General features: G+C 46.7%; 3 protein-coding genes across 4 annotated transcripts; 1 reads left to right on the top strand and 2 right to left on the bottom strand.

The window, feature by feature from the left end:
* The first annotated feature begins 17079 nt into the window (after window positions 1-17079).
* LOC109741848 (fructokinase-1) lies at window positions 17080-19962 on the top strand. Its single transcript, XM_020300926.4, has 4 exons — window positions 17080-17675; window positions 18641-18973; window positions 19180-19296; window positions 19419-19962. The coding sequence occupies exons 1-4, from the start codon at window positions 17283-17285 to the stop codon at window positions 19545-19547; spliced, it is 972 nt and encodes a 323-aa protein (XP_020156515.1). The 5' UTR covers window positions 17080-17282; the 3' UTR covers window positions 19548-19962.
* Window positions 19963-36729: 16767 nt separating this feature from the next.
* LOC109741847 (RAN GTPase-activating protein 2) lies at window positions 36730-40183 on the bottom strand. 2 transcript variants are annotated; one of them, XM_020300924.4, is made up of 2 exons: window positions 39872-40183; window positions 36730-38705 (listed from the first exon to the last, which is right to left on the bottom strand). In XM_020300924.4, the coding sequence occupies exon 2, from the start codon at window positions 38672-38674 to the stop codon at window positions 37010-37012; it is 1665 nt and encodes a 554-aa protein (XP_020156513.1). In that variant the 5' UTR covers window positions 38675-38705; window positions 39872-40183; the 3' UTR covers window positions 36730-37009. The 2 variants fall into 2 exon arrangements, with proteins under 2 accessions (XP_020156513.1, XP_020156514.1); XM_020300925.4 differs by having other exon boundaries at window positions 36730-38702; window positions 39872-40143.
* Window positions 40184-40970: 787 nt separating this feature from the next.
* On the bottom strand, window positions 40971-45000 carry LOC109741856 (putative metallophosphoesterase At3g03305). Its single transcript, XM_020300940.4, has 4 exons — window positions 44604-45000; window positions 43240-43481; window positions 41521-43098; window positions 40971-41416 (listed from the first exon to the last, which is right to left on the bottom strand). Exons 1-4 carry the CDS (start codon window positions 44866-44868, stop codon window positions 41300-41302), a joined length of 2202 nt encoding a protein of 733 aa, XP_020156529.1. The 5' UTR covers window positions 44869-45000; the 3' UTR covers window positions 40971-41299.
* Window positions 45001-72089: the final 27089 nt, after the last annotated feature.

The raw sequence follows: 72089 nt of genomic DNA on the forward strand, positions 1-72089 counted from the left end.
ACGGACGGGCCCACACGTGATCGTCGGCTGGCCCACTTGCCGCCTCTGACATGCAGGGCCCAGCGGGGGGACAGCTAGGAGAGGACAGGAGGACCAACCTCGGCGGCTCCTGCCGCTCTTTTGTTCCACGGTCGCCGTCGGTGGGTTGGCCGGTTGGGTGCGTTGTGATTCTTCGCTCCTTGCTTGCTGTTCTGTTTAGAGAAGAAGAAGGTGGGGCCCACTGCTAGATGGCCCCCGCTCCGAGCTGGACGGTTGTTGTGTGCTTGTTTTTTGGGTTAGGTGCTCCTTTGGGTAGAAAAAAAAGATTTCTGAACGAATTAAGCCTTTGTCTTTTTTAATAAAAACTCTGATCTATTCATCGAACACAAGAGGCAGTAGAAATTGCATCCATATTCGTAGACCACTGAGGACTACAAATACTAAAACGAGTAGAAAGTGCGCCGTCGTCTTCATCCCTCCCACATCGGACCCGGCTAAGCCTTGTTGTGTTAGTCAGTCGGTAAGTCGTGGTACTAACGCCTTAAAGGACCAGCACACATGAACAGCAACTGTCACCGATGAAGAGAAGCGTAGATCGGAGGAATCCAACCTGAGAACACACACGAACACATACAAACGAAGACCGGATCCAACTAGATCACCCAAGACAAAACGTCGACCGCGAGATCCGCCGGGGACACACCTCCACACGCCGCCCGGCGATGCTAGACGGGCCAGTCGTCGTCGCCTCGTCTACCTAAGCAGGACACAAACCTAAACAACCTAAAACGAAGCATGGGACCTCCCGCCGGTAAGGACCTGGCCACGCCTCCATGGCCCTAAGGCGTAGTGGCGGAGCTACATCACTAAATCTGGGCGGGCCACTATAAAGAAAGCTCACTATATTTGCACTCACAACCCAGTATACTCTCAATCCCTCACTGCATTTGCCACGGACTGCGCGGGTTGTGGCCCTTTTCTGTAAGACATAGCTCCGCCAGTGCTAAGGCCATAGGAGACGAGGCAGATCAACGATGGTGGCAGCGAAAGATGGAGAAACCCTAGCTTGGAGACTCGCCTGTGGGAGGAGAGGAGGGAAAACGTTTCACATGCAAGTTAAACCTAATTTGATTCAATAGCACTTTAAAAAATTCTAGCAGTTTAAAACAATGATATTTCAATGTGATGAGAATGAATACATCTATTTTCAAAAGCTACATAGTTCATCATTTTGGTTTGGGGAAAAGAGGTCAAGACCTCTTTCTCAAATACTGCGAAAAATATTAATGGTATTGGAATACATTTTATGAAGTTGTTGTATCTATTGATGCAAAAAAAAACATATAAATGTTTTAAAACGTGGTTTCTAGGAAATCAATAGTATTCTAGTAAAACCTAAAAAAGTGAGTTGCCAAAGATAGCCTCAAGGTACCTAAGATGGAGTTCTTTTTCCTTTTGAAAACACGTCCCATATATCAATTAAGTAATAAGTTATTAGAGCCTTTCCTTACAACATGAGCCACGCACGGCAGAACACTACTACAAAGATATCCTCCGACCTATATTATCAAAGCTAAGTTTCGCAATTTGGTGTGCGACCTCATTGGCCTGTTGATCTTAGTTAGCTTAAAAATTCTGAATAAGTTTAGAGATTAATAAAGCTTCCTTATTTAGATCAATGAGGGGTGGCCCGTCAAGGTGTTCATTTGCAAGAAATGGAACCACAAAAGTGTAGCCAGTCTCCAAAATAATAGACGATGAGGAGTGATATCGATATAAAGACCGGCGAGGCACGACCAGAGGTCGGCTTCATCAACACTGCTACACGACCCAATATAATCCCATGAAGTGATGAGGATGTCGCCTGCATAATTCCTGGCAACAACCCCACGCTTGCAGCGCTAAAGCTCTTCACAAAGCTAGTGCCGAGTGTAAACATTGATCTTAATATAATTTGAAGGCAGAGGCTGCCACGCCTCAAAAATAATCAGAGGAGTATTAACGGGTCTCGAAACGAGCCACTACTCCCTTACCTTTGACGTTAGGAACCAACTATGCATTGGAATGACAAGACGAGAACGACGGCCAATAATTTTCTACAAAATTAGGAGAGGCGGAGACAAAGTTCTTTCTCTTACCCAAAATCAAAACTGTTCCTCTATTGTCTGGCTCTCCACAAAATATAAATGACTTGCTCACGTCATAAAACTTAATTAATCCTCGGTTTATTCCACACTTCCCTCAATGCCTGTTGGTCGGCCCGCCTCTGATGGCCTCTAGGCCGCTGAGGACCTCGGGCCCAACAGACTGGGGGACAATGCTTTGTGTGAGCTTTGGTGCCTTGGTTGGGGCTATGTGACGGTGGCGGCTGCTACATCCTCTAGTAGGAATAATGTCTCCCATGTTCGGTCCCCGTTTCAATGGCGCCTCTAGCATCATTGAAGGCGTGCGCGCGCGTGCGTGCGTGTGTGTGTGTGTGTCCTTCAAATCTCATGGGATTAGTTTGGTATCGTTCTTCACAGGGTTTGTTTGGATCCAAGCTTCGTTCATGTGTTATACTTCCAATCTGTGAGTCTCTTTATTGGGAATGGTTGCTGCTCTGGTGCCTTCGTCCCGTGGGGCCTTACCACAACTTCTCCACTGTGTACTACAACAAGCTTTTCTCGGCTTTGGTGAGTGAGGAGTTATGAAGGCTGCACGCCTTTGACTGACTCTGGTGCTTGCAGTCGTATTAGATGGTCTGAACCTTGTTGTAATTTTTGTTAGCTTTGGCGTTCTCTATATTGTCATGATTGACTATGAACAGATGAAAAGTTTCTCCCACAAAAATGCAAAAAATAAAAATAAAAATAATAATCGAGCTATGCAAATTAATCTGTCGAGTTAGATCTAATGGTATACAAGGCAACCAACCGATGCATAAAACTGACCGATGAGCGCCTAAATTTTCCTAATGTCTAATATTAATGAAACACAGTATTTTCCCACTTTATTTACGGGTTTGACTGTTGGGTCTCACTTATCCATAACAAGAAAACTCCTACTCTATTTTAAGAACGATACTATTCTCTGTTCCATTCTTCCTTGTCCGTAAAAATGTCTATTTTTAAGGCACATACGATGATGATATCTTAGAAATGCCATGCACGATAAATATGAAGATGGAGGATAGGGAAACAAAAAGAAAAATGTTTGCACTCTCTTAATTAAGAGATGATCTCTTAGCAACAATATCCCTCAACACATATTTAGGGATATCTACACTAGTAGAAAAAGGGTCAAATGTCAAGCACATTAGTGCCGGTTTGCTTTTAAGCCGGCACTAATGTGTGCATTAGTGCCGGTTCCAACGGCTAGCCAGCCGCTTTCATTAGTACGGGTTCATGGCCGACCTTTAGCACCGGTTCGTGTCACGGACCGGTACTAAAGTGAGTGGTGGCAGGATGTTGTCAGTCCGGGGCCCCTCCAGCACCTTTAGTACCAGTTCATGGCACGAACCGGTGCTAAAGGTCGTCCTACATAAACCCTTCGTCCACCCGAGCTCGCTCTGTTCTTCCCCTTTCCCCTCTCCTCTCTGTTCTTCCCCTCTTCCTCTCGAGCTCATCACACATTTTGCCTAAAATTTGTCAAGATTTGAAGGCCCAATCCATTCAAATGATCACAAAGGTTAGCAACTTTGTCCTTTCATCTCTCAGTGCTAGATTAGCTCTTGCAATGCTTTGTATAGTGATTAATTTATGAGTTTAGTAATTTGGTAGAAAATATATGTGCTAGTATTTGATTTATATGCAATTTGTGGTCAAAACTAACACTTAGTTTGCAATGTAGGTGTGGTTTACTTAGTGCCTTCTAAATCTCCGTCGTAACCACAGTCGATCGCCCGCACCGTTCCGTCGCCGGCACCACCTTGTGGTGAGCCTCTTGTTCATGAATGTTTTACATTACCAAATTGATGTTTGTGTGATTTGGATATATAGTTACTCGTATAATTATCTTACCCGTACGTTGTTTGTTATACATAGTGCCATGGTTTTGATATCCGTCCCCGTCGGCCCTCGTCCTTGTTATGATTCGGATGTGGTATATTCTCTTTTAAAACTAGTTGTTGCATTTCGTGTTTATGACAAATTATGCCCATCAAGTTGACATAGATATTTTTGTCTAGGAGGTTTGTGAACCGGAAATTCCAACCGACCCTATTGTCGAGAGGTTAAATTTAGTTGAAAGAGAAAACGAGTATTTGAAAGAAAAATTAAAAAGAATTGAGGGGGAGAAGATGGAATTGGCGTTGCATATTGCCGATGTCGTCGATGATCACAAGATCAAGATGGAGAAAATGCGCTTGAAGATTAGAAAGATTAGAAAATATGCCATTGATAGTGAGGCTTGGTATCATTATGCTGTTGGATCAATTGTTACCTTAGTTGCGATCTTGATCGCATTTGTTATTGCATTTAAATTCTTTAGTTAGAGAGTTATTTGTTTGTTGCATTTAAGTCTTGTATGAACTTTATGTATGAACTTGTATTAATTTGGTCTATTCGGTGTTGTGTAATGAAGATGAGCCGACAATGGATGTACGATGATCGATGCTCTCCCGAGTTCATTAATGGCGTGCAAACTTTTCTGCTTGCGGCTGAGGCAAACAAGCGGGCGGATGGTTTTATGCCTTGTCCATGTTTAGTCTGTAAGAATGATCACAATTACTCTACGTCAAGAACCATTCACGTCCACCTGTTTAAGTCCGGTTTCATGCCCCACTATAATGTTTGGACCAAGCACGGAGAAAGAGGGGTTATGATGGAAGACAATGAAGAAGAAGAGGACGACGACAACTATCCTGGCCATAGGTTTCCTGAATACGATGATACAACAATGGGGGAAGAAGCTGAGCCGGCAATGCGGGAAGAAGCTGAAGAAGAGGCATCAGATGAGCCCGCTGATGATCTAGGTCGGGCCATTGCCGATACAAAGAGAAACTGCGCAAGTGATTTGGAGAAGAAGAAGTTGCAGCGCATGTTAGAGGATCACAATAAATTGTTGTACCCGAATTGTGAAGCTGACAAGAAAAAGTTGGGCACCACACTGGAATTGCTGCAATGGAAGGCAGAGAATGGTGTATCTGACAAGGGATTTGGAAAGTTGCTGGTAATGATAAAGAATATGCTTCCAAAGGACAACGAATTGCCCGAGAGTACGTACGAAGCAAAGAAGGCTGTCTGCCCTCTAGGGTTAGAGGTGCAGAAGATACATGCATGCCCTAATGACTGCATCCTCTACCGCGGTGAGTACGAGGATTTGAACGCTTGCCCGATATGCGGTGCATTGCGCTATAAGATCGGGCGCGATGACCCTGGTGATGTCGAGGGCGAGCGCCCCAGGAAGAAGATTCCTGCCAAGGTGACGTGGTATGCTCCTATAATACCACGGTTGAAACGTTTGTTCCAAAACAAAGAGCATGCCAAGGCGATGCGATGGCACAGAGAAGACCGTAAGAAAGACGGAAAGTTGAGAGTACCCGCTGACGGGTCGCAGTGGAGAAAAATTGAGAGAAAGTGCGGGAAGGAGTTTGCAGATGATGCAAGGAACGTATGGTTTGGTCTAAGCGCAGATGGCATTAATCCTTTTGGGGAGCAGAGCAACAACCATAGCACCTGGCCTGTGACTCTATGTTTGTATAACCTTCCTCCTTGGTTGTGCATGAAGCGGAAGTTCATTATGATGCCAGTGCTCATCCAAGGCCCTAAGCAACCCGGCAACGACATTGATGTGTGCCTAAGGCCATTAGTTGAAGAACTCTTACAGCTGTGGAATGGAACATGTGTACGTGCATCGGATGAGCACATGGGGGAAGAGTTTGACCTAAAGGCCTTGCTGTTCGTGACCATCAATGATTGGCCTGCTCTCAGTAACCTTTCAGGACAGACAAACAAGGGATACCGTGCATGCACGCACTGTTTGGATGATACCGACATTATATATTTGGACAATTGTAGGAAGAATGTGTACCTGGGACATCGTCGATTTCTTCAGAGCAGGCATCCCGTAAGAAAGAAAGGCAAGCATTTCAAAGGTGAGGCGGATCACCGGATGAAGCCTCGCCACCGTACTGGTGCTGATGTACATGATATGGTCAAAGATTTGAAGGTAGTCTTTGGAAAGGGTCCTGGCGGACAACCTGTTCTGAATGACGCTGACGGACGCGCACCCATGTGGAAGAAGAAATCTATATTTTGGGACCTGCCCTATTGGAAAGATCTAGAGGTCCGCTCTGCAATCGACGTGATGCACGTGACGAAGAATCTTTGCGTGACCCTGCTTGGCTTCTTGGGCGTGTATGGGAAGACAAAAGATACACCTGAGGCACGGGAGGACCAGCAACGTATGCATGGAAAAGACGGCATACATCAGGGTCATGCCAGCTATGCTCTTACCAAAGAAGAGAAGGAAATCTTCTTTGAATGCCTGCTCAGTATTAAGGTACCGTCTGGCTTCTCGTCGAATATAAAGGGAATAATAAACATGGCAGAGAAAAAGTTTCAGAACCTAAAGTCTCATGACTGCCACGTGATTATGACGCAACTGCTTCCAGTTGCATTGAGGGGGCTTCTACCGGATAACGTTCGATTAGCCATTGTGAAGCTATGTGCATTCCTCAATGCAATCTCTCAGAAGGTAATCGATCCAGAAATCATACCAAGGTTAGAGAATGATTTGGTGCAATGTCTTGTCAATTTCGAGTTGGTGTTCCCACCATCCTTCTTCAACATCATGACGCACGTCCTAGTTCACCTATGCGAAGAGATTAGCGTTTTGGGTCCTGTATTTCTACACAATATGTTCCCCTTTGAGAGGTTCATGGGAGTCTTAAAGAAATATGTTCATAACCGTGCTAGGCCAGAAGGAAGCATCTCCAAGGGCCATGAAAATGAGGAGGTCATTGAGTTTTGTATTGACTTTATTCCTGACCTTAAGCCGATTGGTGTTCCTGAATCGCGGCATAAGGGCAGACTGGATGGAAAAGGCACGCTAGGAGGGAATCAAAAAATATGTATGGACGGACATTCTCTCACTGAAGCACACTACACAGTTATACAGAATTCTGCCTTGGTGGCTCCGTATATGGACGAACACAAGAATTTTCTACGCTCCAAACACCCGGAGCGGTCTGATGACTGGATTACACGTGAACAAACCAGGAGTTTCGCCGGTTGGTTGCAGACACGTACCATGCATGACGCCTCTATTGAAGATGACCTGTACTCGCTGTCCCAGTTACCATCTTCGAATATAATGACTTTCAAAGGGTACGAGATAAATGGTAATACATTTTACACGATCACCCAAGATAAGAAGAGCACCAACCAAAACAGTGGTGTCCGCTTTGATGCAACAACCAAGACGGGAAAGGAAACATATTATGGTTACATAGAGGAGATATGGGAACTTGACTATGGACGTGATTTGAAGGTCCCTTTGTTTCGGTGCAAATGGGTCAATATGACACGATATGGGGTAACGGAAGACCCGCAGTATGGAATGACAATAGTGGATCTCAACAATCTTGCGTATGCAGACGAACCATTCGTCCTAGCTAATGATGTGGCACAAGTTTTTTATGTGAAGGATATGTCTACCAAGCTGAGAAAAAGAAAAGATAAGGAAGCGAATGCATCATACGATGAGCCAAAGCGCCACATAGTTCTTTCTAGGAAGAGAAACATCGTGGGAGTGGATGACAAGACAGACATGTCAGAAGATTATGAAAAGTTTGATGAAATTGCTCCATTCACAATGAATATTGACCCGAGCATCCAGTTAAATGATGAAGATTTTCCATGGCTACGGCGCAAAGGGACATACGCGAAGAAAAAGTTTCACACCCAAAGATCTAGGATGTGATCGGCTTCACTATCATCAATTTCTTCTGTGTTTCACACCCAGGAGGGAATCTCTGTAATAGTTAGGGTAGTTATGTGTTTTGGCATTTGAAACGCGAATAAATTTTATGTGCAAACAAATTCTTTCATGCATTTACTGATTTTTTCAGCTAAATGACCCTGAAATTGAAAAGCATTTCAAATGAACTCAGAAAAGGTTGAAAGTTGGCATGGTATCATAATTTCACCCACATAGCATGTGCAAAAAAGTAGAGAGGGTTACCGCAAAAACTGGATGCACTTCGTGTATAAAATGGACAATCTCTTTCGAAGTATCAGGGTTTCGGACGAAAACTCATCCGTTACAAAGAGATTTCATTTTTTAAATAACCTAAGCATTACCAAATTGAATATAATGATAAAACACACTAATATTAAACATAAGAAAAAAGAATCACTGAAAATATATTTTCAAAGTTAAGTTATTCACAAACTAGTGATTCACACAAATTTCAAATAATTCAAAATGTAAACTATTCAAATTTGTAAACTACCGGCACTAACAGAAAGTTTGTAATTTTTTGTACCTAAAGCAAAAATATTCCCAAAAAAACTCTAAATATAGCAAAAAAAACTCAAAAATAAATAAACCAAAAATAAATAAAGCAAAAAAGGAGAAAATAAAAAAGCCCACCTACTGGGCCAGAGCGGCCTGCATACGACTAGAAACCCAACCTGTAGTTGGGCCAGGATGCAGGCCCGCAAGCCCAGTAGGCCCACAGGCAGAGTAGGAGAGGTAGGCCCAGAAGGCCTGCTATTGAGAGGAGCTCAATGCAGTGCCCGCGTCGGGGCTTATAAACTGGTCCTGGCGCTCCTCAACTAGCGAGGTGGGACTAAACTTCTGCGCCCCTCGCCTGGCAGCGCACACCCTTTAGTACCGGGTGATGGCTCCAACCGGTACTAAAGGGGGGTCTTTAGTACCGGTTGGTGCCACCACCCGGTACTAAAGGGGTGCGCTTCCCGCCGCTTGGGCTGGCCAAATTTGACCTTTAGTACCGGTTGGTGGCTCCAACCGGTACTAAAGGCCCATCCTATATAAGCAGCACTTAGAAATTTCGTCAGTTTTCATCTCCTTCTTCTCCTCTGCCCCGTTGCCGCCGCCCCCCGTCGCCGCCCCCGTCGCTGCCCCCGTCGATGCCCCTCGTCGACGCCCCCGTCGCCGCCCCGTCCCCGTCGTCACCGCCCCGTCCCCGTCGTCGCCGCCCCAGCCGTCCCCGTCCCCGTCGTCGCCGCCCCGTCCCCGTCCCCGTCATCGCCGCCCGTCACCGTCCTCGTCGTCGCCCCCGTCGCCTCGCCTCGCCTGTGAGCGCCTGCCCCCGCCGCCATGTCCACACACACACACACATTGTTAATTAGTTGTAAAATTGTTAGTAATTTTTATGTTTTTAGTTATAGAAATATTTATAGAAATGTTAGCATTTTTTTGTTTTTTAGTTATAGAAATATTATTAGAAATGTTAGAAATTTTTCTGTTTTTTAGATATAGAAATATTTAGAGAAATGTTAGAAATTTTTTTGTTTTTTAGTTATAGAAATATTAGAAATGTTAGTTATATAGAAATGTTATAAATTTTTCTGTTTTTAAGTTATAGAAATATTAGCAATTTTTCTGTTTTTTAGTTATAGAAATATTAGTTATATATATAGAAATGTTAGAAATTTTAGAATTAGTTTTAGTTAGATGAATTAGATTAATGTCAAATTGTTAGAATTTGCATATAGAATTTTAATTATCACAATCCAATCAATTAAAAAATGTTACTTTTTGCGGGCATATAGTATTTGTTCTCGACGATGCCCGGCCCGCATCCTCACCGTCGACCCGTTCGCGACGACGTCCGGCTGACCCATGTCCGGGATTGGGCTCCGCCGGGCTGGCACTGCGAGGTGCTACCTGGAGGGGCGCGCCGCTTGGTGAGGAACCCGGCCTCGGGTCCCGTCGTCGATCCTGATCTCCTTTGGTGGCGTTCGCGTGGGCCACATTCGGTGCAGAGGGAGCCGGCCCCGCCGGTGGTGGTGCGTCGTCATGTCAGGGAGGAGGACGAGCACGTCCGTCGCTACATGGCTGCTATGGACGTCAGGTTCTCCAATACCTGGCAGGTTCTTTGGGCAGATTACCGGAGATATGATCCTGTGATGGTTCCTTGTCTTTGGGTGTCCACCGCCCGCGCCCCAGGAACCGCGAGTGGCCTATATTCTTCTATAGTATTCGATCTTTAGTAGCTACCTAGCCAGTGATGTATTCAAGATTATATATTATTCAAGACGATGTATTCGAGATTATATATTATTCGAGACGATGTATTCGAGATTATATATTATTCGAGACGATGTATTCGAGATTATATATTATTCGAGACGATGCATATTATGTACTATATGATTCGGTTTTTCTTTATTGATTGCATCCATGCATTGTAATTTGAATACTAAATTGTTTTATATTTCTTATGTATTAGTTAAATAAAAGCTATGGCGGACAATACCGGCAGAGAGGGAGAAGAGGTCTGAATGAAGCAAATGACGGCTCCCAATATCTGAACAATACCGGGGAGGGTGATGATAAGATATTCGATCTCGATGACCGAGCTGATGAAGTCATGAACTATGATTATGATTATGATGACGCAGAGAATGATTATGATGACGAATACAATGTTGATCTTGAAATAACAAAGACTACCGGCGAGGTATATTTATATAAGCATGCATCTAGTGATCATCACATGTTTTTTTATTTGAAGATATATTATCGAATCGATCTTTCTTCTTTCAGCCCTCCGGATCAAGCAAATCTGCTTCTACAGACAGCAGGACAAAGCGCGGCCCGAGCAAAAAGTTGAAGGAGGGTGTAAAGTACAACATCGATTTCATCAAAGCTAGTGGCGAACCCCTCACGCCTAAGAACATTGCGAGCAAGTTCGTTTGTCAGTGCGGAGTTCTTGTGAAGGACCAACTCCCGATCTCCATTCAAGAATGGAAAGAGCCAAAAACTAAACACCCAAATGTTACTTGGGTCGATGACAGAGCAAAACAAAAGCTTTGGGAATCTCTGATGGAACATTTCACCCTACCAGATTATTTCACTGATGCAGATGTGCAGAAAGTCAAGGACGCTGCTCTTAAGAAGATGGCAATTGCATTCAACACCCACAAGAAAACTGTATGGGCCAACTACCTCGCCGCAGAAAGGAAGACTCCAGAATTCAAGGGAACACTGGAGAAGCAAAGAGAACACTGGCCCGCTTTCGTGAAATTCAAGGAATCAGAATTATCTAAGGAACGGTCGAGAAAAAACAAGGCCAATGCCGCGAAAAAGACGCAGTTCCATAGGCTGGGTCCAGGTGGCTACACAGTGGCAAAGCCTAAGTGGGATAAGTCTGAGCAAGAGATGGAGGATGCAGGGGTCACTCCGGTTACTAGGAGCTGGCCCCCCAGGTGCAGAACTTGGTTCTATGCGCATGGGGGGGCGTTGGACCCGAAGACAGGCCTGGTTTCGAAGAAGGCAATTCTAAACGGAGCAGAACAAAAGTTACTTGACGCAATAGAAGATGCTCAAAAGGGGGTGTTCACGCCCAACATAGAGAACGACGAGCTTACGCGCGCCCTGGGAAATCCTGAACACCCGGGAAGAACACGAGGCAAGGGCGTTATTCCCTGGTATGAGGGCTTTTCGGAATGGAACGACGACTACAGGACCCGTGCAAGAAAGAAGATGGAGGAGCAGAAGAATAGGAAGCTGGAGGAGGAGCAGAGGAAGCAGGATGCGGAACGCCTTCAAGGCCTAGAAGCAAGGCACGTGGACTTGGCACTCAAATTTCAGCAGCAGCAGCAGCAGATCGACTCACTTAGCCAGGAAAGGGGTCTCAGCAGCGGCAGCAGCAAGCGGATGATCATCCAGCATTGGATAGCACCGTCCCATCCATGCCGAGAAGCAGCGTTGGTTCCGCCCCTGGCGACGCACTGCTGGATACATACCCTGTGGATGACATCATAGAGAACACTAACTGTGAGCTACACTACAAAATGAAGAACATATCCATGAAGGTGGCGAACGCCGTTGCTTTTACAATTACCCCAGAAGCAACCTTCCATTGCGCCCCGATTCCAGAGGGCTATGCTCGTGTCTTGGTTGATGAGGTGGTGGGCCCATATTCGGGGCTAGAGCTTGACATTCCTGGAGGTGACGACGAGCAAACACTGGGAGAGGCCATACATCGTTTCATCCTATGGAAAAAGGATTGCATCATCTTTTGAAGTCCACCGACACCGCGTCTGCCGAATCCTCCTCGAAGTCCGCCACCGTGTCAGGCCACACCTCCTGCTTCAAGTCCGGCACAGCGTAAGGCCACACCTCCTGCTTCAAGTCCGACACCGTGTCAGGCCACACCTCCTGCTTCAAGTCCGGCACAGCGTCAGGCCACTCCTCCTGCTCCAACTAAGCCACGTCAGCTGTCTCCGCCGCCTAAGCAATCGCAGAAGAGACATGCCGCAGCTATGGTGCGTAGCGGTACGAGTCGAGGTAGTACAGAAAGTACAGGCGGAGACAAGCGATATAAATATCGTCCAAGCAGCCTCGCTCCTCTTCCTCAGAGGCCTTACGACATGACCGAGGAGCAAAATGATGCAATAGTGCGGGCCGAAGTGGACGCTCATTTTCGACCGAAACCGGCAACGCCGCCGAGGGAGAAAGTGCTTGAGGAAAAGATTGACCACTTCATTCGTATGGCTAGACCACCAGCTCCCAAGCCTGTTGACTCAGACTATGAGCGCCAAATCAAGAAGGCACATCGAGCACGACTACAGAAAGAAGCGAGCTCGAGCTCGAGCCAACAAGCAGCTGTCAAAAAATGCGGGAAAACCGTTCCCCAGCTGGGAGAACAGGCGGCGCAATCGACCCCCCCGCTTGTTGTGCCAACAACACATGAGAGTACGCGCGCCCAATATTATTGTGGGCAAACCGTTTATGTTCCCGAGCTGGGCGATGTGGTAATAACCGAGGAGCATATAATGCAGGCTGAAATGCTCAAGATCACTGTTGGACAACTCCTCGAGATCGAGCCCATGCCTCCGCTTAGAGAGGAGGAAATAAAACGGAAATATGTCCGGGGCCAACCTTTGGTCGAGCCCGAGGAGGTCAAGAACCTCCCAACGAGAATGTATGAATTGCATGATTGGTACATGAAAATTACCAAGATTTCCAATCGAGAGTCCCTCATGGTGCAAGTCGAGGAAGATCATTACTTCCATAAGAAAGCTCTGGTCATTGAGTATTCAGAACTATTTCAGTTATTCAATCAAGATGCACTCGACAAATCTATCGTCAGTTGCTATTGTCTGTAAGTGATTTCTTTCTGTAATTTAAGTCTCAAGCTAGCTCTAGTGCTCATTGATTGATCATTAATTACCTGTAATTATATATCCTCACTATATATTCTTTTCCGTGGTATTATGCGGGATGAAGATGTATGAAATGAAAAAAGCTGGACGCTATGGCATTGGGTTCATTGACCCAAATACCGTTAATGAATACACATGGAAATTGGAATGGTGTAGACAAGATGTAGAGAAATGCATGCTAGAGTTCTTAAAGCGCCTCAATAGCAATGAAGATATACTACTTCCTTACAACTTCGAGTGAGTCACACTGTCTTGTACTACAAATTCTGTTTTTGCTTACTAGCTAGATATTAATAAGTGTATAGGGTTTAAGGTTATAGTTGATTAGTGTTATGCACATGCCCGCTTAATTTATACATGCAAACGTATGCGCATGCAGCTTCCACTGGATCTTGTTAGACATTAAAGTTGACGAAGGAAAAGTTGAAGTACTGGACTCACTACTTAAAAAGAATAGTGACTACAGCATCGTGAAGGGGATAGTCGATAGGTTATTTCAATCATTATTAACTATATCTCGGCCTATTTAGTTCGTCATTTCCTGATATGAACTATTTTTAATAACCCCTTTATTAATTTTCTTTGCCGGCGGGCAGGGCTTGGGCAAAGTACATCAAGGTGACTCCAGGAAAATGGCGACAAAAGCTATGTTGGTATCGACCCAAGGTAAGTAATTAAGTAGTACTAGCTAGCTAGCTACCATCTCTTTAATTCTTGTTTCAATACCATTAATTAATCAACATGCTTGATTAATTATTATCTGATTAAATTCTATTGTCGTAAAGGCCCTGAAGCAGGCGTCGGGGACTGAAGTGTGTGCATACTACGTTTGCGAGAACATTCGCATGATGGCGTCCGAAATGAGCAGATCTGATAGACAGGACTGGGTACGTTTGCCAGAACACTATTCACAAATCTTACATGATTGTCGATATCTAGTCACACAACTAATACACATGCATATTGATCTCCTTCTTAACAGTTCAAAGAGGTGCGGGACAAGCTCCTATCAGAGGAGCGCATACGAGCACTTCAAGAGGAAATAGCGGGATTTTTGCTCGACCAGGTCATAGATCCCAAAGGAGAATACTATTACCCGCTACTGCCCCATGAACCACTTGTCATCGTGCTCCGAAGGCACCAAGGCAACATGTAGGAGAAATTGTATGTATATATATACACACACATGTGTATGTGTGAATAATTAATGGTGGTTGTGAGACATTCGATTATATATATATGATCGGTTCTACGAGAAAATCTATTTATATATAGCATAACGTGTACAATATGTAGTATCGTAAAATACCAGCAAACAAAAAAGAATTAAATGAAAAACACAAAATTAATGGAAAAATAAAAATTAAAACCAAAACCCCCCCAAACATTTAGTACCGGTTGATGCTACCAACCGGTACTAATGGTCTACCAGCACCTGGGCGTGCCACGTGGTGGCACTTTAGCGCCGGTTCGTGCCGAACCGGTAGTAAGGGGGGGCCTTTAGTCTCCACTTCATAGTGCCGGTTGCAGAACCGGCACTGAAGGCTCTTACGAACCGGTGATAAGGCATGTTCTGCACTAGTGCTAGCTAGTTATTACAGATAAAATTGAAAAATAACCCATTGTACATAATTTTATTGTCCTCTTTAGATTGCCTGGCGAGCTTGAGATAAAATTGTCTTATCAACCACAATACATGCCCTTAGTGCATGCCATTAGCCCTAAAATCATATGCCGTGGAGTGAAATGCATATATGAGAACCGTGGATAACATTATGGTTTATTCAGATTATATTTCCAAGATAAATATGATCCTATCCAAGTTTTGTCTAGGCAAAGCTTGGCTACCCTAGTTAACGAACCAAGATCACACCACCGTGACCAACAACCCTTGCCACAGCAAATACACAACTGCGCACAAGGCTTCACATTTCTCCAATCACCCCCCTCCCATCTCCATCCCCATCATGCTTCCTCTATCCCTCTATATAAGTGTATGCCTCGCTAGAATAAAATCTCTCATATCTTCATTGCTGGAAATATGCCCTAGAGGCAACAACAAAGTATTATTTTATTTCCATTTTCAAAATTAGCATTTATATTTATGTGCTATTATTACAATGATTCTCGAATGTGAGATTCGAGGGAAAACTCAGTTGCATGTGTGGAAACATAAATATCATATAGATCCTTAGTGTCTCGCCTCTAAGACTAGCACATGTAGCGCAGATTATTGTGTTTTTGTGATCATGGCATTGTTAAAGTAGTAAGGATGCCATTAGTGATGAGAACACATTAATGGTTGAACAATGGTGTTGGACAAACCGAATTAAGATATACGGAGAGATCTCATCATAACTTAGTCATCGGTATTATTATATTATATCATAATGTTTACTCATGTCCTTAGACCATGAGAATATCATAGGCCTTCATATCAAATGTTTACTTTGGGGTTTCCAAACCTTGCCCGTATCTGGGAGATCATAAATGTAGTTTACAAGTACACCAGAAAAATATGCAAAGGTTCCCGTAACTAGGAGACCATAAATATATTTTTTTGTCCTGGATGATGAAGTGCTGCCGAATCACTACTTCGATACGTGTGGATGCCGCAGAGGGGTCGTCTACTTCAAATCTTGATCGGTGAAAATTTCTCACAGTTGGGAGCTATAACCTAGTTGCAGGAATCCACGAATCGTCACCAACATATCAGAGTGCTTCATGACTCACATTAAGTTGGGGGAAGAGGTAGGGAGAATACGAACCGTGACACAGATTGAGAGGATCAGGATGTGGCCAGCGGCCGGTTCGGCACCATCTTGGCTTGATGTTACTAGCCATGCAGTAGCAACCCCGAAACGCCAAGAGCTCTCGCCCATGCTGCTCGACGTCGTGGGCGAAGTAGCTCCAGGCGGCAGTGTCGGGTCCCTCAGTTGTCCGCGTCGGTCACCTCGAGGAAGATTTGGAGGAGGCATGTCTTCTCTGTTGCTCACGAGATTGGGAGAGATGGGGTTGGCGACGCTGAATGCTTTGCGGTGACCAGATCGGGAGTGAGTAGGGTTAGGGGATCGATTGGTGCGTTCGTGAGAGAGAAAGCGCGATCCGGTGGGCTCTCGACCGGTTTGAGGCTCTCTTTTCTCCCGGTGAAAACCCGAGGTAGGAGAGGACCCGGCGAGAACCGATCGTGGCTCGGAGAAGGTTGGATGGAATTGTACGTCACGAAACCTTGCATTCTTTTTAAATAAGTACCCCCTTCGTCCGAAAAAACTTGTCCTCAAATGAATGTATCCAGCACCAAGTTAGTGCTAGATACTCCATTTGAAAAACAAGCCCGGGACAAGTTTTTTTCGGACGGAGGAAGTAGGAGAGATTAGGAAACACTACATTTTCTTCTTTATTTATGTATGGCTTTTACCCAGCCCCTCTTATCCGTAACAAGAAGATCCAACTCTATTTTTGGGATGAGGCTGTTCTTACCCGCAAAAGAAGATCCAACTCTTCTCTCACCCCTTCTCCCTTATCCATAAAAAACCCTATTTTCAGTGCTGGCCATTAGCCTAAAACATTTGTCTTGGAGAGAAATCCATATCAGAGAGCTGTGGACAAGAGTACCGGCCATCAGATTCAGTTTCCAGGATAAATCTGATCCTATCCAAGTTTTGACTAGGCAAAGCTGGTTAACTGGCCAAGATTACACCGCCGTGGTCAATCAACGACCCTCGCCGCCGCACAAGGCTCCGCATTTCCCTCGTGATCCCCTCCCATCTCCGAGACCGATCTCCGGCCCGGTCCTGCCCCCGCTCCCTCTATATAACCGCCCGCCTCGCCACCTCACCGGAAGAAAAATCCCCCACATCATCGCCCCCTTCCATTCCTCCCCTCCTTGTCCCCACCCTCTCTCTCTCTCTCTCCGTCCGTCTGTCCGTCCGCGCGCGCTCTGCGTTCTTTGGGAGGGGGGAAATGGCGGCGAAGCGCGAGCTGGTGGTCAGCTTCGGGGAGATGCTGATAGACTTCGTGCCGACGGTGGCCGGGGTGTCGCTGGCGGAGGCGCCGGCCTTCGTCAAGGCGCCCGGGGGCGCCCCCGCCAACGTCGCCATCGCCGTCGCGCGCCTCGGCGGCGGCGCCGCCTTCGTCGGCAAGCTCGGCGACGACGAGTTCGGCCGCATGCTCGCCAACATCCTCCGCGACAACGGCGTCGACGCCGGCGGCGTCGTCTTCGACTCGGGCGCGCGCACCGCGCTCGCCTTCGTCACGCTGCGCGCCGACGGGGAGCGCGAGTTCATGTTCTACCGCAACCCCAGCGCCGACATGCTCCTCACCGCCGACGAGCTCAAGGTCGACGTCATCAAGAGGGTACGCCCCGCCCCGCCCTGCCCCGAATCACCATCGTACCGCCTACTAGATTCTTTCTCTTCCGTGCGATCTCGTCATGCCGTTTCTTGCCCGTCCCCCGAACCGCGCGTGATCTGGGGGTACCAGCCCGATCCCGTCGACCGTAGTAGAATGAATCTTCGCCCGGTTTCTTGGATCTGGACGGCGGCGCTAGGTTTCTTGCGCCGGTTCGGTGCGCATTAGGTGGCGGCGGCTGGAATTTTCCCTTGTCCTGTTCCTGCACCTAATAAAGGTGTCCTTTTCGTTCCGTGTAATTCGGGTGCGCCTGGGTGCTGAATCTTCCGTGGAATCCAGACATCCCTTGGCAAATAAGGCGCCTTCGGTGCTCGTCTTGGGCGGATCTTGTTGCGCCTTCTGGCTGGTACTTGTTCTTTTGCTGGATCTGATCATGTGATGCACCCTCACTGACGTGCATCAAATCGGGGGGAGACAAAATAGCTAATCTTAGAAGTGCCGTTATATGAAACAAATCATTTTTGTGGTTCTTGGATCCATCGGCCGGCCTGAGCCGGCTCCGTGTGATGCACAATAATTTAGAGTGTCCGCTGGTGACAGATAGATCAGTTCTTGTCCTGGTTAGTAAAACTTATGGAAAATATTTGCATATTAGTATTAGGCGTTTTGTACTGTCAGACTGCCATAAATTTAGAATTGTGCATGTCATGTGAGCTTGGGTTCCTTTCTATGTATAATTTTGTGACCCAGAACTACCACTTGTCTGGTGGCGTTAGATGTTTCAACTGTCTTCCTGTTAAATTTGTGCTCTGCGTGCAGAATTTATAAGAAAGTGTTCCAACTCTAACTTGTCAATTTGCTTTGCAGATTCTGTACTGAACTGTTAGTTTGTTGTTTAGTTGTGAAATTTTCTGTACTGCACTGTTTTATTTCTTTGACGGAAAATGTCTCACAACTTGTGATGCGCCCAGGCTGCAGTCTTCCACTATGGATCAATAAGCTTGATTGCCGAGCCTTGCCGGACAGCGCATCTGCACGCCATGAAGGTTGCCAAAGAGGCCGGCGCGCTTCTCTCGTATGACCCGAACCTGAGGGAGGCGTTGTGGCCATCCCTTGACGAGGCTCGCACCAAGATCTTGAGCATCTGGGACCAGGCAGACATTGTCAAGGTCAGCGAGGTCGAGCTTGAGTTTTTGACTGGCATCAACTCGGTGGAGGACGATGTTGCCATGAAGCTGTGGCGCCCTACCTTCAAGCTCATGCTTGTCACTCTTGGAGATCAAGGATGCAAGTACTATACCAAGGTATGCTTTACAGGTTTTTACAACCTATTGCGTGATGAAATCCTTATTCAATTGCTGGTTGTACTCCATATGTATAATCTAAGCTTCACTGGACCATGGTTTGCTAAGCATGCACTCAAGTGTAGAACTTTTGCACAATTACCATCGAGACTTGAAGACTTAATCTGTAATCAACTCTTGAACTTTGTTGTGTTTGATGATTGTAGGATTTCCGTGGAACTGTCCCATCCTACAAGGTACAGCAAGTTGATACGACAGGTGCTGGTGATGCATTTATTGGTTCTCTGCTCCGAAAAATTGTCCAAGATCCATCGGCATTGCAAGTAAGCTTGCCTGCAAGCACCTCCTTTAGCATTATTAGCCCATACGTACTAGTTTCAATTTATATTTATATACCTGTATAACCTTGGTGGTTGACTAATTCCACATCTGGTGGTTGCCGCAGGACAAGACAAAGCTTGAGGGGGCGATCAAATTTGCCAATGCATGTGGAGCAATCACGGCCACGAAGAAAGGGGCAATCCCTTCGTTGCCCAAGGAAGACGAGGTGTTGCGGCTGATGGAGAAGGCGTAGATGCGGCTTATGATTTCCAGTAGCTTCGAATTCTGCAAATTGTATTGTAAGCTGTTCTTGATCAGGAGCAAGGTGTACTCCTCCCAGGATACCCCTGCCTTTTTGTTTGCTCCCCTTTATGAAAGGGTTTTTGTTTTGGAATTCTTCTTATCTGAATAAGCAGGTCCTTCAATATTACTGTTGTCATTTCTGTACCCAGTCCTTGATGGTAGTGTTCTTTTTTCCTTGTTCTGTCGTCTTATTTGGGTTCCAACTGTATTGGGAATTTGTGGTGTAGCCCCCTGAGGTGGTTTATGTTCTCAATTTTTGACAAACGAAACGCATGTACAACGCTGATATTTGAACGTGCCAAAAGTGTTGTGATGCTCCTGGCAAGTACTAATATTTAAGCTGTGGCAGATGATATTTGAATCAACTGTTCTGAAATCTTGATCAGTTAGTTCTGTTGATTGGCTGCGTCTCTGCTCCATTTCTGAGCTTCATTTGGATGCTGAACATGTGTTATCTTGTAGTAGTATTTGCTGAGGGATGTGTGCTGTATTTGCTGGGCTTTTCCATGATTGCTTTCTTGTTTAGTTGACGCAGATCCAGAAAGTTACAAGTCCTTTGCACTTTACCAATTTTTTATGTGAAGTTTGAAGTGCAATAAAGGAAGCAAAAAAGTTGCAAGGAACCTTAGACGGCACGTTCCCAAAGCTATAGGCTGCTTTAACTTTACATTTTCAGACATGTGTTTATATGATGATGATTATTCGCTGGTTGTATATTATAGTAGGTGTTTTTTGACTGATTAGAAGATTATTATCATGTTGTTTTGGACCATACCTCTTACAGGTATTGATTCCAGGGAACAGGATCTATATAGTTCTGAACAAGTAAACATTCGGTCGATGCGAGTATGTTTTTTGTTCCTATTTATAAGCCGATTTATTCACCAATTTTTTTTTTTGCGAAATAATTTATCTCCCATCTCTACGCACGAACCAAATAGATAACAGACTATATTTTGTTCTAAGGAAGTTGACATGTGAGAACATGATGATATAAAGAATAAAGATGCAAGCAAACTTAACATTCTCCTGCCCGTTCATTCGCCAAAACATCATAAGAGTTGAGAACAGCACCGTCGTCGTCGTCATAGTGCACGTATCGCATAAAACATTCTGGAAATTGTGGCTGTCAGGCGATGATCACGACGACGACAACTATAACGAGAGAGAGAGAGAAAAAAAGGAAATTTCGAACGGGACGAGTTTGATCTTGTTTCTCCCGTGCATCGTCGATTTCAAGAGCCGGAGCCGTTCCCTCAAAAAAGAAAAAGAAAAAAAAAGAGCCGGAGCCGTGCAAGTGGCTTTCAGTTTCAGGCAGCGACTCGTCTCGCCATCGGCGCCGCAGCCGCGTCGCTTTCTCCGGTGCCGCATCGGGTTCTTGGTACACGTGACACCGCGACTGAAGCAGGCATCGTTTCTCGGGATCGCACGATATCCACAGACTGATTGGCGTCGTCCATCGTCCGTCTGGCTCGCGCGATGCGAGTGTCGTGGCGTCGTGTCGAAGATGGTGTGGCAGCCGGGCGGACAGGAGAATTGGGCTGGCGTTACCCACAGCTTTTCACCATTGCGTCTCCAAAAAACAGGACTGTGTACAACAAGATTCTCAAAGAGAAGATGATTAAGCAGACCCGAGCATGTATGTATGTATGGGGAATCATCTGGCAACCATCATTTTCTCCACGACTCTTGACCCACAAAGGCCCATGCTCCATCTCCTGGAACTGGCAAGTCAGCAGGTTGGTCGCACGACTCCATCTGCCAGCTCTGCCTTAGGGCCGCGGACAGCGCCACAACGCACCTATGTTTGGATTGCCCATACACTTTCGATGTTTGCCTTTTTTTTTTGCATAGAACTTTCGATGTTTGCCTGCTGGCGCTCTCTTGAATGGATGGTCATATACCTTTGGGAATGGCCTACACCTTCCCCTCAATTAGTGGCGAATCTACCAGGGAGGCTCCTCCAAAGACTGCAAAACATATACTCCCCTCGATTAGTTTCAATTATATTATTTTTGCTACATATACCTTGTATTTTATCAGTTAAAAACTTACAATCATAGTCAAAATATGACCAGGAATACTTTTTTTTTTGAAACGAGGCAAAAGATTTGCCATTTTCATTGATTAAGAAGAAGAGAGTTGCCAGGTTAATTGACGGAAAACCGGGCAAAAACCGTTACAACTCGCCCATCGAATAGGGCAATCCGGCCGACATGACACTCACAAGACCACACACACCGCCGAGGAGAGGACACCGTCACGGCTACCAACAATGTCATCGTCATCGTCTCTCCACGAGCAGGCGACTCCGATTTCCTCGCTGACGACCCATCAAGACCCCTCCGAACGAACGTCACCCGAGGACCTCGTCAGCCGAAGCCAAACAATCGGCCGCAGACGTCGAGGACCGGCAGCTCCGATTTTGTTGATGACCTTCACAGGAGAAAGTTGCAAGCCTCGCACCGACCTAGTCCAGCGTGACCTGCGGAGAGCACATTCCGCCGAAACCACCCTCATGGAGTCATCGTTGCCGCATGGGCCCCACTGCACGCAGCTTCGACTTCTCTGTCACAGTGAGAAACAAGCATAGACGCACCCAAAGGCGAACTAGACCGCCGACATCAGAAGGACAAGTCGCGACCCAGCTCCGCACATCACCATCGTCGTCGCCGCACGAGTCGCAACGCCAACCATTCACATCACCAGTTGGGCACCTGCCAACCGAGACACCATGCACGGCCAGCCCAAAGGAAGCACGGGAAAGGATCACCGGTCTTCAAAGCAACGCCCCAAAAGGGGAAACGCCGTACGGACGACATCGTTGCCCGACCCAGATGGGTCTAGGCTTTGGCCCGAAGAACCAGATCCGAGGTTGTAGCAGGCCGAAGAACTCCACGGCGGCGCCTTCAACAAGGGAAACGATGCCCGTAGGCGCGGCCACCGCCGGCCGGCCAAAGCCGGGCAAGCTTGCGCTTGGAGCAGAGATATGACCAACGCCCTCACACAGCCGGCACAAGCCGGCCCGCACCGCCGCTGACACGCACACCCCTGCACAGCAACCGCACTGTCACCTCACAAGGCCCGCCACTGAGCGTGCACACCCCGCCTCGCTGCCGCAGGCAAGGCCACCGGGATGACCGACCCATCGGAAGGCGCAGACGAGCCAGATCCGACCGAAGAACCACCGGATCTGGCGCCCCCTTGCCGCAGCACTGCAGCAACCACCAAGGGCCAGCCAGAGCAACCGACCTGCGCGGAGATGAATGACCGAAGGCAGGAAAGGGGGCCACCATCCCCCTACTCGCCGGGAAGGAGCCGCCGGACCGAAGCCCTGGAGCCTGCCGACGACGCCATCGTGGCCGCCACCCGCCGGAGACGCTGCTGAAATTTGAGATGGGCTCTAGGCCCATATAGCAATCTCTGAAAAATCTCTAAGGGCCCATGTGGGTTATATGGCACTAGGTGTAGTGGGAAGTTTAGTCCCACCCCGGAAGTGGAAGAGGAGTTGGACCTCCTTATAAGGGTTTTTCTTCTACATGCTATTGGAGCTTGAGAAGAGAAGAGGCCCTCGCGCACTCCTCCTCCGACGCCCGCCTCGTCACGCCGCGCCGCGCCGCGCCGCGCCGCGGGTTGCGGGATTGAGCCGAGCCGAGCTCACACCTACGCACTTATTTTTGCCAGTCACTAACGGAGAGTTCTCTGACAGCTGGGCCACGATCTGAGACGTCGGATCGTGGGCTGTCACGGACTCGGACGTGGGTCGAGCCTCTCCTAACCCTAGCCGCCACGAACAAATCACATCTGCTCCACGCGCACGCCCACCATCGTTCCCTTGCTGCTGCTGCCGCCGGTGACTACATCCCGTCCGCCGCGTACACGGTCGACGGGAGAGCAGGTCTCCGAAACCACGCCCTTCTGGTTCCTGTACGGGGTGAGGGGCGAATAGGTTTTTGGGCAGCGATTACGCGACTGCTCGCTTCCAATCGTCTACTTCCTCTACGTCCGCGTCGCCTTCATCATCACCATGTCCACCGACGCCGAACGTGCCACCGCCGAGAAAACTGAAGCCGACAAGAAGGCCGCCGAGGACGCCGCTGCTGACACCAAAGCCGCGGCCTCTGCATGGCCTACTGGAGGGTATAACTCGTTTATCCCGCTCCTACTATTTTCTGTTTTAGCCATGCTAGCGTTATACGTAGATCTTTCTGCAATTAGCGTAGTATGTGCTAGCTTGACTGAATATCAGTATGCTTTTCTTTGTGTCAATGCCATGCTAGTGATTTACTCGTGGATTAATTTAATCGAGAAATTGCCTATCTACTCAACAATCCAAAAACCTATTATGTGTAGGAATTTTTCGGCAAGTGGCTTTGCCGCTGCACTGAAACCGGACAAGTTTACTGGTATGTATTTTAAGCGTTGGCAGACTAAGACCACTTTATGGCTCACGGCTATGAATGTGTTCTAGGTCACCGGTGTCTCCACGGGAACGATTGCTTCTGAACAGGAGAAGGCGTTCAAGGAGGCCACCGTTGTGTTCCTCGGAGCAGTTCTTAGCGTGATCGGAGATAAACTGGTCGACGCATATTTACATGTGCATGTCGCCAAGGACTTGTGGGAGGCGCTCGAATCTAAGTTCGGGGCCGCCGATGCTGGGAGCGAGATGTATATTATAGAGCAGTTCCACGATTACAAGATGGTTGAAAACCGTCCTGTATTGGAGCAGGCTCATGAGATAATATGCATTGTTAAGGAGCTTGAGCTTCTTAAGTGCGAGTTACCGGGCAAGTTTGTCGCGGGCTGCATAATCGCTAAGCTCCCTAATTCCTGGAGGACTTTGCCACCACTCTGAAACATCAGAGGCGTGAATTCTCTGTGGAGGATGTCATTGGCCATCTGAGTGTTGAGCAGAATTCAAGGGCAAAGGACTCGCACGAAAAAGGGGCCGAAGGGACTTCTGTCGCCAACATGGTGAACCAGAAGAACTTCAACTCCCACAAGCCCAAGGGAAAGAACGGTGTCCAACACAATACCGACTTTAAGAAGAAGGGTAAGAAGACCTTCAAGAAGAAAAAGAAGGATGAGGGCTGCTTTACTTGTGGTTCGGTTGAACATTGGGCCAACAAGTGCCCAAACAAGTACAAGAAGTCAGGACATGACTCCAAGTCCGTCAACATGATTGTGGGCAACAATGAGAATGGTGCATCTGGGTACGGTAATTTATTTACTGTTTTTTCAGTGTTTCAGCCCACCGATTGGTGGGTGGACACAGGTGCAGGTGTTCATGTGTGTGCTGACATTTCATTGTTCACTTCTTACCAGGTCACAGGCCACGGGTCCGTATTGATGGGGAATGACGCGAGTGCTTCTGTTCATGGTGTTGGCACGGTCGATCTGAAGTTTACTTCGGGAAGGATCGTGCAGCTGAAGAACGTGCAGCATGTCCCCGCCATCAAGAAGAACCTCGTTAGTGGCTCCCTTCTATGTAGAGAAGGGTTTAAGTTGGTTTTCGAGCCTAATAAATTAGTTGTTACGAAATATGGACTCTTTGTTGGAAAAGGTTATGAGAGCGGAGGGATGTTCCGCCTTTCCCTCGCAGATTTTTGTAATAAAGTCGTGAACCATATTCATTCGAATGTTAATGAATCTGAAGTTTGGCATTCACGTCTTTGTCACATTAGTTTCGGTGTTATGACGCGGCTAGCCAAGTTGGATTTAATCCCAAGTTTCACTTTAGCCAAAGGTTCTAAGTGCCTTTCATGTGTGCAAGCTAAGCAACCTCGCAAGCCTCACAAGGCCGCGGAGGAGAGACACTTGGCACCATTAGAACTCATACATTCTAATCTTTGTGAGATGAATGGTGTGTTGACTAAAGGTGGAAAGAAATACTTCATGACATTGATAGATGATTCCACTAGATATTGTTGTGTGTATTTGTTAAATACTAAAGATGAGGCTCTACACTACTTTAAAATCTATAAGGCAGAAGTTGAGAATCAACTTGAAAAGAAAATTAAACGAGTTCGGTCAGATCGTGGTGGAGAGTACTTCTCGAGTGAGTTTGATTCTTTCTGTGCGGAGCACGGCATTATTCATGAGAGGACGCCTCCCTATTCACCCCAGTCAAACGGGGTGCCGAGCGGAAAAACCGTACTCTAACTGATTTGGTTAACGCCATGTTAGATACATCGGGTTTATCCAAGGCATGGTGGGGGGAGGCTATATTGACGGCATGTCCTGTCCTGAATAAAGTTCCGACAAAGGATAATGAGATCACTCCCTATGAGAAATGGGCAAAGAGAAGGACAACACTCTCATACTTGCGTACTTGGGGCTGTTTGGCGAAAGTAAATGTGCCGATCCTCAAAAAGCGTAAGCTTGGACCAAAGACTGTGGACTGCGTTAATTTGGGCTACGCTAAGAACAGCGCTGGCTATAGATTTCTAGTAGTGAAATCTGAGGTACCTGACCAGAAGGTCGGTACAATTATGGAGTCTAAGGATGCTACATTCTTCAAGGATATTTTTCCTATGAGATATATGCAAAACACTTCTAGACAGGAATCTGAGGAGACTCCTGAACCTGCCATCCCTATGGAATATTATGAACAAACACATGATGAAAATCCTGAGAAGGATGACAAGGAAACCCTTGGTAGGGGCAAGAGATAAAGGACTTCAAAGACCTTTGGTGATGATTTCTTCGTGTACCTCGTGGATGATACTCCCACTTCTATTTCAGAAGCGTATGCCTCTCCAGAAGCTGATTACTGGAAGGATGCGGTCCGTAGCGAGATGGACTCCGTCATGGCTAACGGGACATGGGAGATCACTGACCGTCCCTATGGTTGCAAACCATTAGGATGTAAGTGGGTGTTCAAGAAGAAGCTTAGGCCCGATGGTACGATTGAAAAGTACAAGGCTAGGCTTGTGGCCAAGGGCTATGACCAGAAAGAAGAGGAAGATTTCTTCGATACTTATTCACCTGTGGCTAGACTGACCACCATTCGAGTATTACTCTCGTTGGCGGCCTCGCATGGTCTTCTCGTCCATCAGATGGATGTTAAGACGGCTTTTTGAATGGAGAGCTAAACGAGGAAATCTACATGCAACAGCCAGATGGCTTTGTGGTAGATGGTCAGGAAAGAAAGGTGTGTAGGTCGCTGAAATCTTTATATGGCCTGAAGCAAGCACCTAAGCAATGGCATGATAAGTTTAATACAACTCTGACATATGTTGGTTTCATTGTTAATGAGGCTGACAAATGTGTATACTATCGCCATGGTGGGGGCGAAGGAGTTATATTGTGCTTGTACGTTGATGACATACTGATATTCGGAACAAACCTCAAAGTCATTGAGGAGGTCAAATCGTTTCTATCTCAGAACTTTGAGATGAAAGACCTTGGTGTGGCTGATGTCATCTTGAACATCAAGCTACTGAGAGATAATGAGGGTGGGGCTACACTTCTGCAATCCCACTATGTTGAGAAGGTGTTGAGTCGTTTTGGATATTCAGACTGCACACCATCTCAAACACCATATGATTCTAGCGTGTTGATTCAAAAGTCCAAAGGCACGGCTAAAGATCAATTGAGATACTCTCAAATCATTGGTTCACTGATGTACCTAGCGAGCGCAACGAGGCCTGACATCGCGTTTGCTGTGAGCAAACTGAGCCGGTTTGTTTCCAAACCGGGTGATGTACATTGGCATGCTGTTGAGAGAGTTATGCGCTATTTGAAAGGCACTATAAACTATGGACTTCACTATACCGGATACCCGTCGGTACTTGAAGGGTATAGTGATGCGAATTGGATCTCTGATGCTGATGAGATGAAGGCCACAACTGGGTATATGTTTACTCTTGGAGGTGGCGCTGTTTCCTGAAAGTCTTGCAAGCAAACGATCTTAACGAGATCGACAATGGAAGCAGAATTAACAGCATTAGACACATATGGTGTTGAAGCAGGATGGCTTCGAGATCTTTTGATGGACTTGCCATTGGTTGATAAACCGGTTCCAGCTATCCTTATGAACTGTGACAATCAGACTGTCATCACCAAGGTGAAGAGTTCAAAGGACAACATGAAGTCCAACAAACACATAAGAATGAGATTAAAAGCTGTCAGAAAATTAAGAAACTCCGGAGTGATAGCGTTGGAGTATGTCCATATGGCTAAGAATCTGGCAGATCCCTTTACAAAAGGGCTATCACGTGTTGTGATAGATAGTGCATCGAGGGAGATGGGTATGAGACCCACATGAGTTTCCATGGTAGTAACCCAACCTATGTGATCGGAGATCCCGTGAATTAGGACCTGGGAAAACAAGCCAGTGGTGAACTGAGGAGAGTAACTATACTAACCCACTCCGTTGGAGATGCAATACTCTCAATACTGTATGGTAGGGTGACTACTGCCTTAATGTGTTCCAAAGCTTAAGTGAGCAAGATGCTATCCTACAGAGCGATCTTTGGAGGAACACACTCATGTGAGGCCGACTGCTGGTCACAGTCTATGAGATTGGGGTGATCTCTAGTAAGCTCATGAATAGGCCAGGAGTGTGACTTATATGCTCCACCCGAGGGGTCATCCTTGGGCAGCCTAGTACTAGTAAGACATGTGGTGAAACTTCTTTACGCCAACTAACAATTCAAGGCATAGTCCATTGTTCAGTTGTGAAGGAGTGTAGCTACATGCTCTAGGTGAAGTTCAACCTTAACAGGTCTTCACTAAAACACTGGTATATCAAAACAGTAATTGGAACAGAGGACACAATGGGCCCTCGAGATCTGGTGGGGGATTGCTGAAATTTGAGATGGGCTCTAGGCCCATATAGCAATTTCTGAAAAATCTCTAAGGGCCCATGTGGGTTATATGGCACTAGGTGTAGTGGGAAGTTTAGTCCCACCCCGGAAGTGGAAGAGGAGTTGGACCTCCTTATAAGGGTTTCTCTTCTACATGCTATTGGAGCTTGAGAAGAGAAGAGGCCCTCGCGCACTCCTCCTACGCCGCCCGCCTCGCCACGCCACGCCTCGTCACGCCGCGCCGCGCCGCGGGTTGCGGGATTGAGCCGAGCCGAGCTCACACCTACGCGCTTATTTTTGCCAGTCACTAACGGAGAGTTCTCTGACAGCTGGGCCACGATCTGAGACGTCGGATCGTGGGCTGTCACGGACTCGGACGTGGGTCGAGCCCACGTCTCTCCACGCGGCTGCGCCTATATAAGTGTGCGGTGTCTCCTAACCCTAGCCGCCACGAACAGATCACATCTGCTCCACGCGCACGCCCACCGTCGTTCCCTTGCTACTGCTGCTGCCGGTGACTCCATCCCGTCCGCCGCGTACACGGTCGACGGGAGAGCAGGTCTCCGAAACCACGCCCTTCTGGTTCCTGTACGGGGTGAGGGGCGAATAGGTTTTTGGGCAGCGATTACGCGACTTCTCGCTTCCGATCGTCTACTTTCTCTACGTCCGCGTCGCCTTCATCATCACCATGTACATCGACGCCGAACGTGCCGCCGCCGAGAAAACTGAAGCCGACAAGAAGGCCGCCGAGGATGCCGCTGCTGCCACCAAAGCCGCGGCCTCTGCATGGCCTACTGGAGGGTATAACTCGTTTATCCCGCTCCTACTGTTTTCTGTTTTAGCCATGCTAGCGTTATACGTAGATCTTTCTGCAATTAGCGTAGTATGTGCTAGCTTGACTGAATATCAGTATGCGTTTATTTGTGTCAATGCCATGCTAGTGATTTACTCGTGGATTAATTTAATGGAGAAATTGCCTATTTACTCAACAGACGCAACCTCGGAGAATCTTCGTGCCGTAGCCACCGCGCCGCACCGCAAGGAGGTGTGCCTCCCCCGCCACGAGATCCCGACGCAGAGAGTGACTAGTAAATGAGGGCGGAGGTAGTAGCTCCAAAGGTGGTATCTCTTCTCAAATTTTGACAAGCAAACTCATATGTGAACATCTCAATTGCTGAAAGTGTTGTGATGCTTTTTTTGCTAGGAGTAAGTGTTGTGATGCTCCGGGTAAGTACATTTCTGGTAGTACCAACCATCCATTAAAAAAGTTTATTTCTGAGCTGCTTTTGGATGTTAAACGGGGGTAATACTGTGATGTTTCGTGAAGTGAATGGTTGCTGAGGAATATGTGTTGCATCTGCTGGGCTGTTTCATATGATTGCTTCCTTGTTTATTAGTTGACGCAGATGCAGAAAGTTAGAACTCCCTTGCACTTTACTTAATTTTTTATGTGAACTTTGAAGTGCAATAAAGGAACAAAGAAAGTTGCAAAGAACCTTATGACTTCACGCTTCCAAAACTATAAGCTGCTTTAACTGAATATTCATGTGTTTCTTAGAGCATGTCTAGTAGAACCCTCAAACCCTCAAACCCTCAAACCCTTAAAGCAGTTTTAAGGGTTGAGAAGTGCCAGTTTTTGGCATTTTTAAGGGTTCAAAAACAGTGGCAAAGACTAGAACCCTCAAACCCAACCCTTAAACTACTTTAAGGGTTGGATTTGAGGGTTCTAGTCTTTGCCTCAACCCCAACCTTTAAAACTGTCATTTCACATATCACACATTTCATCACATTTCATCATATGACATATCACAAATTCCATCACATTTGACATAAAACAATAATCATTCTAGTTATTATTACACCACCGAATAAAACAATAATCATTCAAATTATTACAACAATGTTTGAGCAAATTACAATAATTGTTCGAATCAAATAGGACATAGAAAAGTAAAACAAAGATACATCATGGGCCAATGCGCCGCCCATCCAACTGCCAGTGGTGCTCTACTAGATCATCCCGGAGCCGACCATGAGTGGTTGCATCCTCAATCTCACGATGTGCTTGAAGAAAAGCGTGTATGCGAGAAGGGTTTCTTTCCGGTTGCACACGGGTACCAACATTGTAATAGAAACAAGGGAGGTTTAACCCTCTCTCATCCTCTAGGATCATGTTGTGTAGAATCACACAACATTTCATGATGTTCACCAAGGTTTTTTTGTCCCAAAACCGAGCTGGACCCCGAACTATGGCAAACCTTGCTTGCAAAACATCAAAAGCTCTCTCAATATCCTTGCGGACTGCCTCTTGTGCCTTGGTGAAATGAGCCTCTTTTCTTGTTAAGGGCACCCCATTTTTCTCCTTGATGGACTTCACAAGAGTTGCCCATTCGGGATAGATGCCATCGGTGAGATAGTATCCCATTGAGTACTCATTGTGCATGATTTTGTAGTTGCAAGCTGGAGCATCCCCAGAAATTAATCTTTTGAACAAAGGAGATCTATTGAGGACATTGATATCATTGAGTGTTCCCGGCAACCCAAAGAATGCATGCCAAATCCATGTGTCCTCCGATGCTACGGCCTCAAGCACAATGGTAGCATCACGGCTTTTACCACAATACATGCCGTGCCATGCCTTTGGGCAATTTTTCCATGTCCAATGCATGCAATCAAGACTACCTAGCATCCCCGGCCATCCCCCTTTTTCATTGATTTCCATCAGTCTCTTTGTATCTTCCTCGTTTGGTGCTCGAAGATACTTCTCACCATACAACTTGATAACCAACTTTGCAAACCTACGGACGGACTCTGTGGTTGTATCTTGTCCAATGCGAAGATACTCGTCGGTATAGTCCGCGGGTACGCCATAGGCGAGTACCCGCATTGCCGCCGATATCTTTTGGTATGCACTAAACCCCATGATACCGGCGGCGGATCTACGACGCTTGAAATAATGGGAGGCCGCCTCACAATCGGTGACAATCTTCACAAAAAGACTACGACGCATTCGGTACCTTCTGCGGAAGAGGCGAGGAGGGTATGTAGGTACCTCGTCGAAGTAGTCTTGCATCAAATGCTCGTGCCCAAGAGCGCGGTTCCGATAGATGGTGACTCGCCCCATCTTCGACCCTCTCCTCTGATCCATCAGCTTCGCGCGGTCTTCAATCGCTTGCACATCGACGAGGAGGCTCATCATCTCGACGTCGTCGTCTTGCAACAACTCGTCAATGTCCGAATCGTCGGATGACGACCAAACCGACGAATCGGAAAACGAGTCCATGGCAACGTCATCGTTGTTCATCTCCATCTACAAAAGGCATTCAATATTTAGTGCTACAAATTGAAACAATAAAGAAAATGAAACAAAAAAGAAAAAAATTAACATACCTTCGGGCGAGGACGCCGCGGGGGCGCGGCCGAGGCGGAGCAGAGGCCGAGGCGGCGGCGCGGGGGTTCGGCCGAGGCGTGGCGTGGACGGCGCCGCCGGGCGAGGACGGCGGGGCGGAGGCCGAGGCGGGCAGGGGGCGCGGCAGAGGTGGGTTGGGGAGGACGCGGCGGGGCGGAGGCCGAGGCGTGGCGGGGGCGCGGCCGAGGCGGGTTGGGGAGGACGCGCGGCGGCCGGGGCCGGGGAAGACCGCGGCGGGGCGGAGGGCGGGCAGGGGCGGCGATCCGCGCGGAGAGGAGGAGGCACTGCCGTCCGGGGCCGGGGATGGACGCGGCCGAGGCGTGAGGCGCCGGTGGGACGGCGGGGATGGCGGCGGACGGCGGGCGGGTGGCCGGATCCGCGCGGCGGCGCGGAGGTTGGGAGGATGAAACTTCCCTTCCGCACGTCGTTGCTACGATTGCAGGTCGACCCCTGTTTTCCTCCCAAACCCTCACTTCTACAGGTTGGAGATGTGTTTCCGGGTTGGGCCTCTAAAAAAATTTGAGGGTCTAAGGGTTAAAGAGGTCTAGTCTACGCACTTTTTTCCGTCCAAACTGTAAAAAAGCAGTTATTTTTACAGATTTGGGGGTTTAGGGGTACTACTAGATATGCTCTTATGATGATTATTTTCGTCTTGTGTATTATAGGCGTTGTTTAGAGTGATTAGAAGAATCTCATGTTGTTTTGGACCGAAAAAGATCTATAGTTCTGTTCCCGAAAAAAAAATCTATAGTTCTGAACCAAGTAAACATTGTTAACTTCCCGACTGTCAACTATAACAAGTTTTGCCCGGCTCCGGCGAGGGAGGGGTAATGACGGCGGCGCGCCTTCGGCTCGGTTCAGTTCTTGTAGTCGTCGCTAGGTGATTTACGAATATGGATGTAATTTTTATTATTTTAATGTTCATTGTACTGTCATGATTGAAGATCAATAGATAGGAAGTTTTCTTGCAAAAAAAAGCATTCGTCCGATGCTATTACGTTTTGGTCCTGATTAAACTGATTTATTTACCGAAAATCATCATGATCTGCGTAGGAACCAACGGAAAATCGGCCTCCATTTGCGCAAAAGAAGTTGGCAGCTTAAAACGTACTCCCTCCTTCCCATAATATAAGATATTAGTACATCGAATAAGTATACTGAATGTAATTACGTGCTACGTTATGGAACAGATGGAGTATTAGTTAAAATCATTGTCAAAATGTGACCCAAAATACGAGAGGGACTAGTAAACTAGTACAGATGTAGTAGCTCCAAAGGTGGTATCTCTTCTCAAATTTTGACAAGCAAACTCATATGTGAACATCTCAATTGCTGTAAGTGTTGTGATGCTTTTTTTTTCCTAGGAGAAAGTGTTGTGATGCTCAGGATAAGTAATATCCACTTGCGGTATGTATTGTAGGAAACATCCATAAAAAGTTCATTTCTGAGCTGCTTTAGGATATTAAACGGGGGTAATATTGTGATGTTGCGTGAAGTGAATGGTTGCTGAGGAATATGTGCTGTATCTGCTGGGCTGTTTCATATGATTGCTTCCTTGTTTATTAGTTGACGACAGATGCAAAAAGTTTTTTTTCTTGAAAAAAAAAAGAGATGCAGAAAGTTAGAACTCCTTTGCACTTTACTAAAAAATTTATGTGAACTTTGAAGTGTAATAAAGGAACAAAGAAAGTTGCAAAGAACCTTAGGACTGCACGCACGCTTCCAAAGCTTATAAGCTGCTTTAACCGAACGTTTTCAGACATGTGTTTCTTTTACATTTCTGTTGATGATTATTATTTTTTGTATATTATTATAAATAGGTGTTGTTTCGAGTGATTAGAGGAAGAACCTCGTGTTGTTTTGGACCGTACCTCTTCCAGGCATTGATTCAGGGAACAATATCGATAGCTCTGTTCCCGCAAAACAAAAAACAAAAACATCCATAATTCTGAACCAAGTAAACATTCGTTCCTGATTAAACTGATTTATTTACCGAAAATCATCTGGGCCTGCGTAGGAAGCAATAGAAAATCGGCCTCTATTTGTGCCAAAGAAGTTGACAGCTTAATAAAACAATACTCCAATTAAAGAACAAATGGTGCAACCAAACTCGACATTCTCCAGCCCGTCCATTCGCCAAGCACCTGTTGGTGAGGGGAGCACCGTCAACGTCTCCACCATTGCCGCCGCCGTCCTAGCGCACGCACGCACGCACGCATAAAACAATCCGGAGGAAACGAGTAATTTGTCGCTGTCGAACGCTGATCAACAGCAATGAGGAGCCAGACAAGCTTGCTCTTGTGTCCATCGCGCGCGCATCGGTTTCAAGAGCCGGAGCCGTGCAAGTGGCTTTCATGCAGCGAGCGACTCGTCTCCTCTCGCCTCAGCATCGGCGCTGCAGCCGCAGATACCCCGCGTCGCTTTCTCTCCTACCAGTACCAGTATCTATCTAGCCATGCCGCATCCGGTTCTTGGCTCGCGTGACAGCGCGAGTGAGCCCGCTGCCCGCGGCGTTTCTCGGGGAGGCATGGACGTCCGTCCGTCCGTCCGTCGATGGGGCGATGGCGCCAAGGGCTTGCATTGTCGTCTCTCGTCCGGCTCGCGCCACGGCGCCGTGTCCAAGGTAAGGTACCGTGGCGGGCGGAAAGGGATGGATGCCCGTGAACAGCAGGGGAATTTTGGCACGGTTTAGCAGTCTCGGCATTTTCTTTGTGGAAAAAGCAAGAGCTCCAGAAGAGTTGGGGATGGATCCTACTTTGACGTGCCCGGGGAAAAGCAGGACGGGATCTGCGACATTCTACCACGCACGCCGTGCATATATTCGACAGCGATCGCATAAAGGAGTAGCAGAAGAAATCGTTATTATAATCTTCCTCCAGAAGGCAGGAAAAGCGATCTAGCATTCCGCCGTCTGGGACTCGCGCTTCGCCGCCGTTCTCCGGCGACTCCCCTCCGTCGACGACCTCGGTCATCGGCGCTGAGGGAGGTTGCCGGATAGTTTTAGGCAAAATTAGCTTAATTTGTTAGGCTGTTCATCGTCTAAGATTCGGCGACGGCGGCGTTGAATAATTTTTTTTCCGGATCCTACTCCGATGAGACGATTGGTCCTATTATTGGAGATGGATTTGAAATCCAGTCTGTTCAAGTAAGGATGGTGTGGCGGCGGGGGCATCATCGTGGTGGGCATGTGTCTTCGGGCTTCGCCGTCGCAACGGCGTCTGCTTCAACGCCGGCGGAGCTTGGGAGGTAGTCCGGGAGCGAATGCAGATTGTGATCTGCATCGACAACATCTAGAAGACGGAACGTGTGATGGGTTCGTGGTTGATGGATGTCAGGTGTGATTTCCTCCTTCGGCGTCTTAGTCGTGGTGGGGTGTCAGATCTAGAGTTCGATGACGTGTTCGAGGTGTTGTCCCGGTCTGATTCGTTCAACGGCAATGGCTTCACTTTTGGGGAGCCACCTTGGAAGTCCGCAAAGCTGCACATCAGCAATGGAGCTGCGTCGAGCTCGGGTGAGGAGGTGATCCACCATTCTATACTTCGGTGGCTGCTGTGGTGGTGCCGGATACAGGTGATGGACGTCGGTGTCAAACTCAGAGATGTTCTGCTATCTTTTCAGTTTTGTCATGTCGGTCCTTACGTGACTTATAGTTCGATCTTTATCATATGAACGGGACACGTATTACCATGAAAGAAAAAAACAAAGGTTTGTGCAGCGTGACGAATTCACCCTTGCACGGGACGGGATATCTGGAATCGTTGATCCATCGTTCATGTAATCCAGACAGAATATTCCAACAAAGGGATGATGCAGCGTAGGAGTCTATAGATGACTGCTCTCTTGTTGTCCAAGAGCTAGCGCTCCTGCTGAAGCTCCCACTCTGCATTTCGAGCGGTTGTATTGTTCTCTGTACAAACCGCACGGTACGTAAATCAAAATTTGTTGCCGCTGCGGACATACGCAGCGCCCAAGCAAGAAGAAAAATGCACGCCACAGGTATCAAAATTCGAAAGAGAGGTCACAGCATATAGATAGGCGGTTCCCAGCATATCACAGTTTGATGATTTAAAGGGCCAGACCACGAGCAGAGAACCAAGAGTCCAAGACGGTGCTAAAACATGAAAAGAAAAAGGTTCCAACCGAAGTTAGAGACGAAGTTAGAGATAAACCAAATACAGCCTCGAGTGCGAACCCGTGAACGGCAGGGGAATTTTGGCACGGTTTATCAGACTCGGCATTTTCTTTGTGGAAAAACCAGACCATGAGATCCGAAGCTGCTGCTTTCACGTGCTCGCTCGGGGATCCGCTTTCCGCTTTCCACAACGCACGCTGCGCAGTGATAAGGTTTCTGAAGCGTGACGAACTCGACCGTTGCTTTGGAGATATATATACTTCCTCCCTTGTGAGTTACTCCCTCCCTAAAGAAATATATGAGCGTTTAGACCACTACTTTCTTTGTGTAGATACTTGGATATGGGCAACCATTGATCCACATCCTTCACAGATGGAATATTCCAACAAAGGGATGATGCAGTGTGGGAGTCTATCGATGACTACTCTTTATCAGAGAGCCGGAACATGCTCCTGCTCAAGCTCCAAATCGCGGCAAGCGTACCCGACACAAGCGATTTATACAGGTCAGGGTTTTTCAGCACCAAGTCACCAACACGGAACGTGACGAACTCGCCATTTCCGTGCTTGGTCAAGTGCACAGGGATTGGATATCGGAATCGCCCATCCCTGCACGGGGCAAGATAACTCGCAGAGCTTACATGGGGCGCCACGCCCTTGGACCTCATCAAAGGTCATATGCAGCAACCAAATGATAATATCACACAGATACTCACAGCTCCGAAAGAGACATCACAGCATAGATAGGTTCCCAGCATATCACAGCAAACAAACACATGCCATGCCAAATATTCCACGGATTTAAATTTTTAAAGGGTCCAGGCTTGACCTTGACCACGCAAGTTCTCCCACAGAACCAAGACGGTGCTAAAAACATGAAAGGAAGTTCCAACAAAGTTACAGATAAACCGAACCGCCAGACCACAGCAACAGGCCGCTTGGCTCGGTTCAAAATCAATTGAGCCGGGCCACAGCGAGGTGTTCCTTCTCTTTTATGCGAAATTCCAGCCGGTACACCAAACATTTCAGAACCCAAGACCGGAGCAAAAGATAGTGGCGGGCCTAGTCCTCCTCCGCCTCCACCTTCAGGTCCTGCAGCTTCGAGCCGAGACCAGCATCCTTCCCATTATCGTCCCCATACTTTGCCTCATCATCATCATCCTCCTCTTCGTCCTCGTCATCAGGGTTCCCCTCGGGCTCGTTCTCGTCCAGCGGGCCAAGCACGTCCGCCGAATTCTCGCCTGCCTTCAGGATCTTCCTCACCTCATCAATCCCTTCGTCTGGGATGTAGTTCGCGTTCATATTCAGCAGCACAAAGCCTGGCTTGTTTGCGACCGCCTGAGCAAAGCAGCGGGCTCCAGACCTCTGAAACAGGTTGGTGCTCACGTCAAGCTCCTTCAGATCTGGGTGGCCCTCTTGCAGAGACTTCGCGACCGCCGCCGCCCCGGCATCCTTCAGCTCATTCTCAGCCAAGGTCAGCTTCTTGAGCGACTGCATTGCGGTCAAGCATTCCGCCAAAGGTTTGGCCGCCTCGGCGGTAATCTCATTTCCTGCCATCTCAAGGATCTCCAGCTGAGGTGCAGACTCTTTGAGGACATTCACGATTGCTATGGTGCCCTCGTTCTCGAGATTGAGGTCGCTGAGGTACAGCTCAACAAGATCTCCAAGCTTTGGAAGGGTTTCGCTGAGAGCCACCCCTGCCTCGACGCCAAACAAGTTGTCCCTGATATCAAGCTTCTTCAGACGAGTGCATGTCCCCAGGGCCTCGGCCAATGCCACTCCACCGTCAGATCCTATCCTGGTTGCTGAGCACCTAAAACTCTCGAGATTTGGAGAACGCTTGACCATCTCAGCAATGAACATAGCACCTTCATCACCAGTCATATTGTTGTGGAAGTGGAGAACCTTAAGCTTCTCAGTTGAAGGAATAAGCTCAGACAGAGCCTTAGCAGCTTCCCCTGATATACCATCGTTCATCACATATAGTTCTTCCAGGTCGCCCTGTGATTTTAGCAGCTCTGTGAATGCCCTCACACCCTTCTCGCCCAAAGCATTGTCAGAGATGTTCAGGTATCTCAGTACAGACCCTGCTAAAGCTTTGGAGAATATCCGCATCACATCAAGGGCTTCATCCTCAGGTCTTCCGGCGACAAAATCTGAGATATCTACCTCCTTGAGCTGAGATTTTATTGATTCAAGAATTGGCCCAGCAACATTGGCAGCACCAATACCAAAGCTCCTGTTGCTCAAGCAAATCCTGCTATATGAGTTTCCTGGTTCTGTTAGTGGACTCAGGAGTTCCTTTGCTTCGTCCGCCTCAATGAAAGCACGCTTGCCACCAGATATATCAAACACAGTATCAGCAGGCTCAATAGGTGTATCAATAACAGGCGCTTCTGGTTCTGCAGTCGTCACTGGACCTTTTTTCAGGACTTCCAGCATCAGCTTGCTTGTTTCTTTTGCATATAGCTGGACAGCAGAACTCCCATCACCATCAGGCTCCTTTTTGAAATGCTCATCTGCAGAAGCAAAGCACATCTCTTCAATCCTTTTGGCATTCTTATGGGCCTCTTCTTTGCCCAAAAGGCCATACTTGCGGGAAAAGATTGACTCGGAGGACAGGTTCTTGGTCATCCTCTCTACAAGCATCAGACGAGTGCTTTCACTAGGTGGCCACAGTTTGATGGAGAATGTCCGGGGCTGGAAATCTTGCGCCGCTGAAGCCATGTGGACACGTGGCACTTCACACAATAACCTACTGGTAAATCAACAAGTGTAGGAATTAGCATGATCCCAGATTACAGAAAGTAATGGACTATTAATAAGTATAAACAATGAAATTAGTGGAGCAATTGAAGGGCCAGTCCCTGAGGGTACCCAACACTACTATGACCAAGGATACAACAAAACACCAAGTAGCAAAACATAGTTAAGTCTACAGTTGACAGACAACATCGTCAATTGGTAAAGACAAGCATTTCGCTCAAAGTGATTGTTTTACATGGGAAATCAATGACACAACTGGCAGTTACAACATGACGGGACTTCAACCCAACACAAGAAAAAAAAAGTGTAATGTTACTACAGCTGTGTTTGGTTCAGCTGTGGCTCAGCAGGAAAGTAGTAGCTGTGGGCTGTCTGCTATGAGAAAGCAGTAAAGTCATTTGGTAACTAGCTGTCTGAACTGTGGAGCATAAATGTCCTGAATACCACTGAAGTCTGAGAGATTCTTTACATGCTGTTTAACAATAAGGATCCAATTACATGCTGCTTTAGCTACAAATGATGAAATGATCATGTAGATAATTAACACACTACCAGGTAGATTTGGCCCATAGAATTTTCGAGTTGATTGGAATGATGAAAACGAAAGCAGATTAGCAGGGTTTAGATAACTGAGCAGACTAATGAAAATAACTAGTAGTAATATGCACCTAAGTTGACACCTAACTAATTAAGAACCCAGCAACATTGGCCGCTTAGGTTAGAACTAAAAGCAAGCAGGTAGTACTATCTGTGCATAAAAATCAAAACAAGCAAGCAGAACTCTCTGTACTTAGAAATCAACCCAGCCGTACGTGCACACATATGCGGCACAGAACCGTACTACTTGTCTTCGGCTAGGTTCCAGAAGAAGAACAAAACAGATTAGTAGCTTGGTTCCGACAACTACATTAGTAGCTACGGCGCAAAACAGCGCGTACGCAGGCACGCCGTACACGCATCACAGCGCCCAATGCCCGTGCCGTCAGGAAGAACAACAGAACTGCGCGGGACAAGCAGATTCACAGATATCTAGTATTTCGAAAGCACGAGGCCGCAGATCTGAGATTGGGATGCGAGGGGCGCATCGATCCTGTCGCGAGTCTAGGGTGGATTCGCGGGACGAACAGGGCATGGAGACCCGTGCTCGCGTTTCCTCACCTTGGATCCAGGCGGCGGCGAGCGTATATAATCGGGGAGGGGCAGCGGCCGCGGCGGCTTCAGCGTCAGGCTCGGGGCTAGGGTATAGAGGCGGCCGCTTCCACCCGAGGCCAGCTACGTCGACCGGGGGCGGAGGCGGCGCGGCGAGGTGGGGAGGGCGGAGAGGGCTCGCCGGGAGATCGCCTGGGGCGGGGGCTGGGGCTGTGCCAGGGGGTAGCAACTGGGAGAGGGAGATGCGGCGGCCGGCGGAGCGTGGGTTTGTGTAGTGCGGGGGGTGGGGGCGTAGGGTTTCTGGACACGGTTGCGGGCTGCGGGGCCGCTCCGCGGCCGTCCGATCGTGGGGTTCGAGGAGCGGGGGGCTACGCTCAGCCGTACGATCGACAGGAGTTTGGGGAGCGTGAGATCGGGATTTCGAAATTCAAATCTGCGCGGACTCTGCCTGCCTGTTGCGGTGCTGCCAGTGCCAGGGCGGCGGATCTATCATTGTCTATCGCGTAGGCACGTGGCGGTATGATTTCTTCCACTCAGTGCTTTTTTTTTTCCTAGTCTATCCTGGTCTCATTACCACGAGACCAAAAAGTGACGATCAGGTTTTCGGATGCAAGCACATGCGTCAAAAAAACATACTTCCTCTGTCCGGATTTAGTTCGAATGTATCTAGCACGTGTCCGGACAGAGGGAGTATATATAAGACGTTTTGACAATTCATCCCTGAGAGTGCAACATCCAGAGACGATCAGGTTGGACAGTTTATCCCTGCTCAAAAGACGATTGTTGGCGAACGGCGTACAGCCAGAGGAAAACCTGTAATCTGGGAGGAATTCCCAATCTCCAGACTCCAGATGAACTGAACTGAGAGTGTACATGCATAATTTCCCCTACAGTTGACAAGGTACTGAACAAGAGGAGTGCAACATCCATTTCTGAGCTAAAATGAGGTTTCTTGACTCTATTTACCAAACAAAAAAAACTGTTCATCATAGGCATGCTAAAGCTTCCATGGAAGGTGAGTCGGACGATATCACCACCCCAAACATCAGACGCGGAATGGTGTTGCTCATTGCAAATACAGTAACGCTGCGTTTGAAGGGTCAAAGAATTTCATCCAGTGTTAACAAGTCCTTAACTCCCTGTTCTGAAGAAATTGCGTGTTTAGCCTTCATAAATTATGTGTAGTACAATGCTGACAATATATTTTATGCATGTTAGATAGATGGTCTAACAGGTCTCCTCTCCAAAAGAACAAAAAAAATGTAATAGACGAGTGACCCAGCCAATAAAATCTTCAGCCGCGAGCTCTAGCCTTCTAGGTGCTCCGTCTGCAGTGCCTTCGCAACTCCGCCGAAATATAGCACGGTGCTTCGTCTGCAGTGCCTTTGCAACTCCGCCCAAATATAGCACGGTGCTCCGAGCAGGGCCCCGAAACAGCTAAATGGACGAGGTTCTGTAGACAGCAAACGCCATGAGCGCCGGTATGAAGTAGAAGAGCACCGGAGAATGGAGCAGAGGGTCCATGGCAAAGGCCTTCATAAGAGCTCTGCACAGCTGCAAGATTGTAAAGGCGTCATCAGTATCTTCAGAGTAGCAAAAAAAAAAAAAAAACCCGCAGTCACAGAAGATTTGCATCGACTGAAAGGAAATAGTAATACCTTCCAGTGTTTCCACAGAACCACCAGGCAGAAAGCGATGAGGATTTTCCTTATCCAGCGACCGCTCCACAAGCTATCATGCCCTACCTCTCTCCTGCTCTTTTGGTGGTGATCATCTTTCTTCTTTCCTGACTGCGAGAGGTAGTGCTCTCGGAATGTCGTTCTCTCAGCAGCCATCGCGGCGAGAATCACAATTGTCGGTAATACCACGAAACACAGGTGAGGTAGAACGATGACCATGACGTCTGGAGTGCCGGCATGGAAAGTTTTCATACCATTTTTAAGAGCCCAACCTCTGAATGTCATGGATGCGAGGCTGCTGTCCTCGGTTACAGGGTGACCAGAAAACCAAGGGAAGACCAACAGATAGATTATATACACCAACAGCAAAGACCACACAAGAATCATCCTGGACAGCTCAACAAAAAGCCAGATAAAACCACCAAGTAGGTACTTCAGTGATGTATACTGACTACCGTCCGCACACAGATATGTGTACACAGATTGTTGATCCTTAAGTAGCACTACTGAAGCTCGTGGCACAAGAAGCAGTGCGAAAATCAGAGCAAGAACGCACTGCAGTGCGGGATGATATACCGACGCCCACTGGATGCCCATCACGAAAAATTCCTTCCATGTCCAGTTAACTTCTGCAAACAACCCATTCACAGAGAATGGCCTCAACTGGCTGACACTAATGTCACCTGTTATATCCATCGCTTCGATTTGCAGCCAATACCGATCTGGAGAAGGATCTGCAAATGCTCTCCAGTTCCACGGAATTAAATACATATCTCCTCTAGAATCATTGGCACTCACTCTTTTCATTTCGCTGTCGAATACCACTTCAAGGTTTCCTGGCCTTGAGTCATATATCTTTGCTGAGACAGTCACTATCTCGTGTCGAGAGAATACAAGCGCCCTCACCGTATCAAAAGTTGAAGCTCCCATGGTGTGACATTTGAAATCACGAGGAGCAGATGTTCTCTGCATAAATCTCGAGTCCAGAGGGAAGGTAGGTAGTATAATTACACTTTTTGAGCCTAACCTGAAATCTATGTCAGTAAAGGAGACAAATCCATCATCAATTGCTAATATCCTCATACTTCTACTCCTTTTCCAATCGCCAATCTCCCACTCCCAGAACTCCTCAACAGGTGCTGCTGCTTCAGAACAGTTCTCTTCAGCACTCGGGATTGCATATCCTTGGTGCATGTTAGACTGGTAGTAGTGTTCATACAGTGATGGTTCCTGAGTTGCTCGATGATAGTAACGCTTTAAATTCTTGCCGAACCTTGTGTGAAGATGTCCACACAAGTATGCTGCTAATGAGTGCTTTAGAAAGACATCCTTGATACTTTTTCCTGATTCTGTCAATGCTGAGAAAGACATCGGGAAGTGCCCAACTGTAATTTTTGTCACTGGAGCCTTGTTGAAGTCAGTGTCCCACTGCGACAGTGATTGGTCCAGTTCTATAAGCTGCTTGTCAGTAGGATGCCCAAATAAATTGGTTGGGCCCCTAAGTCCGATCTCCATTGTGCTATCGAAGCCAACAAACAGATGCTTCCGGCCATCATTCTGCAGATCCATCCACAATCTACCATATGTTATGCCAAGCGTATTCAGAAAATGCAATCAAAACTAATCATTTGCAGTACAATTTAACTAGAAAGTGCTAAAGAAATAATAAGCAATAGGATGTATATAAGAAACACTGACCTCCAAAGTGATGCTTTGCACGCGCCCCTGTCGTCTCAGGTTAGCATTGATGCTATATTTCTCGTAGAAGTCATAGTCCCCACCAGACATAGGTACACCAAAGCTATCATGGTTTCCTCTCAGATCATAGAATTTTTTTCTTGGAAGCTTGCTACTCTCAATGACATCCTTCATCGTACTACTATATTCCATCCACTCCACCTCATTTTGCTTCATTGTAAGCAGATCTTTGCTTTTCCCCTCTAATCACAAAATAAAAATAGTACTTGAGATAAATCCCAATACATAATCATCTATAAACTACTCCCTCCATCCCATAATGTAAGACGTTTTTTGACACTACACTAGTGTCAAAAAACGTCTTACATTATGGGACGGAGGGAGTATTTGGTATATGGACACCTTTCGAAATGAATGCAGCTGGTTTCACGTCTTCCCAAATTAGAAAGTGGTTAGTTGGTTGAGGTTTTGAGGGCGGTGAAGATCAGCTGTAGTGCTGATTGCAACTGCCTAGTTACAAGTGAAGAGGTTGGAACCAGAAAAGCAAAGCAGCTGTTTATTCAAGCAAAAATTTCCGATCATATGTTGGTTATTTTAAGTTCGTCAGTAGTCCGCGCCTTAATACATGTGATATTAAAAGAGTCTGTGACAACTGACAACAAATGACTATGTTGATTGTGGTTCTATGTCTGATTTTTGCAACTTCGAACTTTAGGCCTTTATTACTTAGTCGCCTCAGTTACAGTTCATGTTGGGTTGTAAGTTGTAACAGGTCTGATGCTAGATTCTATTCCCTCCGTCGGTCTGATGCTAAGTTAGTACAAAGTTACAAAGTTGTACTAAAGTTGAGACACTTATTTTGAGACGGAGGGAGTACTTAAACTGTGAATTCAGTACTTAAATTTTCAACCTATCTGGTTTTAGCATGAACCGAAAAGTACCCAACTGCCTCCACTGTTAATGCTGTATCTCACTATCGCAGCTCCTTAAATTGTGATTGCAATACTGAAATTCAGTTCAATAGCATCGTAGATACAGCAATACACTAGAAGGTTCTAGCAGTGTACTAATTATAAATGTAATAAGGAGTAGATTTTAGATAAAAGTTTCTGCTCCTAGGCACCATCAATTACAGTGCCTTAACGAACCACCCATCCATTTACCACATTTGCTAAAACTGAAGCCTCATTAGTCTCTGAATTTTTTCTGAACTATCCCCACGCATCAACCAAGTTCTACCGAACATCAAAGAACCACTCCAACTAGATTAAACATCACATCATCCATTCACCCCGAACACGGGGAAGGATCAACAGGAGTAAGGAACAGGAAGGGGGCGATAGAGGGAGATATGTACAACGCACCGGTGAGGTCACCGGTGATGAAGACGAGGTCGGGGTTGACCATGGCGAGCGCCGGGCCGACGTATCGCCTGAAGTCGTAGGCGCGCTCCGGGTGGTGCACGCTGAAGTGGAGATCCGAGAGCTGGGCCGCCCACACGACCCCCTCCGGCGCGCCGGAGACCTCTGCCACCGCCCTGTCGTCACCGGCGACGGACGACGGCGCGGGCCCCGCCGCGGCGACGAGGGCCAGGAGAATGGGGAGCAGCCGGTTCCCGTGCGGACCCATGGCGAAGGCGCAGACGAGGGCCCGAGGAGGGGAGCAGGACGAAGAGGCTGCAGTTTACGCTTTCAATGATCAGAGAGAACAGCGAAAGGCGTTTGCATATGCCGGAATTTGCCCTCAAGCGAGGGTACACCAAAAGTAGTACGTACGTCTTTGTGAGTACTATACATATCACTCATGTTGAAAAGAGGACGTGGCAGCTTGTACGTCGACCCCCACATGCTAATGTCGTCAGCGGCAAAAATGGTTGTTCCGGCATAAGCTCCGTCCCGATGGTACGCTCGAGCGGTATAAGGCTTACTGGGTGGTCCGCGATTTTCGGCAGCGTGCGGGTGTTGACTTTACCGACACCTTTGCTCCGATTGTCAAACCGGCCACGATCCGCACCGTTCTTCAGCTCGACGTGTCGCGTGCATGGCCCGTTCATCAGATGGATGTCTCCAATGCATTTCTTCACGATCATCTTGATGAACAGGTTTTCTGCCAGCAGCCCACCGGCTTCATCGACGACACGCATCCCGATCATGTTTGCTTGCTCTCTCGCTCCTTGTATGGACTCAAGCAGGCGCCGCGTGTCCGGTGACAGCGCATCACGACCTTTCTTCATCAGCTCGGGATTCGCTCCACTCGCTCGGATGGCTCGTTGTTTGTGTACACATAGGGCGTTGCTACAGCCTACCCGTCGCTCTACGTCGACAACATCATCCTGATGGCATGCACCACCACTCCTTCGACGACTCATCGAGCTTCGCGCAGAGTTCATCATCAAGGTCTTGGGGCCTCTTCACTACTACCTGGACATCGAGGTGGTACGGCGTGAGGATGGCTTATTCCTTCATCGGCGGGAGTCTGCTCATGAGCTACTTGACCGCGTTGGCATGCTTAATTGCAAGCCCGCGGCCACGCGTGTCGACACGAAGGCCAAGCTATCTACTACTAATGGTGCTCCCGTCCCGGATGCCTCCTTCTACCGGTCCATTGGTGGTGCCATGCAGTACTTGACACTCACTCAGCCCGAGTTGTGAAGGAAATATGCCCTAGAGGCAATAATAAAGTTGTTATTTATATTTCCTTATATCATGATAAATGTTTATTATTCATGCTAGAATTGTATTAACCGGAAACTTGATACATGTGTGAATACACAGACAAAACACCGTGTCCCTAGTAAGCCTCTACTAGACTAGCTCGCTAATCAAAGATGGTTAAGTTTCCTTACCATAGACATGTGTTGTCATTTGATGAACGAGATCACATCATTAGGAGAATGATGTGATGGACAAGACCCATCCGTTAGCTTAGCATAATGATCGTTAAGTTTTATTGCTATTGCTTTCTTCATGACTTATACATATTCCTTTGACTATGAGATTATGCAACTCCCGGATACCGGAGGAATACCTTGTGTGCTATCAAACGCCATAACGTAACTGGATGATTATAAAGATGCTCTACAGGTATCTCCGAAGGTGTTTGTTGGTTGGCATAGATTGAGATTAGGATTTGTCACTCCGAGTATCGGAGAGGTATCTCTGGGCCCTCTCGGTAATGCACATCATAATATGCCTTGCAAGCAATGTGACTAATGAGTTAGTTGCGGAATGATGTATTACGGAACGAGTAAAGAGACTTGCCGGTAACGAGATTGAACTAGGTATGAAGATACCGACGATCGAATCTCGGGCAAGTAACATACCGATGACAAAGGGAATAACGTATGTTGTCATTACGGTACGACCGATAAAGATCTTCGTAGAATATGTGGGAACCAATATGAGCATCCAGGTTCCGCTGTTGGTTATTGACCGGAGAGGTGTCTCGGTCATGTCTACATAGTTCTCGAACCCGTAGGGTCCGCACACTTAACGTTTGACGAGGAGTCTCGAAATGGTCGAGAGGTAAAGATCGATATATAGGACGATGGTATTCGGACACCGGAAGTGTTCCAGGAAGCACCGGGTACTTATCGGGTCACCAGAAGGGGTTCGGGCACCCCCGGCAAAAGATATGGGTGAGGGAGTCCTGGACTAAGGGGTCCTCAGGCGTCCGGCCTGTTAGCCATAGGCCGGACTGATGGGCCGTGAAGATACAAGGACCGAAGACTCTACCCGTGTCCGGATGGGACTCTCCTTGGCGTGGAAAGCAAGCTTGGCGATCAAATATGTAGATTCCTTTCTCTGTAACCGACCTTGTGTAACTCTAGATCCTCCCGGTGTCTGTATAAACCGAAGGACTTAGTCTAGAGGGGAGAGACTCATTACCATAGTCATACAGGCTAGACTTTTAGGGTTTAGCCATTACGATCTCGTGATAAATCAAATCTTTGCCGATCACCCACCAGATAGTGGTAGTCGAGGAGCAAGACGACAACTCTTCCTCCATACTAAGGACGGACTATGTCCGGATCTCTGATCTCAAAGAACCGGACACCCACCTGCGAGGAGATGCATCCTGCCCTCCGAACGTAGAATCGGACGACGGACCCAAGAAATCAGTGGATATCCCGGAGCCCGATCTGTTAAATTCGGACGACCTTCAGATTCCGGATCCAAAATTGGGTCAGGGTTTGGATTTAAAACCACCCACCCACCCAAATATAAGCGCTCTCATGAGCATACAATAGCAGTCTCAGGAAACGGTCCACCACTTCTGGGCCAGATTCCTTCTTGTCAAAGACAAGATTAAAGATTGCCGCGACGAGGAAGCAATCTCAGCGTTCCGAAACAATTGCATGGACGAAGGAATCCTCAACTCCATCAACCGCCGTCGCATATTACACTTTGCTGACCTGGCAACTATCGTACAGAAGTACAGCGCAATGGAAAGCGCCTGGAAAACTCAGGCAGCCCGTTGGGAACCATCGGTCCACACTCAACCCCTCGTTCAAGCGAAAAGGGTGCACCCTCGTGGCACGCCTGACCCAATAGTAAAGAAATACAAATCCACTACGGGGCGCGAAACCGTTCTGGAAGGATTGCTCGATGGGCCATGCAAAATACACGCAACACCGAATAACATAACAACCCGCAGCCTTAGAGCATGTTGGATACTCCGGCAAGTGGCCAAGAGCGGCGAAGATATCCTCACCAATAATACACAAGAACAACACTCCCCAGAAGACGACGACCCCAAAGTACTGACGGTCTTCGAGACATTCGCTTCAAACAATAGGCGCAAAAGGGCACTCCGCGAACTCGCTGAAGTCTGCCAAATCGCAGAAATAAACCCTTGAAATGACACGGCTATAACTTTTAATGCCAGCGACGAACCAAAATACAGGACAGTACGAGCACCAGCCGCCTTGGTCCTCAGTCCAATCGTGGACGGCTTTCGGCTCACCAAGGTTCTCATGGACGGTGGCAGCGGACTGAACCTCATTTATGAGGACACACTCCATAAAATGGAAATAGACAGGAGCCGTATTGAGCAAAGCAGCACCACCTTCCGAGGAATCATTCCCAGTCGGGAGGCACGATGTGCAGAAAAATCACACTTGACGTGGTATTCGGTACGCCGGAGAATTATCGGTCCGAAGAGATAACCTTCCAAGTGGCCCCTTTCAACAGCGGATATCACGCCCTCTTGGGGCGAGATGCATTTACACGCTTCCAAGCTATACCTCATTACGGATACATGAAGCTTAAGATGCCCGGGCCCAACGGCACAATCACTCTCGCCAGTGATCCGGACATAGCACTCTGCGCCGAGAATAAAACCGCATCCCTCGCCCTTGAGGCATTATCTGAAGCCCTCGCGGCCGAAGAGTTAACCACACTGCGCTCCACGGTGGACAGGGATGATGTGATCCTAGACAAACGACCCAAATCCACCTCCTTCAAGCCGGCAGAGGAAATAGTCAAATTTCAGGTCCATCCAACAGACCCCAACAAGACAACATCTATTGGGGCACAACTCGATCCAACGGTCGATGCCGCGCTACGAGAGTTCCTGCGTGAAAACTGGGACATATTCGCCTGGCACCCTTCTAACATGCCAGGAATCCCACGCAGGCTAGCCGAACACAGCCTCAATATCTTAAAGGGATATAAACCGGTCAAACAAACACTGCGGCGTTTTTCTGAACCCAAACGACAAGCTATGGGAGAAGAGCTAGCCAAGTTACTCGAAGCCGGATTCATCAGAGAAATAAAACACCCGGACTGACTAGCAAACCTAGTGATGGTACCAAAGAAGGATAAATCCTGGCGCCTATGTGTCGATTTCAAAGACCTCAACAAGGCTTGCCCCAAGGATCCCTTCCCCCTCCCCCGGATCGATCAGATCATTGACGCTGCCGCAGGACACGACTCGCTGTGTTTTCTCGACGCATACTCCGGATACCATCCGATCAAGATGAAGGAGTTCGATCAAGCCGCCACGGCATTCATTACCCCATATGGGCCTTTTTGCTTCAACACTATGCCTTTTGGGCTCAAAAATGCTGGCGCCACCTACCAACGCATGATTCAAACATGCTTGGAGAAGCAGATCGGCAAGACAGTTGAAGCATATGTAGATGATGTCGTCATCAAAACCAGGCACGTCGAGTCACTAATAGACGATTTACGTCTCACATTCAACAACCTCCGTGCATACGACATTAAGCTCAATCCAGAAAAGTGTGTTTTCGGCGTCCCTGCCGGAAAACTACTAGGCTCCATTGTTTCCAGCAGAGGAATCGAAGCAAATCCAGCCAAAATCCGAGCTTTGTCGCAATTGGCTAGACCAACAGATCTTAAACAGGTCCAAAAACTAGCCGGATGTGTGGCAGCGTTAAGCCGCTTTATCTCCAGATTGGGAGAAAAGGCATTGCCACTGTACCTCCTACTCCGGCGCACCGATCACTTCGAGTGGACGGATGCGGCAACGGCTGGACTGGAAGAAATAAAAGCCCTCCTAGCGAGCAACCCAATCCTGGCCGTGCCAAACGTCGGCGAACCCATGCTATTATACATATCGGCCACACACCAGGTGGTGAGCGCTGTGCTCATTGTTGAGCGAGAGCAGGTCGGACACAAGTTCCCGCTTCAGAAGCCGGCATATTACGTATCCACTGTTCTCACAGCATGCAAATCCCGTACCCCCATTATCAAAAGATACCATACACGGTCTTCATGGCATCCCGGAAGCTGCAACACTATTTTCAAGAGTGTTCGATCACGGTGGCTTCCGAAGTACCACTCAATAATATAATAAACAACCGCGATGCTACGGGCCGGATTGCCAAATGGGCCATTGAGCTCCTTCCATTCGACATAACATACAAACCACGTCGAGCCATTAGATCCCAAGTATTGGCGGACTTCATCGCCGAATGGACAGAGGCCGAACTCCCTAAGAAGTACGACACATATTCCAACTGGGTCATGTATTTCGATGGCTCCAAAATGCTGGCAGGATTAGGAGCGGGCGTCGTTTTAACGTCCCCCACTGGAGATGTAGTCCAGTACGTACTCCAGATATTATATACAGACTCCAACAACGCAGCCGAATATGAGGCCTTATTGCATGGTCTTCGGTTGGCCGTCTCCATGGGCATACAACGCCTAGAAATGCGTGGGGACTCAAACCTCGCAATATCTCAAATAAACGGAGATTTTGACGCCAAAGATCCGAAGATGGCGGCTTATCGCAATGCCGTCCTGAAAATGTCGGCTCGGTTCGAGGGGCTCGATTTCATCACGTGGCTCGAGAAAGTAATCAAGCGGCGGACGTCCTTGCTCGCATCGGCGCCAAGCGCGACCCCGTTCCACCTAACATCTTTCTGGAAAGGATTTTTAAGCCATCCGTGGTGTGGCAAGGGGAGAGCGGCGACACTAGTCCGGACCCGAACACAACCCCAGATTCCGAACACACCGATATCATCCGGGGCTCAGCCACCGAAATAACACCGCCGACCCATCTCATTATGGCAGTAATTGCCCCATGGACTGAACCCTACTTGGCCTACCTTAATAGGAAGGAACTCCCTGAGGATCAGAACAAGGCTCGCCGCATTGTCCGGCGTTCGAAGGCCTACAAGGTTAACGACGGAGAGCTCTACAAGAAAAGTGCTACCGGAGTCCTTCAAAGATGTATCTCCGAGGAGGAGGGCGGTAGCTCTAGGCTGAAATTCATGCTGGTCTCGGCGGCCACCATGCCGCAGCTCGGGCCCTTGTTAGCAAGGCCTTCCGTACAGGTTTTTATTGGCCGATGGCCCGAGCAGATGCGCAGGACCTTGTCCAACGTTGCGTCGGATGCCAGCTTTTCACTAACTAGAGCCATATGCCACCCACCGCTCTGCAAACAATCCCCATCACTTGGCCTTTCGTGGTCTGGGGGCTCGATATGGTCGGACCCCTTAAAGGAGGAAGCCATAAGAAAAATATCTGTTGGTCATGGTGGATAAATTCACTAAGTGGATAGAGGCCAAACCAGTTAAAACGGCCGAGGCCGGACCAGTGATAGACCTTATATCCGGCGTTGTACACCGTTATGGTGTTCCACACAGCATCATCACTGATAACGGCTCCAACTTTACAGCCGATGAGGTGAAAAATTGGTGCGCCAATCTGGGCATTAAGCTCGATTACGCCTCCGTCTATCACCCGCAAACAAATGGTCAAGTTGAACGGGCCAATGGTCTTATTATGAGCGGCATCAAACCCAGGCTGGTGCGATCTTTGAAGGAATCAGACAAGCACTGGGTTGAGGAGCTCGACTCCGTACTCTAGGGGCTGCGGACCACGCCCAATCGCACTACCGGATACACACCTTTCTTCATGGTGTACGGCGCAGAGGCGGTGCTACCCTGTGACATTATTCATGACTCACCTCGAGTGCGCATGTACGAATAGAGAGAGGCCGAGCTCGATCGGCAGGACAGCCTAGACGCCCTGGAGGAGGAGCGCGACGTTGCAAAAGCCCGTTCCGCATCTTATCAACAACAGGCCCGCAAATATCAAAGCAGAGAAGTACGGGCCAAGACTTACAATGTTGGCGAACTCGTTCCACGCTTGCCGGAGAAGAAAAAGGACAAACTCAAGCCCAAATGGGAGGGTCCCTTCATCATTGACGAAGTTCTCACTGGAGGAGCGTACCGCCGGTGTGATGCGTCAGATAATCGCTTAGAGCCGAAGCCTTGGAATGCGGCCAGACTCCGAAGATTCTATGCCTAGCGCCGAACTCTTTGTTTGTCTCCTTCTCCCTACTGTTCCCTTTGTTTTTTCCTCTCTTTTCGCTTTTCCCCTCTTTTTAGCCTTAAAGCTTTTCGTGCAGCTCAACCGTGCACCGGTGACATACACATACTTAAATATGTACGTCTATCATACCTGGGGGCTTCTTGGACAGAAGCTTGTTATTATTATTCCGAGCATCAAGCTCATCACATATGCATTCTTTCCCATATGTACCTTTTCTTCGCCATTATATGCATCGATATGACTTAAGTTTTGGCCAAGCTGGGTTGCCTGGCTCCTGTGCTTATGCCCTACGTTCCCGTTAGTTCGGCTAGGGCATAAAGGGAGCACCCCTGCAATTGTTACTGCCGGGTCATCCGGATGTGTACCTCAGACTAGGTGAAGCCGAAAGCTAGCGTTCTTAAGGGAATATTCGGTCGGTGAACTAAAGATGTCTCTTGCATTCACTCCATTGTGAACCCCCAGAAATTACATATACTGCGATTTTTTAATCACAGTTTGGACATGCACGTTAACGCATGCACACCCAGGGAAAGGAACCCTTAACGGAACTATTCTCTCTGGAAGATGTTTCTTACAATTTTAATGTAATATAACATAACTAGCCAGATACTTGTCTGTTCAAGCAACTATGACCCCTACGCCTAGTTTCCATGCATACCCCGGTCTACTCGGCCGCTCTGGTATTTGGAAATACTCCGCACCTTCGGGTCCAGAGGTCGAAGCGAAAAGGTCTGCCATGACAATCTTTTTACAATTCAGCTAGAGTTACATATGCAAAGGAAAGTACATAGTCACTTAGGACTCGAAAACTTCCTGTTCTATACTGTCCAGCAGGCTGTCTAATTTGCAATCCTGTTGGGAATACTTGGCGGCTACTTCTACTTGGTCATATACCAAACTAACGGGAACTTCTTTCCAATCTGACCCTAGAGGTCCGACCCGGGCCATGTGATTCAGATCAAGCTTGGTATACCGTGTTTTCACCATGGCCCATGCTTCTCGTGCACCTTCCCGGCAGGCTGATATTTTCCATAATCGGAAGCGCCGCCGTGCTCCCTTGAATAGCTCTATAAGCTCCTCCATACTTCCTGGAGGGGAGGCCGAGGGCCACAAGGCCTTGGCAACACTCCGCATTGCCTGACGAGCTTGTTCGTGCATCTGAGATAGCCCTTGCAGTAGATAGTCCGACGATCCAGACGTCTCCTCTTCGGGACGGCCCGTCAGCATACCTACAAACATAACTCTATCAGTTACTTTAATCTCCGAACTATCACAAGGTAAGTTCGGCCACATACTGAATATGCCGCCTCACAGCCTTTTGTTCTCCTTTACGGAGTCGGCCAACTGGGCCCGCACATCTTCCAGTTCTTCGCCCAGCCGGGTGTTTGAATCTTGGAGTTTGTTTTTCTCCTGTCTGACTCGGGCCAGCACCCGCTCGCCTGTGGCATGTAGTCTTTTCGACTCTTTCTCCTCCAGTTGATCTGACGATCCTGTTATGCGATAAACCATAGTGTTAACACAGCTACTATACAATTACCATTTCTCGATGGAGGGAAATATTACCCGCAGACGCCTTCTTGGTTTTTTCCAGTTCGGCGGTAACTGCAGTTAACTGTGTCCGGCATTTGTCTAGCTCTTGGGCTAGCAGGTCGTTCTTCTCAGAAAGAACCTGATCATACAGTGATCCTCAAATCAGTTGTACCAACTACTTTAAGTCTCGGGGGCTACTGGCATACGATTATCATATTCAGACACAGTGAATTTACCTGCGCATCTTTTAAATGCTGCTTTGTGGCTCTGCTAAGCCCATCTCGAGCAGCTCGGATGTAGGCATCAGCCGAGCTGAAGGCATTAAAAGCCTCTTCCGAGAAGCGGGGGTCTCGTAAAATGGCCCTCCGGCGCCGGTGATTCATGGCGCTCTCCACTTCCGAGTTGGTGATGGACATATCTTCCGAGCCCTCAGCTGAAGGACAGTCTGACGTCACCCCCATATCGGCCCCCGGCTCCTCGGCTGGGGCCGGATCCCGGCTGTTGGGAGTATAACGGGCCGGATCCCCGGACATAGTCCGGCGAACTCTTTTCGTGATACAGGACGTACATGAAAGTCACAGTTGGATGCGACCATTAAAAAAACATACTAGCGAACTCGTACCTCTTTGATGAGGGCCCGACCGTGGCTTTGTTCACCTTCCTCTTCGAAGGCTTGCCCGGTACGGGAGCCGCTCTCTTCGGAATCGCTCTTGGAGTAGCATGGCACGTCGAGCGCCTCCCCTTTGAAGCACGAGACAGTGCGGTGGGTGAGGTAGAATGGGGGAACCCTTTCAGGGGAGATGTCTCCTGGTTACTTACGTGGGAGGCAGGAAGAAGACCAGGGTAGTCGGCGGTGATGGGCACTTCTGTGCCGTCATAGCTCGCCTGGTAAAATACCCCATCCTCAAGCACCACGAATATGTCTGGATCCTCTTTGAATCCAGGGTCAAGGTCCCGATTATGGCCCTCGGGCTGCGGGGCGGGGCTGTGAAGCCCTTCGGAAATCTTGCGCCAGTGCTGTTATAAATGAACGAGTTAATATTCGCTAAAAGTAGTTCAGGGAGTGGAATAAGTAGAGCAGAGGAGTTGGGGCTTACCCAGCTAGGAGGACTATACATGGAATATCCATCTCTGCGCTTGATATGCAAGAACTCCTCTTCCTCCCCTTTGAACAGTTCGGCCAATATTTTGGCCAAAGCGGCGGGGGTGTCCGGACCCTTCCTGCCGCAGCGGGAGGCGTCATCCTCACCATTATAGTGCCACATGGGAAGCCCTCTGTACTAGAGTGGCTGAACCCCCGGAACTATGGAGGTCGCCATCACTTCTACTATTGATAATCCGGACTGAGCGAGCGTTCTTATCTTGGTCATGAGTTGATGAACATCCGCACTATCTTCCTCCTCGAGGCTCTGAGGGCGCCAACTGTGGTGTTTATTCAAAGGAACGCTTGTGAACTCGGGGAGACCCCTCCGGATTGGGTCCGGGAGTGCGACGTCCTCAATGTAGAACCATTCGGAAGGCCACTCTTCGGATGCCTTCTTTGGTGTGCCGGATAGGTATCCGGTCTCGGCGATGCGCCATATTTTGGCTCCGCCCACTTCAAATATTGATCCCTCGTGGTTGCGCGGGACTAGACAGAATAACTTCCTCCACAATTCAAAATGGGCCTCACAACCCAAGAATAGCTTGCAAAGGGCGACGTAACCCGCGATATGCAGGATGGAGGCCAGAGTGAAGTTGTGCAGTTGGAGGCCATAGTACTCCAGAAGCCCTCTGAGGAACGGATGAATTGGAAACCCGACGTCTCTTAGCAGATAGGGGACGAAACACACTCGTTCTCCCTCGGATGGATTGGGAAAATTATCCGCCTGGGCCTCGCCGTTGAAGGAGGTCAACCCTGCCCGAACGGGGACCAAATCCGCAGGAGGAAGAAATCCCTGCGTTTGTAGCTTCTCCAGCTGACTATGGGGAACGGAGCACCTCTCCCACTCTCCTTTTTTGGGCCGCAGGGACGGGAGGCAGAGCTGGGAGCGCTAGCCATGTTGGAGTGGTCTCTCCTAGCAATCTCTGGGAATTTTTTCTGCGTGGTGCCAAATGAATCTGAGATCCAATCTCTTTAAATAGACATTCTTCCTCGCCCAGCCAGGGTGTTATCTGTAAAAATACCCTGACCTCTCGCATTCGCTTGACACGTGGAGGCTGGAGTTGTTGATACACAGAAGCCGAGGGGTACGACCTTAAATGCAAGGCCGAATACACCACTTTGAAGTCATCGGAGGAGGAACCCGCCTTGCAATGCCGAAGACAATCTGCGTGCCGGACACCTCATCATTGAAGTCTGGTTTGGGGGCTACTGAGGGAGTCCTGGACTAAGGGGTCCTCGGGCGTCCGGCCTGTTAGCCATGGGCCGGACTGATGGGCCGTGAAGAAACAAAGACCGAAGACTCTACCCGTGTCCGGATGGGACTCTCCTTGGCGTGGAAGGCAAGCTTGGCGATCAAATATGTAGATTCCTTTCTCTGTAACCGACCTTGTGTAACCCTAGATCCTCCCAGTGTCTATATAAACCGGAGGACTTAGTCTGGAGGGGAGAGACTCATTACCATAGTCATACAGGCTAGACTTTTAGGGTTTAGCCATTACGATCTCGTGGTAGATCAACTCTTGTAATACTCATATTCATCAAGATCAATCAAGCAGGAAGTATGGTATTACCTCCATAGAGAGGGCACGAACCTGGGTAAACATTGTGTCCCCCGTCTCCTGTTACCATCATCCTTAGACACACAGTTTGGGACCCCCTACCCAAGATCCTCCGGTTTTGACACCGACAATGGGCCTTATGGGCCAAGAGGGGAAACACACCAGCCACAAAGGGGCTGGTGCGCCCCCCATATGGGCTGGCCAAATTGAAGAAGGAAAGGGGAAGGAGGAAAGGAAAAAAGGGAATAGGATTCCCCCTTCCCCCTCTTCCCTTCCTACTCCCAATAGGAATAGGAAAGGGGGGAGGCCGAATTGGGAGGACCCCAAGTAGGATTCCTCCTACTTGGGGCGCCCCCTTGGCTGCCTCTCCTCCCCTCCAACCTATATATATGTGGGGGGCACCTCTAGAACACACATCCAACAATTGTTAGCCGTGTGCGGCGCCCCCCTCCACAGTTTACACCTCCGGTCATATTTTCATAGTGCTTAGGCAAAGCCCTGCGCGGATCACTTCACCAGCACCGTCACCACGCCGTCGTGCTGACGGAACTCTCCCTCAACACTTTGCTGGATCAAGAGTTTGAGGGACGTCATCGAGCTGAACGTGTGCAGAACTCGGAGGTGCCGTACGTTCGGTGCTTGATCGGTTGGATTGAGAAGATGTTCGACTACATCAACCGCGTTAAGCTAACGCTTCCGCTTTCGGTCTATGAGGGTACGTGGACACACTCTCCCCCTCTCGTTGCTATGCATCTCCTAGATAGATCTTGCGTGATCGTAGGATATTTTTTGAAATTGCATGCTACGTTCCCCAACAAGTTACAGTATGCTTTTTAGCAGGTGTGTCTCCACATGCATGCTCCCCGCGATGCTCATTGGTCTCTGGTCAAGCGGATTCTCCAATACATCTGTGGTCACATGGACGTCGGCATCACCTTGCAGACATCACCCTTCGCCGACATCATCGCTTGTTCGGATGCTGACTGGGCTGGTTGTCCGGACACTCGTCTCTCTACCTCAGGGTACTGTGTGTTCCTTGCACCATCACTCATCTCGTGGTCATCTAAATGACAGTCCACAGTCTCCCGATGCAGTGTTGAGGCAGAGTATCATGGCGTGCCCAGCGCCATTGCTGAGTGTGCGTGGCCTCAACAGCCCCTTCATGAGCTCTGTCATCCTGTCATAAAGCCACAATGGTCTACTGCGACAACGTCTCTACGGTCAACCTCTCTGCCAACCCGGTTCATCATCATCGGACCAAGCATATATAGTTGGATATTCATTTGGTTCGTGAACAAGTTGCTCTTGGGAAGATTCGAGTCCTTCATGTTCCCACATCGCAGCAATTCGTCGACATCATGAGCAAAGGCTTACGACATCCATCTTTGAGGAGCTTTGGTCCAATCTTTGCATCGCCAAACACGACGCTTCGACTGCGGGGGGTATTGACGGATGGTTGTGTTTGTTCCGTGTATACACGTACATGTATTAGGTGTAGTTATTCTGCTTTGTCTGCCAAGTCTGTATTCTGTAATTAGGGTACTAGCCATGGACGAAACTACCCATGTACATGTTGTATTAGTCTGCTCACACCCCTGTATTGTTGCAGGGTTTTCTGGTTACCCTGGGGTTCGTGTTGGTCACCGACCTTGTCCTTACCCTGGGGTTCGTGTTGGTCATCGATCTTGTCCTGGGCGACATGATTTGCAGAGACATCGATCCCCTCTTGGGGTTGATATGTTTGCCTTTCTATCCTCTTGTCTGTGCTGGAGCTATCCTGTTGCTCGTGTAGTGTGAAAGTCAGAACTAGACGACTAGGACAGCTAGACTAGGTTAACACGCAAAAAAACTAGGTTGTACTCGTATTTTTTCCAAACGAAACCTTAAGATTTGTGTCATCCATTAGTTTAAAAGATAATAGAGTTTATGTATAGTCATTACTCCCGTGGTATCATATTCTCTAATTTTCTGGTTCCAGCGGTAACCAGAAGCCTTGCCTCATATTTTACTTTGTTCAACAAGATTGATGGTGAAGTGCTCTTGTGACAAAAGATTCGAGCGTTTCCCTCATTTCAAATAGTTCAACTGAGCATTGTGATAGAAGCCATTGCTTTTCTACTGAGATGTTCTTACCAGATAAATTAATCCACCAATTCTTGATGGAGCGCTCCAAATGCCGAGTGGACATGTCAATATTCCCAAAGATGTAGCCACTTGTTAGCCAAGTTCCAAATCCTAGGACTGAATTGGCACTTGAATAATAGGTGCATCTCGGGGACTTCCTGTTTTTTTGCATAGAGGGTAAAAAACACAAATTGACCATTCATGTTTGGTCAATCTATCTATGGTCCAAATCTTATCTTGAGTGGTCAACCAACCAAAGAACTTGACCTTTGATGGAGCCCAAACCATATGCTCCATAGAGGAGTGGATGGTTCCCAAGAATTGCACCGGATAAGCGAAGGCCGCTGAGTATTGGACACTAGCATTGTGCTTCTGTACTAGGTCGCACTCGGCATGGTCGTCAAGATGGAAAACTCGGATAAGTGTCCAAAGGTCAACGAATTCACGGATGTGAGCCAAGGTTCTTATTTTATGAATTAGACTAGGTTAACACACAAAATAAAAAGAAACTAGGGTAGGCTAAGTTGATGAGAGCTGCTAAACTTATTCTTCATTCAATAGCTAAATATTCTAAGGGGCATTCTTTCTTGCAAGACTTTATATAATTGTATTTCTTTCAAAATTCTTTGTATGTGGTTTGCTTGAATATAGCGTAATGGTAATATTTTTTACGGTTCAGCTAAAACCCAGTCACCTTCGGATACATGTGCTTCAAGATTAATGTGTATTTGTGCAGGCTGAGACGGTTGTTCCGTTGTGTCGTCTAGCATAGACGCCAACTCCTATTTGACGCTTAAGGCATTGGTTTTTTTAGGGGTATGATGTCTACTACTCAACCTTCTTCTTGTAGACGTTGTTGGGCCTCCAAGTGCAGAGGTTTGTAGGATAGTAGCAAGTTTCCCTCAAGTGGATGACCTAAGGTTTATCAATCCGTAGGAGGCATAGGATGAAGATGGTCTCTCTCAAACAACCCTGCAAGCAAATAACAAAGAGTCTCTTGTGTCCCCAACACACCCAATACAATGGTAAATTGTATAGGTGCACTAGTTCGGCGAAGAGATGGTGATACAAGTGCAATATGGATGGCAGATATAGGTTTTTGTAATCTGAAAATATAAAAACAGCAAGGTAACTAATGATAAAAGTGAGCGTAAACGGTATTGCAATGCTAGGAAACAAGGCCTAGGGTTCATACTTTCACTAGTGCAAGTTCTCTCAACAATATAACATAATTGGATCATATAACTATCCCTCAATATGCAACAAAGAGTCACTCCAAAGTCACTAATAGTGGAGAACAAATGAAGAGATTATGGTAGGGTACGAAACCACCTCAAAGTTATTCTTTCCAATCAATCCGTTGGGCTATTCCTATAAGTGTCACAAACAGCCCTAGAGTTCGTACTAGAATAACACCTTAAGACACAAATCAACCAAAACCCTAATGTCACCTAGATACTCCAATGTCACCTCAAGTATCCGTGGGTATGATTATACGATATGCATCACACAATCTCAGATTCATCTATTCAACCAACACATAGAACCTCAAAGAGTGCCCCAAAGTTTCTACCGGAGAATCAAGAGAAAACGTGTGCCAACCCCTATGCATAGGTTCATGGGCGGAACCCGCAAGTTGATCACCAAAACATACATCAAGTGAATCACGTGATATCCCATTGTCACCACAGATACGCACGACAAGACATACATCAAGTGTTCTCAAATCATTAAAGACTCAATCCGATAAGATAACTTCAAAGGGAAAACTCAATCCATTACAAGAGAGTAGAGGGGGAGAAACATCATCAGATCCAACTATAATAGCAAAGCTCGCGATACATCAAGATCGTGCCAAATCAAGAACACGAGAGAGAGAGAGATCAAACACATAGCTACTGGTACATACCCTCAGCCCCGAGGGTGAACTACTCCCTCCTCGTCATGGAGAGCGCCGGGATGATGAAGATGGCCACCGGTGAGGGTTCCCCCCTCCGGCAGGGTGCCGGCACAGGGTCCTGATTGGTTTTTGGTGGCTACAGAGGCTTGCGGCGGCGGAACTCCCGATCTCTTCTATTCCTCGAAGTTTTTAGGGTATATGGATATATATAGGTGGAAGAAATACGTCAAGGGAGCCACGAGGGGCCCACAAGGGTGGAGGGCGCGCCCTAGGGGGGTGGGCGCGCCCCCCTACCTCGTGGCTCCCTCGTTTCTTTCCTGACGTGCACTCCAAGTCCATCGGGTAGCTTTCCTTCCAAAAATAACTTCTCCAGAAGGTTTCATTTCGTTTCGACTCCGTTTGATATTCCTTTTCTTCGAAACACTGAAACAAGGGAAAAAACAGGAACTGGCACTGAGCTCTTGGTCAATAGGTTAGTCCCAAAAACAATATAAAAGTGCATAATAAAGCCCATAAACATCCAAAACAGATAATATAATAGCATGGAACAATAAAAAATTATAGATACGTTGGAGACGTATCAGCATCCGCAAGCTTAATTCCTGCTCGTCCTCGAGTAGGTAAATGATAAAAATAGAATTTTTGATGTGGAATGCTACCTAACATATTTATCAATGTAATCTTCTTTATTGTGGCAAGAATATTCAGATCCATAAGATTCAAGATAAAAGTTCATATTGACATAAAAATAATAATACTTCAAGCATACTAAATAAGCAATTATGTCTTCTCAAAATAACATGGCCAAAGAAAGTTATCCCTACAAAATCATATAGTCTGGCTATGCTCTATCTTCACCACACAAAATATTTAAATCATGCACAACCCCGATGACAAGCCAAGCAATTGTTTCATACTTTCGACATTCTCAAACTTTTTCAATCTTCACGCAATACATGAGCGTGAGCCATGGACATAGCACTATATGTGGAATAGAATGATGGTTGTGGAGAAGACAAAAAGGAGAAGATAGTCTCACATCAACTAGGCATACCAACGGGCTATGGAGATGCCCATCAATAGATATCAATGTGAGTGAGTAGGGATTGCCATGCAACGGATGCACTAGAGCTATAAGTGTATGAAAGCTCAAAAAGAAACTAAGTGGGTGTGCATCCAACTTGCTCGCTCACGAAGACCTAGGGCATTTTGAGGAAGCCCATCATTGGAATATACAAGCCAAGTTCTATAATGAAAAATTCCCGCTAGTATATGAAAGTGATATCATAGGAGACTCTCTATCATGAAGATCATGGTGCTACTTTGAAGCACAAGTGTGGTAAAAGGATAGTAGCATTGCCCCTTCTCTCTTTTTCTCTCATTTTTTTTATTTTTTTATTTTTTTTATTTGGGCCTTTTCTCTTTTTTTATGGCCTCTTTTTTTCGTCCGGAGTCTCATCCCGACTTGTGGGGGAATTATAGTCTCCATCATCCTTTCCTCACCGGGACAATGCTCTAATAATGATGATCATCACACTTTTATTTACTTACAACTCAAGAATTACAACTCAATACTTAGAACAAGATATGACTCTATATGAATGCCTCCGGCGGTTTACCGGGATGTGCAATGACTCATGAGTGACATGTATGAAATAATTATGAACGCTGGCTTTGCCACAAATACAATGTCGACTACATGATCATGCAAAGCAATATGACAATGATGGAGCGTGTCATAATAAACGGAACGGTGGTAAGTTGCATGGCAATATATCTCGGAATGGCTATGGAAATGCCATAATAGGTAGGTATGGTGGCTATTTTGAGGAAGATATATGGTGGGTGTATGATACCGGTGAAGAGGTGCGCGGTATTAGAGAGGCTAGCAATGGTGGGAGGATGAGAGTGCGTATAATCCATGGACTCAACATTAGTCATAAGAACTCATATACTTATTGCAAAAATCTACAAGTTATCAAAGCAAAGTATTACACGCATGCTCCTAGGGGGATAGATTGGTAGGAAAAGACCATCGCTCGTCCCCGACCGCCACTCATAAGGAAGACAATCAATAAATAAATCATGCTCCGACTTCATCACATGACGGTTCACCATGCGTGCATGCTATGGGAATCACAAATTTTAACACAAGTATTTCTCAAATTCACAACTACTCAACTAGCATGACTCTAATATCACCATCTTCATATCTCAAAACAATTATCAAGCATTAAACTTCTCATAGTATTCAACACACTCATAAGAATTTTTCTTTTACTAATCTTGTATGCCTATTATTGTTAAAGCAAACTACCATGCTGTTTAGGACTCTCAAAATAATATAAGTGAAGCATGAGAGTTCATATATTTCTTCAAAATAAATCCACCGCCGTGCTCTAAAAGATATAAGTGAAGCACTAGAGCAAACAACAAACTACTCCAAAAGATATAAGTGAAGATCAATGAGTAGTTGAATAATTATGTAACTATGTGAAGACTCTCTAACATTTAAGGATTTCATATCTTGGTATTTCATTCAAACAGCAAGCAAAGCTAATGAAAATAAAATGACGCTCCAAGCAAAACACATATCATGTGGTGAATAAAAATATAGCTCCAAGTAAAGTTACCGATGAATGAAGACGAAAGAGGGGATGCCATCCGGGGCATCCCCAAGCTTAGGATTTTGGTTGTCCTTGAATATTACCATGGGGTTCCTTGGGAATACCCAAGATTAGGCTCTTGCCACTCCTTATTCCATAGTCCATCGAATCTTTACCCAAAACTTGAAAACTTCACAACACAAAACTTAACAGAAAATCTCGTGAGCTCCGTTAGCGAAAGAAAACAAAACACCACTTCAAGGTACTGTCATGAACTCATTCTTTATTTATATTGGTGTTAAACCTACTTTATTCCAACTTCTCTATGGTTTATAAACTATTTTACTAGCCATAGATTCATCAAAATAAGCAAACAACACACGAAAAACAGAATCTGTCAAAAACAGAAGAGTCTTTAGTAATATGTAACTACCGCAAACTTCTGGAACTCCAAAAATTCTAAAATAAATTGGTGGACCTGAGGAATTTGTCTAGTAATCATCTGCAAAAAGAATCAACTAAATATCACTATCCAGTAAAACGTTCTAGCTAATCTCGTGAGCGCTAAAGTTTCTGTTTTTTACAGCATGATCATAAAGACTTCACCCAAGTCTTCCCAAAGGTTCTACTTGGCACAAACACTAATTAAAACACAAAACCACATCTAAACAGAATCTATATGGATTATTTATTCCTAAACAGAACCAAAAAGCAAGAAACTAAAATAAAATTGGGTTGCCTCCCAATAAGCGCTATCGTTTAACGCCCCTAGCTAGGCATGATGATTTCAATGATGCTCGCATAAAAGATAAGAATTGAAACATAAAGAGAGCATCATGAAGAATATTACTAGCACATTTAAGTCTAACCCACTTCCTATGCATAGGGATTTTGTGAGCAAACAACTTATGGGAACAATAATCAACTAGCATAGGAAGGCAAAACAAGCATAACTTCAAAACTTTAAGCACATAGAGAGGAAACTTGATATTATTGCAATTCCTACAAGCATATGTTCCTCCCTCATAATAATTTTTAGTAGCATCATGAATGAATTCAACAATATAACTAGCACCTAAAGCATTCTTTTCATGATCTACTTGCATAGAAAATTTACTACTCTCCACATAAGCAAAATTCTTCTCATTCGGAATAGTGGGAGTACCATAAGAGACTTGAATATTATAAATTGTTTCCACATTAAAAGAGTAATGTTCAGAAAAAGGGTAATCATAATCATGGAAAGTTTTATAAATATAATCATCACTACTTTCTATAGCATAAGTTTCATCACAATAATCATCATAAGTAGCAACTTTGTTCTCATCATAATCAATTGAAACCTCTTCCGAAATAGTGGATACATCACTAAATAAAGTCATGACCTCTCCAAATCCACTTTCATAAATATTATAAGATTCAACATCCTCCAAAATAGTGGGATCATTACTTCCTAAAGTTGACACTCTTCCAAACCCACTTTCATCAATATAATCATCATAGGTAGAAGGCATGCTATCATCATAACAACTTTGCATATCAAAACTTGGGAGGCTAAAAATATCATCATTATTAAACATAGCATCCCCAAGCTTGGGACAAACATTAATTTCAGCAAATATATTCTCAAATATGTCATCCTCATCAAACATAGCTTCCCCAAGCTTGGGCCTTTTCATATCATAAGCATAATCACTCTCATCATTAATAGTATGGATAGCACCAATAGTATAGCAATTATCATATTCTTCCGAGCAAGTTCCAAAAAGATTTTCAAGATCATAAGAAGTATCATTATTCCAATCATAATCATCACAACAAGCAATAGGCATAACGAGATCATCAGCAAGTGCATCATCTTCCACAATTATTTTTGATTCATTTTCATGAGGCACAACAATAATAGGAGCAACATTATTTGGGAGGGATACCTTTTTACCTCTCTTCCTTTTTCTTTTCTTCTTCTTCACCTCATGTGTGGGTTCAATCCTCTTTTTGGAGCTCCTTATTAATGAGATTGGTTGAATAGAAGGCTCCTCCTCGTTACCTGATTCATCATAAGAAATAATAGGAGGATATTGGGAAGTCTCTTCCCTTTCGTTAGTATTCTCTTCATCTTCTATTTGTTTTCTTTTCTTTATGTAATTTGCAATATAAGGATTTTCAATGCAATTCACCGCACAATACATATAAATTTCTTCTAGATCAAAACCAAGAAGTTTATAACGGGCAAATTCTGGAAGATGCCTAGTTATATGTTTCATTTCTTCGCAACCCATAAGCAAGCTAAGTTCATTATAATGTGCAAGGGAAATCAACTCATCACAATTTTTGGACACGATTAGATCATGAAACAATTTGCATTGGAGATTTAAATGACCATGTTCATTGCAAAGTTCACAAGGATCGCGAAAAATATTGAATTTTTCAGCACAAACATCAAGACTTTCTTGCAATAATTTAGTTCCTAAATGCTTCTGCCTCTTGCAATATCTATGTTCCCTATTCGGTGTGTACTTGCAAACCCAATACACTCCACAAAAATCGACATGCTTATAAGAGATATTTTCATCATGACTAGTGCAATTATCATTAGTACTATGGATATTCAAGGAATTCATACTAACAACATTGCAATCATGCTCATCATTCAAAGATTTAGTGCCAAACATTTTAATGCATTCTTCTTCTAACACTTTGGCACAATTTTCCTTTCCATCATACTCACGAAAGATATTAAAAAGATGAAGCGCATGAGACAAACTCAATTCCATTTTTTTGTAGTTTTCTTTTATAAACTAAACTAGTGCTAAAACAAGAAACAAAAAGATTCGATTGCAAGATCTAAAGATATACCTTCAAGCACTCACCTCCCCGGCAACGGCGCCAGAAAAGAGCTTAGTTGACGGGGTGTGAGTGCCGCTTACCTAGCCTCCCCAGCAACGGCGCCAGAAAAGAGCTTGATGTCTACTACTCAACCTTCTTCTTGTAGACGTTGTTGGGCCTCCAAGTGCAGAGGTTTGTAGGATAGTAGCAAGTTTCCCTCAAGTGGATGACCTAAGGTTTATCAATCCGTAGGAGGCGTAGGATGAAGATGGTCTCTCTCAAACAACCCTGCAAGCAAATAACAAAGAGTCTCTTGTGTCCCCAACACACCCAATACAATGGTAAATTGTATAGGTGCACTAGTTCGGCGAAGAGATGGTGATACAAGTGCAATATGGATGGTAGATATAGTTTTTTGTAATCTGAAAATATAAAAACAACAAGGTAACTAACGATAAAAGTGAGCGTAAACGGTATTGCAATGCTAGGAAACAAGGTCTAGGGTTCATACTTTCACTAGTGCAAGTTCTCTCAACAATAATAACATAATTGGATCATATAACTATCCCTCAACATGCAACAAAGAGTCACTCCAAAGTCACTAATAGTGGAGAACAAACGGAGAGATTATGGTAGGGTACGAAACCACCTCAAAGTTATTCTTTCCAATCAATCCGTTGGGCTATTCCTATAAGTGTCACAAACAGCCCTAGAGTTCGTACTAGAATAACACCTTAAGACACAAATCAACCAAAACCCTAATGTCACCTAGATACTCCAATGTCACCTCAAGTATCCGTAGGTATGATTATACGATATGCATCACACAATCTCAGATTCATCTATTCAACCAACACATAGAACCTCAAAGAGTGCCCCAAAGTTTCTACCGGAGAATCAAGACGAAAACGTGTGCCAACCCCTATGCATAGGTTCATGGGCGGAACCCGCAAGTTGATCACCAAAACATACATCAAGTGAATCACGTGATATCCCATTGTCACCACAGATACGCACGGCAAGAGATACATCAAGTGTTCTCAAATCATTAAAGACTCAATCCGATAAGATAACTTCAAAGGGAAAACTCAATCCATTACAAGAGAGTAGAGGGGGAGAAACATCATAAGATCCAACTATAATAGCAAAGCTCGCGATACATCAAGATCGTGCCAAATCAAGAACACAAGAGAGAGAGAGAGATCAAACACATAGCTACTGGTACATACCCTCAGCCCCGAGGGTGAACTACTCCCTCCTCGTCATGGAGAGCGCCGGGATGATGAATATGGCCACCGGTGAGGGTTCCCCCCTCCGGCAGGGTGCCGGAACAGGGTCCCGATTGGTTTTTGGTGGCTACAGAGGCTTGCGGCGGCGGAACTCCCGATCTCTTCTGTTCCTCGAAGTTTTTAGGGTATATGGATATATATAGGCGGAAGAAATACATCAGGGGAGCCACGAGGGGCCCACGAGGGTGGAGGGCACGCCCTAGGGGGGTGGGCGCGCCCCCTACCTCGTGGCTCCCTCGTTTCTTTCTTGACGTGCACTCCAAGTCCATCGGGTAGCTTTCCTTCCAAAAATAATTTCTCCAGAAGGTTTCATTCTGTTTTGATTCCGTTTGATATTCCTTTTCTTCGAAACACTGAAACAAGGGAAAAAACAGGAACTGGCACTGGGCTCTGGGTCAATAGGTTAGTCCGAAAAATAATATAAAAGTGCATAATAAAGCCCATAAACATCCAAAACAGATAATATAATAGCATGGAACAATCAAAAATTATAGATACGTTGGAGACGTATCAGGGTATAACAAAATTTTATTGCTCAAAGTCCACAACTTGTGGAATACAAAATGGATCATGTGGTATTGACATCCAGACATGTCTTCCCTGATCCAAAGAATGAGAGTATTTGGCTAATCTATCAGCATCATGATTTGCTGCTCTACCTTTGAAAATGAACTTACAATTAAAATTTTCGAGCTCTAGACTTAATTTCATAGATGATGGCCCCATAATTCCCTTTGCTTGCCTTCTCAATATCAGTGATTACCTGTTTTGAGTCGGAGGCGATGATAAAGTCCTGGACCAAGAGATCTTCAGCCAAAGCCAAACCCTCTCTGCAAGCTAAAACTTCCAGGGTCGCCACATCCGTTATTCCCGTGATAACCAGGGCTGAACTTCCCAAAAAGTTCCCCGTCTCATCTCGACAAACTGCATCTGCTGCCCCCCTTGCCTGCGCTTTTGAGACTGCAGCATCCACATGGATCTTTGCATGCCCCACGGGAGGTGCTTTGGGTCTAACTACAGCAGGTCTCGGACCTGCTACATGTTTCTTCCCTGATGTTGGTAGGAGCTCGAGCTCACTAATGAAACGTGGATGAACTGGTGAGTTGCGGACGGACTTTGGAAAATTTGATCATGTATTGCCTTTCTTCTCGCCCACCACAATGCCCAGAGTGTGATTGCGAGTCGTATGAACGCGTCGTGTGACAATGTGTCGATCATAGTGAACAACCATCGCTTTGCATTTGGCTCCGTCGTTGCACATAGATGCTCCGCCAGCTCTCCATCAACTAAAGCCCATACGCATCGGGACATCGAACATTCCAACATGGAATGACGCCAAGAGTCCTGAGTGCCACATAGCCCACATGCACTGGACGAGGCCATCCTTCTGTGTGCACGGACATCTTCTATAGGAAGTGATTGTTTTGCTAGTTGCCATAAAAACATTTGAATTTTACCGGGGACTTGGGTTTTCCAAAGCAACTTCCATGATGATGCCTCGCAGTCGGTACTTGACGAAGCAGAAGAACCATCAAGCCAGGCTTCTCTTCGCAGTTTGGTGTCAATCATCATCCTGTAAGCAGATCTGACAAAAAAACACTCATTCTTCTCATAGAACCAGCGCCAAGTATCTAGGGTATTGCTAGTACAGATAGGTATCTGTAAGATTGTGTGTATGTCAATCGGCAAGCAGATTTCTGCCAATTTAGTCTAATCCGCCGAAGTTGAGTCAATCAATTCGGATACCAATTCTGGGGGGTTATTTACTCGTGCCCCAAAAGGCCTCAACATCTCCTTTCTAGGAATCCAGTTGTCCGACTATATATTGGTAGAGCTGCCTTTACCAATGGTTCGAACCAAACCTTGTTTTAATATATCCCGCCCTTCAACTATGGCTCTCCAGATTTGACTTGGATGATTGCCCAACTCAGCCGACAGAATAGAAGTGTCTGGGAAGTAGACACTTTTGAGGATTCGAGCACTTAGAGCTTCTGGACACTATAATATTCTCCATGCTTGCTTTGCCAACAAAGTCAAGTTAAACAATTCAAAATCCTTGAAACCCAAACCTCCCATGCTCTTTGGTTGTGTCATTGCCTCCCATGAGACCCAATTAGGTTTCCTTTTGCCATCTTTACTTCCCCACCAGAACTTCTGTATTAGCATATTCAAGTGCTCACACAATCCCCTAGGCAACTTAAAGCAAGACATGGAAAAAACTGTGACTACCTGGGCTACTGATTTGACTAGCACCCCCTTGCCAGCTGAAGACATTGTTTTCTCTATCCACCCTTGAACTCTGCTCCACAGATAGTCCTCCAGATACTTAAAAGCATAGTTTTTGGAGCACCCCACTCCAGAGGGCATTCCCAAATATTTGGCACTCAAGGTCTCATTTGGAACCTGCAACAAAGCTTTTACCTCATGTCTTACGCTTTCAGGACATTTTTTGCTGAAAAATATCGATGATTTGCCATGATTGATCCTTTGGCCTGAAGCCTGACAATATGTGTTCAACAACTGGTTTACCTCATTAGCCCCTTCTGCACTAGCCTTAAAAAACAGTAGGCTGTCATAAGCGAATAATAGGTGTGTATACCACCTATGTTGGATGACTCGTCAATGGATTTTAAAAGGCACGAAAGGCCCTCTGCTGCAATCAAGAACAGGTAAGGGGAAATCGGGTCTCCCTGTCGAATCCCACGAGTAGGTATGAACTCCTCTAGCTTCTTACCGTTAAACAAAATAGAAAACTTGACCGATCTTACCATGCTCATCACTATATTCACCCATCTCTCTGTGAAGCCTAGTTTTAGCATCATTCCCTAGAGATGGTCCCATTCAACTCTGTCATATGCCTTCATCATGTCCAGTTTTAATGCACAATGTCTATTTTTCTTTGCTTTGTTTCTCTTCATAAAATGGAGACATTCATAAGCTGCGATGATGTTATCAGTAATAAGCCTGCCTGGGACAAATGTTGATTGCTCTTCTGAGATAATGTCAGGAAGTACTAACTTCAACCTGTTTGATATGACCTTGGAGGCTATCTTTGTAAAGGACATTGCAAAGTGAGATAGGCCTGAACTGTGTCAAACACGTGAGATTCTTTACCTTAGGTATTAAGACAAGAATGGTATTATTTAATGCACTCCGTTGATTCTGTCCCATCGATTATATGTAGGACAGTATTTGTGACCTCGGTGCCACACATGTCCCAATGACGTTGAAAAAATGAGCAGTAAATCCATCTGGACCTGGCGCTTTTGTCGGGAACAACAGGAAGAGGGCCACCTTTACCTCCTCTTGGGTATATGTCGCTTCTAATATTTGGTTCATCTCCGGAGTTACTTTTCTTGGCACCACATCCAGGACTCGGTTCATGTCATGCACTCCTTCTGACATGTATAAGTTACTGTAAAAAGTTGTAGCGTGCGCCTCCATCTCTGAAATCTCCTCTGTGAGGCTACCATCCGGTAATTGCAAAGCCTTTATTTGATTTTTCCTTCTATGCCTGCTTGCCCGTAAATGAAAAGAATAAGTATTTTTATCACCGTGAACAAGCCACTCGACATGCGCCCTCTCACGCCACAAAATCTCTTCTCTGTGAAAAAGTTCCATGAGCCTATCACAAATCTTGATCTCTGCATGCGAAGGTTCTGTCCGTCCAGGGACAACGCGCATGGTGGAAAGTTGCTACTGTAGGCATCGAATCTCCCGCTTGACATTCCCAAATATATTCTGATCCCATGCAGATAGATCAGACGAAAGTGATTCCAGCTTTTGTTTAATCCCCTGAACAGTGTTGTCCTGTCCCTTTCCCTAGCTCTCAGCGACTGTGTTTGCTATCTCATCATGAGATTCCCACCTCACTTCGTATTTAAAGCTCTTGGGCCTACGGGAGCATGCATGCACATTGCTCAGCCGGAGTAACAAGGCTGCATGATCGGATGATGCTGCTTTTTCGTGACTCAATTCTGCATGCGGCATTGTAAGCGTCCAATCCACTGTAGCTACACATCTGTCAAGCCGGACGCATGTATAAGTACCCCCTATCACCTTATTTTCAAAAGTCAATGGAATACCCTTGAAACCTATGTCAGAAAGTCCAGATGTGTCCAAAGTATCCCTAAATGCATCCATTTGTGCTCGGCTCCGGCTGCCCACTCCATCGTGTTCACTAGCATGGATCACGTCATTGAAATCCCCCATTGCTGCCCACGGCAGTGTACTTGCTGCAATAATGCCTCGTAATAGATCCCATGTCTTGTACGGCTCTTGGACTTGTGCCTCGTGATGCGGCTTGAACTACGTCGGTATTTTCCCAAAGAGGAAGGGATGATGCAGCACAACAACGATAGGTATTTCCCTCAGTGATGAGACCAAGGTCATCGAACCAGTAGGAGAACCACGCAACACTACGTGAACAGCACCTGCACACAAATAACAAATACTCGCAACCCGACGAGTTAAAGGGGTTGTCAATCCCTTTCGGGCAACGGCGCCAAAAATTGGCAAGTAGACGGGAAAATGTTGTAATAGATTGAATAAATAGATCGCAAGTAAAATAAAGTGCAGCAAAGTATTTTTGTATTTTTGGTTTAATAGATCTGAAAATAAAAGCAAAAAAAATAGATCATGAAGGCAAATATAATAAAGAAGACACCCGGGGGCCGTAGATTTCACTAGTGGCTTCTCTCAAGAAAAATAGCAAACGGTGGGTAAATGAATTACTGTTGGGCAATTGATAGAACTTCAGATAATCATGACGATATCCAGGCAATGATCATTATATAGGCATCACGTCCAAGATTAGTAGACTGACTCCTGCCTTCATCTACTACTATTACTCCACACATCGACCGCTATCCAGCATGTGTCGGCGTTCTGGGAACGGGGGTCCCCAGACTTGCCTGCCTGCGGCCCACGGCGTGGCTGTGCGAGCAGGCCCGTACGGCCCATCTTCGTCAACAAGGCGTTCAAGACCCTCGCGAGGGGCCAAGCCTCGCGAGGCGGACGACGCAAGACCTTCTCAGGAGCGGCCTCTCCAGGCAGGCTCACGAGG

Source organism: Aegilops tauschii, chromosome 3 (assembly GCF_002575655.3).
Source record: "Aegilops tauschii subsp. strangulata cultivar AL8/78 chromosome 3, Aet v6.0, whole genome shotgun sequence".
NCBI lineage: Eukaryota > Viridiplantae > Streptophyta > Magnoliopsida > Poales > Poaceae > Aegilops > Aegilops tauschii.

Coding starts and splice junctions, on each gene's coding strand:
- LOC109741848 (XM_020300926.4), top strand. CDS start 17,283: ATGGCGGCGAAGCGCGAGCTGGTGGTCAGCTTCGGGGAGATGCTGATA. Junction 17,676..18,640: donor AGGTCGACGTCATCAAGAGG/GTACGCCCCGCC, acceptor TGATGCGCCCAG/GCTGCAGTCTTCCACTATGG. Junction 18,974..19,179: donor GATGCAAGTACTATACCAAG/GTATGCTTTACA, acceptor TGATGATTGTAG/GATTTCCGTGGAACTGTCCC.
- LOC109741847 (XM_020300924.4), bottom strand. CDS start 38,674: ATGGCTTCAGCGGCGCAAGATTTCCAGCCCCGGACATTCTCCATCAAA.
- LOC109741856 (XM_020300940.4), bottom strand. CDS start 44,868: ATGGGTCCGCACGGGAACCGGCTGCTCCCCATTCTCCTGGCCCTCGTC. Junction 43,482..44,603: donor CATCACCGGTGACCTCACCG/GTGCGTTGTACA, acceptor TTTTGTGATTAG/AGGGGAAAAGCAAAGATCTG. Junction 43,099..43,239: donor TGCAAAGCATCACTTTGGAG/GTCAGTGTTTCT, acceptor ATGGATCTGCAG/AATGATGGCCGGAAGCATCT.